The 71026-nt window shown below is 43.6% G+C and overlaps 6 protein-coding genes across 6 annotated transcripts in view; 1 reads left to right on the top strand and 5 right to left on the bottom strand.

Moving 5' to 3' along the window:
- LOC306736949 (serine/threonine-protein kinase 3/4-like) overlaps positions 1–5410 on the top strand; it is a 19599-nt gene extending 14189 nt beyond the window's left edge. Inside the window, exon 11 of the mRNA XM_079218640.1 lies at positions 5188–5410. Within this exon, the coding sequence (XP_079074766.1) occupies positions 5188–5346 (159 nt within the window). The 3' untranslated portion in view covers positions 5347–5410. The remainder of the gene's footprint in view (positions 1–5187) is intronic.
- Positions 5411–10766: 5356 nt separating this feature from the next.
- Positions 10767–21392, bottom strand: LOC306736517 (delayed-rectifier potassium channel regulatory subunit KCNS1; the record flags this gene model as incomplete). Its single annotated transcript, XM_079218162.1, has 9 exons — positions 10767–11252; positions 14353–14445; positions 15475–15558; positions 16144–16305; positions 18288–18371; positions 20210–20381; positions 20452–20613; positions 21021–21154; positions 21222–21392. The coding sequence occupies 9 exons, from the start codon at positions 21390–21392 to the stop codon at positions 10767–10769; spliced, it is 1548 nt and encodes a 515-aa protein (XP_079074288.1).
- Positions 21393–26672: 5280 nt separating this feature from the next.
- LOC306736515 (odorant receptor 131-2-like) lies at positions 26673–32947 on the bottom strand (the record flags this gene model as incomplete). Its single annotated transcript, XM_079218160.1, has 4 exons — positions 26673–26921; positions 28154–28579; positions 28958–29096; positions 32784–32947. 4 exons carry the CDS (start codon positions 32945–32947, stop codon positions 26673–26675), a joined length of 978 nt encoding a protein of 325 aa, XP_079074286.1.
- Positions 32948–37831: 4884 nt separating this feature from the next.
- LOC306736514 (uncharacterized protein) lies at positions 37832–48020 on the bottom strand (the record flags this gene model as incomplete). Its single annotated transcript, XM_079218159.1, has 8 exons — positions 37832–38635; positions 39238–39351; positions 43208–43300; positions 43456–43658; positions 43896–43989; positions 45688–46094; positions 46589–47369; positions 47868–48020. The coding sequence occupies 8 exons, from the start codon at positions 48018–48020 to the stop codon at positions 37832–37834; spliced, it is 2649 nt and encodes an 882-aa protein (XP_079074285.1).
- Positions 48021–53646: 5626 nt separating this feature from the next.
- Positions 53647–55122, bottom strand: LOC306736513 (odorant receptor 131-2-like; the record flags this gene model as incomplete). The annotated part of the gene is made up of 2 exons (XM_079218158.1): positions 53647–54471; positions 54970–55122. The coding sequence occupies 2 exons, from the start codon at positions 55120–55122 to the stop codon at positions 53647–53649; spliced, it is 978 nt and encodes a 325-aa protein (XP_079074284.1).
- A 6798-nt stretch (positions 55123–61920) lies between these two features.
- On the bottom strand, positions 61921–67614 carry LOC306736512 (uncharacterized protein; the record flags this gene model as incomplete). Its single annotated transcript, XM_079218157.1, has 4 exons — positions 61921–62745; positions 63126–63306; positions 66530–67266; positions 67465–67614. The coding sequence occupies 4 exons, from the start codon at positions 67612–67614 to the stop codon at positions 61921–61923; spliced, it is 1893 nt and encodes a 630-aa protein (XP_079074283.1).
- Positions 67615–71026: the final 3412 nt, after the last annotated feature.

The following is a 71026-nucleotide window of genomic DNA, read 5'->3' as shown; positions in this document are numbered from 1 at the left end:
ATATCATATATATGTTATAGTATCTAGTGTTATAGTATATCATATATATGTTATAGTATATCATATATATGTTATAGTATCTAGTGTTATAGTATATCATATATATGTTATAGTATATCATATATATGTTATTGTATCTAGTGTTATAGTATATCATATATATGTTATAGTATCTAGTGTTATAGTATATCATGTATATGTTATAGTATATCATATATATGTTATAGTATATCATATATATGTTATTGTATCTAGTGTTATAGTATATCATATATATGTTATAGTATCTAGTGTTATAGTATATCATATATATGTTATAGTATATCATATATATGTTATAGTATATCATATATATGTTATAGTATCTAGTGTTATAGTATATCATATATATGTTATAGTATCTAGTGTTATAGTATATCATATATATGTTATAGTATATCATATATATGTTATAGTATATCATATATATGTTATTGTATATCATATATATGTTATAGTATCTAGTGTTATAGTATATCATATATATGTTATAGTATATCATATATATGTTATAGTATCTAGTGTTATAGTATATCATATATATGTTATAGTATATCATATATATGTTATAGTATCTAGTGTTATAGTATATCATATATATGTTATAGTATATCATATATATGTTATTGTATATCATATATATGTTATTGTATCTAGTGTTATAGTATGTCATATATATGTTATAGTATCTAGTGTTATAGTATATCATATATATGTTATAGTATATCATATATATGTTATTGTATATCATATATATGTTATAGTATCTAGTGTTATAGTATATCATATATATGTTATAGTATATCATATATATGTTATAGTATATCATATATATGTTATAGTATCTAGTGTTATAGTATATCATATATATGTTATTGTATATCATATATATGTTATAGTATATCATATATATGTTATAGTATCTAGTGTTATAGTATATCATATATATGTTATTGTATATCATATATGTTATAGTATCTAGTGTTATAGTATATCATATATATGTTATTGTCTATCATATATATGTTATAGTATCTAGTGTTATAGTATATCATATATATGTTATTGTATCTAGTGTTATAGTATATCATATATATGTTATTGTATCTAGTGTTATAGTATATCATATATATGTTATAGTATATCATATATATGTTATAGTATATCATATATATGTTATAGTATATCATATATATGTTATAGTATCTAGTGTTATAGTATATCATATATATGTTATAGTATATCATATATATGTTATAGTATATCATATATATGTTGTAGTATCTAGTGTTATAGTATATCATATATATGTTATAGTATATCATATATATGTTATAGTATATCATATATATATGTTATAGTATATCATATATATGTTATAGTATCTAGTGTTATAGTATATCATATATATGTTATAGTATATCATATATATGTTATAGTATATCATATATATATGTTATAGTATATCATATATATGTTATAGTATCTAGTGTTATAGTATATCATATATATGTTATAGTATATCATATATATATGTTATAGTATCTAGTGTTATAGTATATCATATATATGTTGTAGTATATCATATATATGTTATAGTATATCATATATATATGTTATAGTATATCATATATATGTTATAGTATGTCATATATATATGTTATAGTATCTAGTGTTATAGTATATCATATATGTTATAGTATATCATATATATATGTTATAGTATATCATATATATGTTATAGTATCTAGTGTTATAGTATATCATATATGTTATAGTATATCATATATATATGTTATAGTATATCATATATATGTTATAGTATCTAGTGTTATAGTATATCATATATGTTATAGTATCTAGTATTATGGTTTATAGTATATCATATATATGTTATAGTACATAGTATTATGGTTTATAGTATATCATATATATGTTATAGTACATAGTATTATGGTTTATAGTATATCATATATATGTTATAGTATCTAGTGTAATAGTGTTGTAGTGCAGCCTAGAACATGTGGAGGAAAGCACTACCATCTATTATTCAGGAGAAGAAGAAGATCTCCTTCAATTGTTCCGCTCTATTTGTATTCCTCCCTCATTGGTTTCCTGTCACTCCTTCGCTCCTTCCTTTATTTAACAGATCCTGACGTGAAGGTTAGATTATTATTGTGTGCCATTACCGTTGTTTATCGGTGGTGTAAATAGTCGCTGGTTCACTAATCCTCTGTGTTCAGTGTTGAGACGCTGAAACCTAAATGTTGGTTCAGAGGGAACGTGTTCTCTAAGGAGAACTGCAGGGTCTGTTCTACGTTCCAGAACCGTGGTGGCCGGACCTTCCCTCTCTCTCCACGGTTATTTTAGCTCTAGTGCTTCTGGGTAATAAATAGCCAGAGTGCTGCTGGTAAGAGCTGAGAGGGGAACCCCTGAGGGAACGTCAGTGATACCTCAAACACCGTGGTCATGGCTGGCATGCTGGAGGTATTTTAGTTTGGGCGAAAGATTTTCCTAAGTGTCCATTAACGGGTCTTTGAAGGCATCATGGAGGACGGATATATTTGTTTATGCTCGTCTGAGTCCGTTACATACCTCCTGTGGTCCAGACCCCATTGCATACCTCCTGTGGTCCAGACCCCATTGCATACCTCCTGTGGTCCAGACCCCGTTACATACCTCCTGTGGTCCAGACCCCATTGCATACCTCCTGTGGTCCAGACCCCATTGCATACCTCCTGTGGTCCAGACCCCATTGCATACCTCCTGTGGTCCAGACCCCATTGCATACCTCCTGTGGTCCAGACCCCATTGCATACCTCCTGTGGTCCAGACCCCATTTCATACCTCCTGTGGTCCCGACCCTGTTACATACCTCCTGTGGTCCAGACCCCGTTACATACGTCCTGTGGTCCCGACCCCATTGCATACCTCCTGTGGTCCAGACCCCGTTACATACCTCCTGTGGTCCAGACCCCGCTACATACCTCCTGTGGTCCAGACCCCGTTACATACCTCCTGTGGTCCAGACACTGTTACATACCTCCTGTGGTCCAGACACTGTTACATACCTCCTGGGGTCCAGACCCCGTTACATACCTCCTGGGGTCCAGGCCCCGTTACATACCTCCTGTGGTCCAGACCCCGTTACATACCTCCTGTGGTCCAGACCCCGTTACATACCTCCTGTGGTCCAGACCCCGTTACATACCTCCTGGGGTCCAGACCCTGTTACATACCTCCTGTGGTCCAGACCCCGTTACATACCTCCTGTGGTCCAGACCCCGTTACATACCTCCTGTGGTCCAGACACTGTTACATACCTCCTGTGGTCCAGACACTGTTACATACCTCCTGTGGTCCAGACCCCGTTACATACCTCCTGTGATCCAGACCCCGTTACATACCTCCTGTGGTCCAGACACTGTTACATACCTCCTGTGGTCCAGACACTGTTACATACCTCCTGTGGTCCAGACACTGTTACATACCTCCTGTGGTCCAGACCCGTTACATACCTCCTGTGGTCCAGACACTGTTACATACCTCCTGGGGTCCAGACCCCGTTACATACCTCCTGGGGTCCAGACCCCGTTACATACCTCCTGTGGTCCAGACCCTGTTACATACCTCCTGTGGTCCAGACCCCGTTACATACCTCCTGTGGTCCAGACCCTGTTACATACCTCCTGTGGTCCAGACCCCGTTACATACCTCCTGTGGTCCAGACCCCGTTACATACCTCCTGTGGTCCAGACCCTGTTACATACCTCCTGTGGTCCAGACACTGTTACATACCTCCTGGGGTCCAGACCCCATTACATACCTCCTGGGGTCCAGACCCCGTTACATACCTCCTGTGGTCCAGACCCCGTTACATACCTCCTGGGGTCCAGACACTGTTACATACCTCCTGTGGTCCAGACACTGTTACATACCTCCTGGGGTCCAGACACTGTTACATACCTCCTGGGGTCCAGACCCCGTTACATACCTCCTGGGGTCCAGACCCTGTTACATACCTCCTTTCAGAAGCAGGAATTTGGAAACTTTCTCCATTTGTAAATTAGTAAATTATGTGAAACCACGAAAGTAAAATGAGAGGAAGGGACTCAACAGAAATGTGGACCAGAATCCAAGAATCAGGGTTACTGCCAGGATGTGCCTTGGGTTCAGTACTGGGAAACCAAAACCAGTGGGTTAGGGTTAGATGGTTATGGTTGTGGGGTTAGGGGTCAGAAGGTTATGGTAATGGGGTTAGGAGGTTAGGGTTAGGAGGTTATGGGGTTAGGGATTAGAAGGTTAGGATTATGGGTTGGGAGGTTATGGTTATGGGGGTTAGGAGGTTAGGGTAATGGGGTTAGGAGGTTAGGGTTAGGGGTTAGAAGGTTATGGGGTTAGGGATTAGAAGGTTATGGTTAGGGGTTAGAAGGTTATGGTTAGGGGGTTAGGTATTATGTATTTACTCAGGAATCTTCCCTCGTTCGCCCGATGGCTTGGCAGTTGAATGGAGACTCATGGCAGTGCACTGGCCGACGAATGTTATTTAGTAATACCTCCTCCGTAGATCTTTCCACCCAGTGGGAAGTGTTCTGTGGTATAGGTTAAAGTATAAATAGGAATTGCTGTACTTAGAAACATCACACCACTGTGTCAGACCTCTGTAGACAGTATTGGTGGTGATGCATCAATACGGAATCCAGGGTCGAGTATCAATAAACTGGTTGGGTTTAGGTCAAGGAAACCCGGTTAGGGTTTTAGTTAAATCATTGGTTTAGGTTTTATTTGATATTGAGGTTAGGTGTTGGTAGGTGAGTGGTTGAGGTAAGAGGAGAGGAGGATAAGTTTTGTTGTAAGTATAGTAAGGGGATGTTGAGGTAAGGTAAGAGGAACCGGGTTAGGGTTAGTATTAGTTAAAGTATTAGTTTAGGTAAGATTTTGGTTGAGTTTAGGTGCTGGTAGGAAATTAGTTGAGGTTAGGTGAGAGGAACCAGGTTAAGGTTAGGTCGAATATGGTATTAGCAGAGGATGACTACTCTAGTTTAATTTTTTTATTTAGGGTTAGGGTTAGCCCAGGTGAGACTGACCCAGGTGAGACTGACCCAGGTGAGTCTGACCCAGGTGAGACTGACCCTCTGCTGTGTGCAGGTGAGCTCGTGGTCGGTGGAGGACCTGCGGCTGCGTCTGGCCTCTCTGGACCCGCAGATGGAGCAGGAGATCGAGGAGATCCGGCAGCGCTACCAGACCAAGAGGCAGCCCATCCTGGACGCCATCGAGGCCAAGAGGCGCCGGCAGCAGAACTTCTGAGCATGACTGGAGCTCCTCACCAGCAGAACCTTCTCACTGTGGAGAACCACAGAAGAAGAAGAAGAAGAGGAAGAAGAACTTCACGATGTTTGATCTGGAGTCCGTCAGCAGCTGATCTGGACTCCAGATCGTCTTTCTCTTTATTTCAGCTTTGTTACTTTCTCTTTAAACACGGAGATGTTTTTTCTTCTTAAAGGAACAGTGTGACTTGTTCTCAAAGGAACAGTGTGACTTGTTCTTAAAGGTACAGTGTGACTTGTTCTTAAAGGAACAGTGTGACTTGTTCTCAAAGGAACAGTGTGACTTGTTCTTAAAGGTACAGTGTGACTTGTTCTTGAAGGTACAGTGTGACTTGTTCTTAAAGGTACAGTGTGACTTGTTCTTAAAGGAACAGTGTGACTTGTTCTTAAAGGAACAGTGTGACTTGTTCTCAAAGGAACAGTGTGACTTGTTCTTAAAGGTACAGTGTGACTTGTTCTTGAAGGTACAGTGTGACTTGTTCTTAAAGGAACAGTGTGACTTGTTCTTGAAGGTACAGTGTGACTTGACCTTAAAGGTACAGTGTGACTTGACCTTAAAGGTACGGTGTGTATATATGACCTTAAAGGTACAGGTGTCTCCTGGAAACCATCTGGAGACGTTCCTCTTTTGACCGTAATCCTAAACGACGAGGAACCAAACGGTTTCTCTCCAGATGGAGAGCTGACCGAACGTTTGTGTATCATTTCATCATTTTATTTTTATATTTAGAGGCCGGCGGCTGTGTCTTAGCTTACTGAAGAAAACAAAACGACAGATTTATGGAATCGATTCAACAAAATTGATTTATTAGTTTGAAACGGCTCTGAATGAGATTACTCCCCAAAAAGAGTGTCAGCACGCTGCAGCATGAAGCTGTAGCATGAAGCTGCAGTCTGAAGCTGTAGCATGAAGCTGTAGTCTGAAGCTGCAGTCTGAAGCTGCAGTCTGAAGTTGTAGCATGAAGCTGCAGTCTGAAGCTGCAGCATGAAGCTGTAGTCTGAATCTGTAGCATGAAGCTGTAGCATAAAGCTGTAGTCTGAAGCTGTAGCATGAAGCTGCAGTCTGAAGCTGTAGCATGAAGCTGCAGTCTGAAGCTGCAGCATGAAGCTGTAGCATGAAGCTGCAGTCTGAAGCTGCAGTCTGAAGCTGTAGCATGAAGCTGCAGTCTGAAGCTGCAGCATGAAGCTGTAGCATGAAGCTGCAGTCTGAAGCTGTAGCATGAAGCTGCAGTCTGAAGCTGTAGCATGAAGCTGCCTCTCCTCCCTCACGTTCCTCTCCACAGAACAGAAGCAGATTTATTTTTCTACGTAGCTTCAGAACCGAAGCAGCTCCTCAGGTCGTAGAACTCAGGGTGTAGAGATAGAAATAGAGATAGAGATAGAAATAGAGAGATTGTTAGAGATAGAAATAGTCGCAGCAGATCATTTGATACAGAATGTAAATAAATGAGCACATCTGGCTATATTTGTATATTCTGATTCCAGTTGAAGAGTTTAATCCCAAACCTTTCTAAGTTATATTAAGATATTAAGCAGTTATCAACGAGTCAATAAATCCAGATGCTGTTAAAACTCTTTTTCATATTCTGTGTTACAAACAAAAGCTTTATTGTTTCCATGTTCTGCTGTCGTGTCTGAGCGGCGGTCTCCAGGTGATTGTAGTGAAAAGGGAAATCATAAAACAGTAATAGTGCAGCGTGTTATGAGTTCTGAACGTGCTGTAAAACGAGGTCGTGATCACTGGATATTGAACAGAACTCTTTCTGTGATGTTCAACAATTATGAAACCATGAAACTTCTGCTCCGTGAAAACAGTTCATGTAATCGTGTTTGTTAAAATGTCAAAATCCTGCTGAAACATATGGATTCATATTTTCTCACGTTTCGTTTATTTGACTTCAGAAGCTCTAGCGTCTCTTTCCACGCGCTTCATAGTAAATGAAACATCATCGACTTCCATATGAAGCAAAAGGGAACGGGAACGAAACCGTTTCTGCATCTTCGTTCTTCTGTTGACTTCCTGTTTCTGGAGTTCATATTTTGCCTTAAAGATCATGTTTATGTTTGAGGTGTTCGAGTCTGATATTTGCTTTGTGTATTTGTTCTGGTTTGCTTGTCGAATATAAAAATAAAAAAAACGGAGGAAATTTAAATCGCGTGTTTGTTTTTACAGAAAGAAAATGTTTTATTGATTGTAATTGATGAAAATCTGCATTAAGAATATTTATATTTAGCTTCTTATGCTGCCAATATGAGACAAAACGAAGTATTCACATAAGTATTTCTATATATTGCAAGGAAAGGTCCTATATTAAAAAGGCAGAAAACAGGCCTGAGATGATCACACTAATATATATATATATATATATATAGTAGTATTATCTAGTGATGGCGAGATGAAGCTTCCTGAAGCATTGAAGCTTTCCATCCAATTGGTTCGCTCATGTACCGGAGCTTCATGGAGCTTCATTTGCTCTACTGCGCCACCAAGTGGACAATACATGTAAAACAGGCAGAGTGATCATAACGACACCATGGCTTTGGTGTGTGAAGCTTTAAATGGAATACATTATGTTTGTGATGCCAATACATCAATTATTAACTTATTAATATTGTGTCTATCTTTATGATATATTGGCGGGGTCAAAATCAAAACCACTCTATGAAAAGCCACTCTATGACCTTCATGTGCTTCTTCTAGAGCCACTCCATGACCTTCATGTGCTTCTTCTAGAGCCACTCTATGACCTTCATGTGCTTCTACTCCATGACCTTCATGTGCTTCTTCTAGAGCCACTCCATGACCTTCATGTGCTTCTTCTAGAGCCACTCTATGACCTTCATGTGCTTCTTCTAGAGCCACTCCATGACCTTCATGTGCTTCTTCTAGAGCCACTCCATGACCTTCATGTGCTTCTTCTAGAGCCACTCCATGACCTTCATGTGCTTCTTCTAGAGCCACTCTATGACCTTCATGTGCTTCTACTCCATGACCTTCATGTGCTTCTTCTAGGGCCACTCCATGACCTTCATGTGCTTCTTCTAGAGCCACTCCATGACCTTCATGTGCTTCTTCTGGAGCCACTCCATGACCTCCATGTGCTTCTTCTAGAGCCACTCCATGACCTTCATGTGCTTCTTCTAGAGCCACTCCATGACCTTCATGTGCTTCTTCTAGAGCCACTCCATGACCTTCATGTGCTTCTTCTAGAGCCACTCCATGACCTTCATGTGCTTCTTCTAGAGCCACTCCATGACCTTCATGTGCTTCTTCTAGAGCCACTCTATGACCTTCATGTGCTTCTACTCCATGACCTTCATGTGCTTCTTCTAGGGCCACTCCATGACCTTCATGTGCTTCTTCTAGGGCCACTCCATGACCTTCATGTGCTTCTTCTGGAGCCACTCCATGACCTCCATGTGCTTCTTCTAGAGCCACTCCATGACCTTCATGTGCTTCTTCTAGAGCCACTCCATGACCTTCATGTGCTTCTTCTAGAGCCACTCCATGACCTTCATGTGCTTCTTCTAGAGCCACTCCATGACCTTCATGTGCTTCATCTAGAGCCACTCTATGACCTTCATGTGCTTCTACTCCATGACCTTCATGTGCTTCTTCTAGGGTCACTCCATGACCTTCATGTGCTTCTTCTAGAGCCACTCCATGACCTTCATGTGCTTCTTCTGGAGCCACTCCATGACCTCCATGTGCTTCTTCTAGAGCCACTCCATGACCTTCATGTGCTTCTTCTAGAGCCACTCCATGACCTTCATGTGCTTCTTTTAGAGCCACTCCATGACCTTCATGTGCTTCTTCTAGAGCCACTCCATGACCTTCATGTGCTTCTTCTAGAGCCACTCTATGACCTTCATGTGCTTCTACTCCATGACCTTCATGTGCTTCATCTAGGGCCACTCCATGACCTTCATGTGCTTCTTCTAGAGCCACTCCATGACCTTCATGTGCTTCTTCTGGAGCCACTCCATGACCTCCATGTGCTTCTTCTAGAGCCACTCCATGACCTTCATGTGCTTCTTCTAGAGCCACTCCATGACCTTCATGTGCTTCTTCTAGAGCCACTCCATGACCTTCATGTGCTTCTTCTAGAGCCACTCCATGACCTTCATGTGCTTCTTCTAGAGCCACTCTATGACCTTCATGTGCTTCTACTCCATGACCTTCATGTGCTTCTTCTAGAGCCACTCCATGACCTTCATGTGCTTCTTCTGGAGCCACTCTATGACCTTCATGTGCTTCTTCTAGAGCCACTCCATGACCTTCATGTGCTTCTTCTGGAGCCACTCCATGACCTTCATGTGCTTCTTCTAGAGCCACTCCATGACCTTCATGTGCTTCTTCTGGAGCCACTCCATGACCTTCATGTGCTTCTTCTAGAGCCACTCTATGACCTTCATGTGCTTCCACTCCAGGACCTCCTTGTGGTCCATTCCAGCCTATTGCAGGTCTGTGGGAGACTTCTTGCTGGTATTGAGGGATCAAATACCTGTTTCACACAATCAAATGCAAATCAATTCATAACTTGTATATGATGTGATTTTCTGGATTCTTTTTTTAATATTCTGTCTCTCACTGTTCAAATAAACCTTCCATTAAAGTTAGAGATGTTCATTTAACTGTCAGCGGGCAAACACAAGATCGGCAAAGAATTATTTCCTCCTCAATGTATATATATATATATATATCTATCTCTTCATCTTCTCTTCTATAATGGTTTAGATCCAGTGATCTTTTAGGATCCAGTCTGACTGACTGTTATACTACAGCATTGCTAGCGTTAGCCGCGCTAGCTTCCTGGCTCTGTTTCAATACATTCATGATCCCCAGAGGAAACCTGCATACTTTATTGAACCTCTGACTATTATCATAGCGCCATCATCAGGTCAACATGTTAACACGTTCAATACTTTTCAGATGTTTATTGATCATCACCTACCATCACATGCTAACATGCTAAGCTCACATGCTAAGCTAACATGGTGATAAACATCAAACCTGCTCAACATCAGAGGAAGAAATACTTTGATCCTCTACAGATGTAAAGTAGTAATACTACAACGTAAAAACAGAATAATTATAAATAACACAGAACTATACAGAATACACATTATTATAATCAATCAAAGGTGGAGCTCTTTTTAATTATTTAATATACTGCCGTGCAGTTTGTGAATTTCACCAAGTGATCAATACATTTGATCTATAATATAAAATCATAATTGATTTTTTGATTATATAATATTTGCATAACAGCACTGAACTATTGAGTAAATGTACTGTATTATTAGCGTTGTCACGGTGTTAAATATCTTCATGGTACGTTTTATTTGCGTGCATACGATGTCACTTCCTGTCTCCATCGTGAGCTTCTGATCAGTTCCTCAGTTATCAATAATCCTCACGTGACACTCCAGCCGCGTCTTCCTCCTCAGCACGGACGAGGAAGACGAGGAGGACGGGTGTTCCACGTAGCTGTAGTTGATCACACCTCCGTCGTCCTCGTCCTCCATGTCGCCCTCCATGTCGTCGGTGTCGTCGTCCTCCCCCAGACACCGGCTGTCCTCGTCCTCCTCGTCCTCTTCGTCCTCCTCGTCTTCCTCGGGCTGGTTCTCGCAGCTCATCTTCATCTTCCTGCGGTGGTTGTTCCTCACCGACGCCTCCAGAGCTTTCTGTCTCCGGTAGAAGTGGGAGAACTTGTTGAAGATGATGGTGATGGGCAGCGCCACCACCAGGGTGCCGCCCAGAATGCAGCCGCTGGCCGCCAGCTTCCCAGCCACGGTGACCGGCACCACGTCCCCGTAGCCCACCGTGGTCATGCTGACCGTGCCCCACCACCAGCAGGCCGGGATGGTGTCCAGACCCACGCCCTGGAGGACAGCAACACAGGGTTCAGAGGACGCACCACAAGGACAACAAGGACAACAACAACAAGGACAACAACAAGGACAGCAACAAAGGGTTCAGAGGACGCACCACAAGGACAACAAGGACAACAACAACAAGGACAACAACAAGGACAGCAACACAGGGTTTAGAGGACGCACCACAAGGACAACAAGGACAACAACAACAAGGACAACAACAAGGACAGCAACACAGGGTTTAGAGGACGCACCACAAGGACAAGGACAACAAGGACAGCAACAACAAGGACAACAACAACAAGAACAACAACAACAAGGACAACAAGGACAACAACACAGGGTTCAGAGGACGCACCACAAGGACAACAACAACAACAACAAGGACCACAACAACAAGGACCACAACAACAAGGACAACAACAACAAGGACAACAACAACAAGGACCACAACAACAAGGACAGCAACAACAAGGACACACAACAACAAGGACAACAATAACAAGGACAACAACAACAAGGACAACAAGGACAACAACACAGGGTTCAGAGGACGCACCACAAGGACAACAACAACAACAACAAGGACCACAACAACAAGGACACACAACAACAAGGACAACAATAACAAGGACAACAACAACCAGGACAACAAGGACAACAACAACGACAACAACAACAAGGACAACAACACAGGGTTCAGAGGACGCACCACAAGGACAACAACAACAAGGACAACAAGGACCACAACAACAAGGACCACAACAACAAGGACAGCAACAACAAGGACACACAACAACAAGGACAACAACAACAAGGACCACAACATCAAGGACAACAAGGACCACAACAAGGACAACAACAAGGACGACAACAACAACAAGGACCACAACAACAAGGACAACGACAACAAGGACAACAACAACAAGGACCACAACAACAAGGACAACAAGGACAACAATAACAAGGACAACAAGGACAACAACAACAAGGACCACAACAACAAGGACAACAAGGACAACAACAAGGACCACAACAACAAGGACAGCAACAACAAGGACACACAACAACAAGGACAACAACAACAAGGACAACAAGGACAACAACAACAAGGACCACAACAACAAGGACAACAACAACAAGGACAACAACAAGGACAACAACAACAAGGACCACAACAACAAGGACAACAAGGACAACAATAACATGGACAACAAGGACAACAAGGACAACAAGGACCACAACAACAAGGACAACAAGGACAACAAGGACCACAACAACAAGGACAAAGACAACAAGGACAACAACAACAAGGACCACAACAACAAGGACAACAACAACAAGGACCACAACAACAAGGACAACAAGGACAACAATAACAAGGACAACAAGGACAACAACAACAAGGACCACAACAACAAGGACAACAAGGACAACAACAAAGACCACAACAACAAGGACAGCAACAACAAGGACACACAACAACAAGGACAACAAGGACAACAACAACAAGGACCACAACAACAAGGACAACAACAACAAGGACAACAACAACAAGGACCACAACAACAAGGACAACAAGGACAACAATAACATGGACAACAAGGACAACAAGGACCACAACAACAAGGACAACAAGGACAACAATAACAAGGACAACAAGGACAACAAGGACCACAACAACAAGGACAAGGACAACAAGGACAACAACAACAAGGACCACAACAACAAGGACAACAAGGACAACGACAACAAGGACAACAACAACAAGGACCACAACAACAAGGACAACAATAACAAGGACAACAAGGACAACAACAACAAGGACCACAACAACAAGGACAACAAGGACAACAACAAGGACCACAACAACAAGGACAGCAACAACAAGGACACACAACAACAAGGACAACAACAACAAGGACAACAAGGACAACAACAACAAGGACCACAACAACAAGGACAACAACAACAAGGACAACAACAACAAGGACAACAACAACAAGGACAACAACAACATGGACAACAAGGACAACAAGGACAACAAGGACCACAACAACAAGGACAACAAGGACAACAAGGACCACAACAACAAGGACAAGGACAACAAGGACAACAACAACAAGGACAGCAACAACAAGGACCACAACAACAAGGACCACAACAACAAGGACAACAACAACAAGGACCACAACAACAAGGACAACAACAACAAGGACCACAACAACAAGGACAACAACAACAAGGACAACAACAACAAGGACCACAACAACAAGGACAACAACAACAAGGACCACAACAACAAGGACAACAACAACAAGGACCACAACAACAAGGACAACAAGGACAACAATAACATGGACCACAACAACAAGGACAGCAACAACAAGGACCACAACAACAAGGACCACAACAACAAGGACCACAACAACAAGGACAACAACAACAAGGACCACAACAACAAGGACAACAACAACAAGGACCACAACAACAAGGACCACAGCAACAAGGACAACAACAACAAGGACAACAACAAGAACAGCAACACAGGGTTTAGAGGCACACCACCACAAGGACAACAACAACAACAAGGAAACAACAACAAGGACAACAAGGACAGCAACACAGGGTTTAGAGGCCACACCACCACAACAAGGACATGTTTACAATATTTAATACACTATAAGTACTTGTACTTTTTACTTCATCTCACAGGGAAATATTGTGTACTTTTCTATATGTTTCTGATTTAGCTTCATTTACTTAACAGATTCAGATTATTAACATATGTAATAATTATTACAGATTAAACTAAACTAACTATGAAGTTATTAAAATGAGCTTCATGAAAGTTTCACACATAAAAACAAAGCAGAAAGCCGATGACAATAAAGTTATGAACACATTAATACATCAATAATCATAAAACAATAACGTGTATTATTCTGCATAATGACGACTTCTGGTGCTGAGAGTTTACTTTTAGTCACTAAAGGTTTAGAATGCAGGACTTCTCCATCTAACTGAGTACTTCTACACTGTAGTACTAGTACTCTGACTAGTACTTTGACTAGTACTCGGCTGACAGGTGGGTTGTGGGCGTTACCTCCTCGTACTCTGCGGTGTAGGCGATCCCAGAGAAGACGGACACGCCCACAGCCAGGTAGAGCAGCAGGATGCCGACCTCACGGTAACTGTGCTGCAGACAGGGGGCGGAGCCTTAGCATCACAGGTATGAAACACATGGACCAGACAGGGGGCGGAGCCTCAGCATCACAGGTATGAAACACATGGACCAGACAGGGGGCGGAGCCTCAGCATCACAGGTATGAAACACATGGACCAGACGGGGCGGAGCCTCAGCATCACAGGTATGAAACACATGGACCAGACAGGGGGCGGAGCCTCAGCATCACAGGTATGAAACACATGGACCAGACGGGGCGGAGCCTCAGCATCACAGGTATGAAACACATGGATCATATCTGTGCCTTAATTAGAGTGATACTTCAACGAAGAGCATTTAGAGAACACATGTATACTTTAGTACTCCTCCTCTTCCTCCTCCCTCTCCTCCTCTTCCTCCTCTCCCTCCTCCTCCTCCTTCAACAGACAGACAACAGACAGACAGACAGACAACAGACAACAGACAGACAGACAACAGACAGACAGACAACAGACAGACAACAGACAGACAGACAACAGACAGACAGACAACAGACAGACAACAGACAGGCAACAGACAGACAGACAACAGACAGACAGACAGACAACAGACAGACAACAGACAGACAACAGACAGACAGACATACAACAGACAGACAGACAACAGACAGACAACAGACAGACAACAGACAGACAGACATACAACAGACAGACAGACAACAGACAGACAGACAACAGACAGACAACAGACAGACAACAGACAACAGACAGACAACAGACAGACAGACAACAGACAGACAGATAACAGACAGACAACAGACAGACAACAGACAACAGACAGACAGACAACAGACAGACAGACAACAGACAGACAGACAACAGACAGACAGACAACAGACAGACAACAGACAAACAGACAACAGACAGGCAACAGACAGACAACAGACAGACAGACAACAGACAGACAACAGACAGACAGACATACAACAGACAGACAGACAGACAACAGACAACAGACAGACAACAGACAGACAACAGACAGACAGACAGACAACAGACTCACCCGGAGAGTCGCTCCCAGAGACCGGAGACCTGTCGAGTGTCGGGCCAACTTCAGAACCCTGAAGACCTTCATCAACCTGAACACCTGAGACGAACAGACGCTTTATACATATTTATATAATTATAAATATCTATATTTATAAAACTAAAGATTCAGAACTGTGTTTATCATCATTGAGAGCGTTTTATTAACAGATAAACGAAGTGCTGCAGATCAATCAGGTGATCCGGATCAATATGTTGAGGTATAGAAGCACAGACTCCTGCATGGAAATACAATGTATTATTATTATTATTAATAATATTATTATATAAAAGAACATGATATTACTTTGAATGATCTCTCTCTGATTACTGTCAGTATGAGTAGTATTAGTAGTACTAGTAGTACTTTTACTTCACTAAAGGCTGTGAATACTTCCTCCACTGGATGTTTCTGATAGTCAACATGAATACATATATATATATATATATATATATATATATATATATATATATATATATATATATCAACAGCCGCCTCATTCAGAAGAACATCAATGATGTTATTGAACGTCTTCATATTGCAGTGCATTGTGGGATACTTGATGCGTGTACCACATGCCTGTTGTATCTGTGGCATTAAATAACAGACTGAAAGCACATGACGAGCAATGAGGAGCCCCAGAACCTGAATGACCCGTCCCAGCTCTCCCAGTTCAGACTCTGGTCCCAGAGCGGCGTCAGACAGCAGAGTGACGTAGACCGGAGCCACCGACACCAAGTCCATGATGTTCAGAGGCTGCAGGAAGAACCTCCTCTTGTTCGGAGCCAGCAGCAGCCGACTCACCACCTGGGAACCACAGCCAAGACTCAGTGCACCGGCTCACCAGTTCACAGTGCACCAGTTCACCAGTTCACCAGTTCACAGTTCACCAGTTCACCAGTTCTCGTTCACCAGTTCACAGTGCACCAGTTCACCAGTTCACAGTTCACCAGTTCACAGTGCACCAGTTCACAGTTCACCGGTTCACCGGTTCACCAGTTCATACCAGGGGACTGCTCTGGTTTAATAAATAACGTATTAATGTCCTGTGACCAGGTGACTGCTCTGGTTCAGAGCTCCTCAACCTCAGCTCTGCGTTGACCCGTAGACCATGACATCCTGAGTGAGAGGCGTGACTGGGTACATACCTGGCACAGCGCAGAGTGGTTCTCATCTCACCTCGCTAACAGAAGCTTTACCGTCTCGGTGAGAGAATTTAATATAGCTATAATAACATATCTATATTATATTATAGCTATAATAACATATCTATATTATATTATAGCTATAATAACATATCTATATTATATTATAGCTATAATAACATATCTATATTATATTATAGCTATAATAACATATCTATATTATATTATAGCTATAATAACATATCTATATTATATTATAGCTATAATAACATAGCTATATGATATTATAGCTATAATAACATAGCTATATTATAGCTATAATAACATATCTATATTATATTATAGCTATAATAACATAGCTATATTATATTATAGCTATAATAACATCGCTAAATTATATTATAGGTATAACATAGCTATATTATATTATAGCTATAATAACATATCTATATAATATCATATAGCTATAATAACATAGCTACATGATACTATAGCTATAATAACATATCTATATTATAGCTATAATAACATATCTATATTATATTATAGCTATAATAACATATCTATATTATATTATAGCTATAATAACATAGCTATATTATAGCTATAATAACATATCTATATTATATTATAGCTATAATAACATAGCTATATTATATTATAGCTATAATAACATCGCTAAATTATATTATAGGTATAACATAGCTATATTATATTATAGCTATAATAACATAGCTATATTATAGCTATAATAACATATCTATATGATATTATAGCTATAATAACATAGCTATATGATATTATAGCTATAATAACATATCTATATGATATTATAGCTATAATAACATATCTATATGTGTATGGAGTGGTTCTCCTCTCACCTCTCTAACAGAAGCTTTACTGTCTCGTGGAGAATGTGAGTGGGACTCTCCACTGCCTTGTGAGGCACCGCAGGGCTCGATCCTGGGGCCTCTGTTGTTTTCTTTATATTTATTACCACTGGGACAGATCATTAAAACCTATTATGTTGCTTATCATCTATATACAGATGATATCCAACTCCATGTCTCTTAAACCCAGTGAGGCCTTCAGGTTACCAGCCTGATAGACTGTGTAGATTCTATTGAAGACTGGACAGTAAACTGCTTACAACATGAAACTAAGACGGAGGTCTAGCTGTTGCCCCTGGTGAAGCTGTCCTATGATCACGCAGAGCATTGGTCCACTCTCCTCTGCTGTCCACCAGAGCTGCGTAATCTCAGGGTAATATTTGAGAAATCCTTTTGACCCCCATGTGAAGCAGCTTCCAGATCCTGTTTCTTCTTCTACGAAACATTCCACTGAGATCTGTTGTATCTACGGCTGAATTAGAGATGATCATTCATCTCTTCACGTATTGATTACAGCAACGCACTTTCCTCCTCATCAGTGAATCTGAGATACAACGGTTGCAGGTAATTCAAAATGCTGCTGCCAGATTGCTCTTTATCTGTTTTTATTCATTTATTTTCACTATTTGTTTTATTGTGTTTTTTACTCCTCCATCTTTTATTGTGTTTCTTAACTGTACAGCACTTTGTGATCTCTTTGTCTGTGAAACGTGCTTCATAAATAACATATTATTATTAAAACTCTTCCCCTCACCTCAAAGGTGAACCAGCAGGTGCAGAAGACCTCCAGAGCCTGCATGGTGGGGTCCTCCATCACCCTCCCTTCACCGTCAAACGCCTGAGAGGACAGAGGACAGACGACGGAAGACAGAGGACGGAAGACGGAAGACGGAAGACAGAGGACAGAGGACAGAATACAGAGGACAGAGGACAGAATACAGAGGACAGAGGACAGAGGTCAGAAGATAGACGATAGAGGTCAGAGGACAGAAGACAGAGGACAGAAGACAGAGGACGGAAGACAGAGGACAGAAGACAGAAGACAGAGGACGGAAGACAGAGGACGGAAGACGGAATACAGAGGACAGAGGACAGAAGACAGAAGACAGAGGACAGAAGACAGAAGACGGAAGACAGAGGACGGAAGACAGAGGACAGAAGACGGAAGACAGAGGACGGAAGACAGAGGACATAGGACGGAAGACAGAGGACGGAAGACAGAGGACGGAAGACAGAGGACGGAAGACAGAGGACAGAGGACGGAAGACAGAGGACGGAAGACAGAGGACGGAAGACAGAGGACGGAAGACAGAGGACAGAGGACGGAAGACAGAGGACAGAAGACAGAGGACGGAAGACGGAAGACGGAAAACAGAGGACAGAAGACAGAGGACAGAATACAGAGGACAGAAGACAGAGGACAGAGGACAGAAGACAGAAGACAGAGGACAGAGGACAGAAGATAGACGATAGAGGTCAGAGGACAGAAGACAGAGGACGGAAGACAGAGGACGGAAGACGGAATACAGAGGACAGAGGACAGAGGTCAGAAGATAGACGATAGAGGTCAGAGGACAGAATACAGAGGACAGAGGACAGAAGACAGAGGACAGAAGACAGAAGACAGAGGACAGAGGACAGAATACAGAGGACAGAAGACAGAGGACAGAAGACAGAATACAGAGGACAGAAGACAGAAGACAGAAGACAGAGGACAGAAGACAAAGGACAGAGGACAGAGGACGGAAGACGGAAGACAGAGGACAGAAGACAGAAGACAGAGGACAGAGGACAGAAGACAGAAGACAGAAGACAGAGGACAGAAGACAGAGGACAGAGGACAGAATACAGAGGACAGAGGACAGAGGACAGAAGACAGAAGACAGAGGACAGAAGACAGAGGACAGAGGTCAGAGGTCAGAGGACAGAGGTCAGAATACAGAGGTCAGAAGACAGAATACAGAGGACAGAAGACAGAGGACAGAAGACAGAAGACAGAGGTCAGAGGTCAGAGGACAGAAGACAGAGGACAGAGGTCAGAGGTCAGAGGACAGAGGTCAGAAGACAGAGGTCAGAGGTCAGAGAAGAGAGGACAGAAGACAGAGGACAGAGGACAGAGGTCAGAGGTCAGAGGACAGAAGACAGAGGACAGAAGACAGAGGACAGAGGTCAGAGGTCAGAGGACAGAGGTCAGAAGACAGAGGTCAGAGGTCAGAGGACAGAGGTCAGAAGACAGAGGACAGAGGACAGAAGACAGAAGACAGAAGACAAAGGACAGAGGACAGAGGACAGAAGACAGAGGTCAGAGGACAGAAGACAGAGGACAGAGGACAGAGGTCAGAAGACAGAAGACAGAGGTCAGAGGTCAGAGGTCAGAGGACAGAAGACAGAGGACAGAGGTCAGAGGACAGAGGACAGACGACGGAAGACAGATGACGGAAGACAGAGGACAGAGGACAGAGGACAGAAGACAGAGGACAGAGGTCAGAAGATAGACGATAGAGGTCAGAGGACAGAAGACAGAGGACAGAAGACAGAGGACAGAAGATAGACGATAGAGGTCAGAGGTCAGAGGTCAGACGTCAGAGGAGAGAGATCAGTCACTAAAGTGGATTCGTGGCTGCCGGACACGATGTCTCTCAGGACCTGAAGACCTGAAGACCTGAAGACCCGTACCTGGTACTCCGGCAGGCTGCTGGTGCACATGGCGGCGATGGAGGCGAGCAGCACCCCGACGGAAAGCAGGCTGAAGAGCTTGCTGGGGACGGAGTAGCTCGGGTTCTCCAGCGTCAGCCACAGGCACTTCCTGGCGCTCCCGTAGCGGACCTGCTGGAAGTGCAGCATGTCCCTGTGAGGACGGAGAGGCCGGCGGTGAGCGGAGGCCCGGACCGAGACCTCCCGACCCCCGACGGCCTCACCTGTTCAGGTCCGAGATCTCGTCCCCCGACGCGTCCACGCTGCTGACCTCGCTGTCCTCGTCCCAGCTGCGGCGCCGGCGCTCCAGCTTGCGGTCGTGGAAGCGGAAGCTGCAGCAGCCGTCCAGGAAGAACTCGTTGATGCCCCAGTACTCGATCTCTTGGCTGGGGGACAACAAGCGGCACGTCAACCGGTGGAGCCCGACACTCTTAATCAGTTACTGTTTCACTGTTATATTCACTTCAGATTGAACTATTCCTTGTTAACTTACATATGAACTTTGCAAACTAGTCTCCAGAGGCATAAGACGGTTGGGACCTGTGTCTCCGTCTGAGGAGCAGACCCTTGTCTTATGACCATGGAGGCAAGCCAACCTGTGGAGGTATGGCCGAGACGCCATGCGGCCTCTGTGATGGATTTCAGAGGTCACTCTCTGCTCGTCTAAGATGTGCGACTAGCTACGCCTTATGTCATATTTCTGACTCCTTCCTTGCAACGGATAAATGTCCTGATCGATGATTTTACCGACCGGTGTCGAGGGGATTTTCCTAACGAGAGCCGGAGGACGGACCTGAAGGAGAAGACGCACAGCTCGTCCATGATGTGCAGCTTCCCCGTCCGGTAGAAGTGGAGCACGTAGGGGAACAGACCCGGATTCCTGTCGAAGTAGAACTCCTCGCGCTGCACGTCGTAGTCGTCGCACACCTGCAGGGAGGGAGCAGCAGGTTTCAGAGGGGGCGGAGCCAGAGGGAGCCCCACCTCCTCCACCCACCTGCAGAATGGCCTCCTCCGAGTCACATGACAGCAGCTTTCCCAGCCGCGTGTCTGGGAATTTCCTCAGCGTGCTGGAGCAGAGGCTCCTCTTCAGGCCGCCGACGTTCACGTGGACCAGGGCCCGGTCCGGGTCCCGCCGGGCCCAGCCGGGCAGGCGCTCCGTCACCATGGCTGCCTGTCAGCGGGCACCACGAGCTCGTCCTCAGACTCCAGGAGACGAGCCGCTTCAGGACTCTGTGGCAGGAGGAGCGTTCCCTCTCCTCCGGGATGAAGCCTCTCTGACTGCATCCAATCTGCTAAGCGCTGCGCGGGCCAACGGCAGCCTCTGATTGGTGGACGAGACGCAGAGCGCTGGCCGAGAGCCAGCAGGCGGTTACTGTTCAGATCAATACACCTGCACGGATCTACTTCTCTCAACAGGAGAGAGAAACTTGAGATGGAGTTGAAAACACAAATAGATCCTGGAATATTAGTTTTACTGCACGTGTTCCTCTTAGTGCCAGAAACGCACTTCAGTTGATTTGATTTAGTTAAAATGTGATGGTTACATGTCCGGTTCAGGGGGAGACGATGTCTGCCTCGTGGAGCAGGAAGTGCCCCGCTGCAGTAAAGCGTAGCTGTAATGTCATAATGACGTTAGAGAGGAGCAAGAGCCGGTAACCTAATGCGGCCGACTGCATCTGAGTCTTTGAGTCTTTGAGTCTCTGAGTCTCTGAGTCTTTGAGTCTTTGAGTCTCTGAGTCTGAGTCTCTGAGTCTGAGTCTCTGAGTCTGAGTCTCTGAGTTGAGTCTCTGAGTCTCTAAGTCTCTGAGTTTTTGGGTCTTTGAGTCTCTGATCCTTTGAGTCTTTTAGTCTCTGAGTCGTTGAGTGTTTGAGTCTCTGAGTCTTTGAGTCTTTGAGTCTCTGAGTCTCTGAAACTCTGAGTCTCTGAGTCTCTGAGTCTCTGAGTCTCTGAGTCTCCGAGTCTTTGAGTCTCCGAGTTTTAGGGTCGTTGAGTCTTTGAGTCTTTTAGTCTTTTAGTCTCTGAGTCTTTGAGTCTCTGAGTCGTTGAGTATTTGAGTCTCTGAGTCTCTGAGTCTTTGAGTCTCTGAGTCTCTGACACTCTGAGACTTTGAGTCTGAGTCTCTGAATCTCTGAGTCTCTGAGTCTCTGAGTCTCTGAGTCTCCGAGTCTTTGAGTCTTTCAGTCTCCGAGTTTTTGGGTCGTTGAGTCTTTGAGTCTTTGAGTCTCTGAGTCTCTGGGTTTTTGGGTCTTTGAGTCTCTGAGTCTCTGGGTTTTTGGGTCTTTGAGTCTCTGAGTCTCTGGGTTTTTGGGTCGTTGAGTCTCTGAGTCTCTGAGTCTTTTAGTCTTTGAGTCTCTGAGTCTCTCAGTCTTTGAGTCTCTGAGTCTCCGAGTCTTTGAGTTATTGAGTCTCCGAGTTTTAGGGTCGTTGAGTCTTTGAGTCTCTGAGTCGTTGAGTGTTTGAGTCTCTGAGTCTTTGAGTCTCTGAGTCTCTGAGTCTCTGAGTCTCTGAGACTCTGAGACTTTGAGTCTGAGTCTCTGAATCTCTGAGTCTCTGAGTCTCTGAGTCTCCGAGTCTTTGAGTCTTTCAGTCTCCGAGTTGTTGCCTTTGAGTCTCTGAGGTTTTGGGTCTTTGAGTCTCTGAGTCTTTGAGTCTCTGAGTCGTTGAGTGTTTGAGTGTTTGAGTCTCTGAGTCTTTGAGTCTCTGAGTCATTGAGTGTTTGAGTCTCTGAGTCATTGAGTCTCTGAGTCTTTGAGTCTCTGAGTCTTTGAGTCTTTGAGTCTCTGAGTCTCTGAGTCTCACATGACGTGACCTAGATCGTGTTTGGCCGGTGAGACTGAAACACAACAGTGGATTGTTTCATATTCACCATATTGATCGTGATCTGCGTTTACGATATAATCTGCGTACCGAGATAAAGTGATCTATAATTCAGGAATCCCAGCGGGGGACAAATGCAGCTCATCAACCTCAGTCCATTATTGTTAAAAACACCAGTCATAAGTCCATTATTATTAAAAACACTTCACCTGGTAGTTTGATCACGACGCTCATTCATCACCGGATCAGCGTCTTCCTCACGACTCATTCACCCATGACGCACTTTCAAAAGTTAGTTCCTCCTGAACCCGAGGAGAGTCGAGACCCGGAGAGACCCGGAGAGACCCGAGGAGACCCGGAGAGACCTGAGGAGACCCGAGGAGACCCGGAGAGACCTGAGGAGACCCGAGAAGATCCGGAGAGACCTGAGGAGACCCGGAGAGACCTGAGGAGACCCGAGGAGATCCGGAGAGACCCGAGGAGACCCGGAGAGACCTGAGGAGACCCGAGGAGATCCGGAGAGACCCGAGGAGACCCGGAGAGACCTGAGGAGACCCGGAGAGACCTGAGGAGACCCGAGGAGATCCGGAGAGACCTGAGGAGACCCGAGGAGACCCGGAGAGACCTGAGGAGACCCGAGGAGACCTGAGGAGACCCGAGGAGACCCGAGGAGACCCGGAGAGACCTGAGGAGACCTGAGGAGACCCGAGGAGACCCGGAGAGACCTGAGGAGACCCGGAGAGACCCGAGGAGACCCGGAGAGACCCGAGGAGACCTGAGGAGACCCGGAGAGACCTGAGGAGACCCGAGGAGACCCGGAGAGACCTGAGGAGACCTGAGGAGACCCGAGGAGACCCGAAGAGACCTGAGGAGACCCGAGGAGACCCGGAGAGACCTGAGGAGACCGGGAGAGACCCGAGGAGACCCGGAGAGACCCAAGGAGACCTGAGGAGACCCGGAGAGACCTGAGGAGACCCGAGGAGACCCGGAGAGACCCGAGGAGACCCGACCCGGAGAGACCTGAGGAGACCCGGGGAGACCCGAGGAGACCCGGAGAGACCTGAGGAGACCCGGGGAGACCCGAGGAGACCCGGAGAGACCTGAGGAGACCCGGAGAGACCTGAGGAGACCCGAGGAGACCCGGAGAGACCTGAGGAGACCGGGAGAGACCCGAGGAGACCCGAGGAGACCCGGAGAGACCTGAGGAGACCCGGAGAGACCTGAGGAGACACAAGGAGACCCGAAGAGACCCGGAGAGACCCGAGAAAACCTGAGGAGACCCGGAGAGACCCGAGGAGACCCGAGGAGACCCGGAGAGACCCGGAGAGACCCGGAGAGACCCGGAGATACCTGAGGAGACCCGAGGAGACTCGGAGAGACCCAAGGAGACCCGGAGAGAGCCGAGACCCGAGAGCAGACCCATCCTCCTGAACCCGAGAGCAGACTAGAAATAGCTTTAAACACTGAACAGCTGTTTTTAGGACCAGGTATTAAGGTTTTAGTCTTTGTTTTTTATTTTTTAGATCAATATATAAATAAATAGGGACATACATGATTCTGCCTCGTGTTGTTTGTATATCATCACAGACATATTCATAATATCTCGGCTGCAGTCTTTATGTAATATTCCTCCAATATCCAGAGAGACTCTTCTCATGTTCTCTAAAGAGAATAAAACAATAACGAGGTGTTTGTGTTTCACAGACTTCTCCATGAATGTGATGGGGGCGCCATCTAGTGGCCAGAATCTGGTTTAGCATCTGCAGGTCTTTCCCCTCTTATAATAATATCAAAGTAAATATAAATAATGAAATCAATAAATTGATAGTACAGTAATTCTTTCGGCCTTAGTGTAGCTTTAGTGTAGCTAGATAAGCTGTATCACAGCTTATAAAGTTTTATATATAGTCATATTATATATACAAAAACTATAGTTTGTTGTATTTATGAAATTATAGAACAAGAATAAAGACAATGTTTGACATTGTTTTGCTATTTTACCTGTTTATAACTATCAAACAAAAAATAGTCATGTGTCGGCTACATGGAGGTTAATTAAAAACACAACTATGCTGATCTTAAGTACTGTCTATATATGTGGCTCATGTGGTAGAGTTCACTCTGTAACCACAAGGTAGCAGGTTCAGTACCTGTCCTCTCCCTGTGAGGTTTACATTTTAAACTCATATCTTTTGCTGCGTTCTCACTGATGGTCCTCACTACAGACTTTAGATCATTACAGACGTTAGATCACTACAGACTTTAGATCACTACAGACGTTGATCACTACAGACTATGGATCACTGCAGGAGGAGGAGGAGGAGGAGGAGGAGGATCCGTCTTCATAGCGGACGCCTCAGTGTTTCATGAGCTGCCACACGACCAGCAGCAGGAGTTTAAAGACGTGATCCACTTCCTGAAAGTAGATCTACTTTATGGGGTCAGTTCAGTCTCATAAATGACAAATGCACACAGAAAGATTCACAAATATATTTGATTTACAAATGTACACAGAAGGGTTTACAAATACATTCCAATGATTTATATAAATGTACAAAAAAAAATCACAAATATATTTCTGCATTTGTTTGTGAAAAGCTTCACATTTCCGAGAGGCTTTATGAGACTCCTGCCGTGCTTTGGGTTCACAAATGCATTTTTTTCAATATGGACCTATCCGTAGCCAATCAGATGTCGCCCTCATTTTCAACCAATCACATGAGTGCAGCTCCCCCATCCCCGACCCACGGGGGCGGTGCCAGCATTACAGTTACGGGATTAGCACAGGTGATCAGTGAAACAATGGCGTCTGGGACACACAACTGAAAGTTGACGTTCTCTGAACTCTACTGTTGTTGAATTCTCTCAGGATCTCTTTTCAGAATGCGACAGTCTGCTGGACCTCCCTGATGAGGTTATGTCACATAGACTGGACGTAAGAAGTGGACGTTAAAAAGCCTTGAGTTCTGTGTTTTGGTCGTCTCCATCTTGTTTCTTTGCAACCAGTGAACCACAAGTGACCATTTCTGGAGGAGTGACATAGAGACGCAGTATACGTCACTCTGTAGCCCCGCCCCTAAAGCGTCCCCTGCTTTATGGTCTGTTTGACTCTAAATGACCATAATGTACTAAATGAACATCATGCTGTATTGAAGAAGACTTGAAACTAGAGATTGAGACATAAACTCATGTTTACAATGTTTACTGACGGAGTACATCAAGAGAAGTAGAGTCATTTATATAGACTTCTATACAACCAGAGGAGTCACCCCCTGGTGGTCAGGAGAGAGAATGCAGCTTTAACACATGAAGCATAGACTTCTATACAACCAAAGGAGTCGCCCCCTGGTGGTCAGGAGAGAGAATGCAGCTTTAAAACACGAAGCATAGACTTCTATACAACCAGAGGAGTCGCCCCCTGGTGGTCAGGAGAGAGAATGCAGCTTTAACACATGAAGCATAGACTTCTATACAACCAGAGGAGTCGCCCCCTGGTTGTCAGGAGAGAGAATGCAGCTTTAACACATGAAGCATAGACTTCTATACAACCAGAGGAGTCGCCCCCTGGTGGTCAGGAGAGAGAATGCAGCTTTAACATGAAGCATAGCATTCACTCTGTTATTTCCCCTACTGGTTCACTTTCAGTAACACTGGTCTGACCCTGACGGTACGTTGGCTCCGACAAGCCAGGTACCGGATCCAGTACTTCCTGAACAGCTCGTCACGAAATCCATAGATGATGGGGCTCATGAAACGGGGGATGATGTAAACGAGCAGGAAGAAGACGTAACGAATCTCCAGACTGAAGCGAGGGAACAGGGAGATGAGCGCCGCCTGAAGGGAAGGAACCACGAAGGTGAGCATGCACAGCAGCAGCTGAAACGGCAGGACGGGGAAATATGAATCGTTAGAAATGAGCAACATTTAAATTCAACAGTCTAAAGCCTTTCAACTTGAACAAATACAGTCTTTTTAACAGTCTTTGTCTCTTTGTCTCTTTGTCTCTCTGTCTCTCTGTATTTGTCTCTTTGTCTCTTTGTATATTTGTCTCTCTGTTTATTTGTCTCTTTATCTCTCTGTCTTTGTCTCTCTGTCTCTTTGTCTCTTTGTCTCTTTGTATCCTTGTCTCTCTGTCTCTTTGTCTCTTTGTTCCTCTTTCTCTTTATCTCTTTGTATCCTTGTTTCTTGTATTTTGTCTCGTTGTCTCTCTATCTCTTTGTCTCTTTGTCTCTCTGTTTTGATCTCTTTGTATCTTTGTCTCTGTGTTTCTTTGTCTCTTTGTATCTCTGTCGCTCTGTCTCTCTGTTTTTATCTATTTGTTTCTTTACCTCTTTGTCTCTCTGTTTTGATCTCTTTGTTTCTTTATCTCTCAGTTTCTTTGTCTCTTTGTCTTTTTGTTTCTTTGTCTCTCTGTCTTTATCTCTATGTATGTTTATCTCTTTGTATCCTGGTCTCTCTGTCTCTTTGTCTCTCTGTTTCTTTGTCTCTTTATCTCTTTATCTCTTTGTCTTTCTGTTTCTTTGTCTCTTTGTCTTTCTGTTGTTATCTCTTTGTTGCTTTGTCTCTCTGTCTCTTTTTCTCTTCGTCTCTCTGTTTCTTTGTCTCTTTGTTTCTTTGTCGCTTTGTATCTCTGTTTCTTTGTCTCTTTGTATCTCTGTCTCTTTGTCTCTTTGTCTCTCTGTTTTATTGTCTCTCTGTCTCTCTGTTTTTATCTCTTTGTCTCTCTGTTTCTTTGTCTCTTTATCTCTTTGTCTCTTTGTTTCTTTGTCTCTCTGTTTCTTTGTCTCTTTATCACTTTGTCTCTTTGTTTCTTTGTCTCTCTGTTTCTTTGTCTCTCTGTTTCTTTGTTTATTTATCTCTTTATCTCTCTGTCTCTCTGTTTCTTTGTCTCTTTGTATCTCTGTCTCTTTGTCTCTTTGTTTCATTGTCTCTCTGTCTCTCTGTTTTTCATCTCTTTGTCTCTGTTTCTTTGTCTCTTTATCTCTTTATATCTTTGTCTCTCTGTTTCTTTGTCTCCGACTCATTACAACAACAGAAAAGACAATTGGTTGATAAGAGTATGGGTAGAACCCTAACGATGCCATCACTGCTCATGAGAGGAGCCTGACCTGCACCCCGTGGATCAGCACGGTGTTCCTGGCTCTCTTCACCGAGGCCAGGCCCGTGGAGGCGGCCCGTGCCGCCACCATGATCTTGCAGTAGGTGTAGAGCAGCGTCAGGGTCACGAAGGACAGGTACACACCGTCGAACACGCAGTTCTTGTAGTAGATGGACCGGTGGCGGAAGAGAAGCGGGTGGTCGCAGAAGATGTTGGTGTGGAAGAAGCTCGGCGGCTGGTGCACGGCGGTAATGAGGAGGTCGGTGACGGGCGGGGCGGCGGTGAGGACGAGGATGAAGCCGATGAGGAGGAGGGTGCGCGGGACGGTGCACATGTGGCTGTAGTGCAAAGGGAAGCAGATGGAGACGTAGCGCTCCAACGCCATGCCGGCCAGGATGAGCGGCGTGGAGCGGGTGGTGAGGACCGCCGTCATTATCTGAGGGAAGCAACAGTATAAGTAAAGGAGTAGTACTAGTGTAGAAGTACTCAGTTACAAGTAAAGGTCCTGCACAAAGGTACCAGCACCAAAGTGCTCATTATGTAGAATAATATACATCATTATATTGCATTATAATTATTGATGCAATCATGTGTTGCAGCTTTTGATGATTATTTATCTGTTGATTTCATATATTTTTTATTAATAATGTGAGATAAGATTTGTATCAATCAATTTGTATCAACAATTATTAAGTGTCAAAGAAATAATTCTGGCACAAGTGAAAATGAGGACAGGTGAAGGTGAGGTGAGGACAGGTGAGAACAGTTGAGGTGAGGTGAGAACAGATGAGGACCGGTGAAGGTGAGGACTCACCAGGGCGCAGCAGACGGAGGCGTGGATTTTCCTGAAGATGTAGCTCACCACGTAGAGGGCCGTGACCAGGCTGAGCTGCAGGGCGTCATTGATCACCATGGAGACGAACATGATGTACCGCGGGTTCTCGTAGAACAGACTGGGGTCAAAGGTCAACGTCAGATGGACAGTATTCTAATCATTGATTTATGTATTGATGTAACGTCTCAATCTGGGACAATCTTAATATCATTTTAATATGAATAAATATCTGAGACGTTTCTGGCTCCCAAAACACTTAGAGGGCGCACTAGTCTCACCCGAGAGGAGCATGCCGGGGAGGTCTTTGCCTGTACTGTGGCCTGGCTGGTCACTTTATATCCCGATGCCCAGTAAAGAGACGGGGCTAGGAGTAGGGGATGTACTGAACCACAAGACTCTCTGCCAACCAAAGACCCCTTTACCACATTCTACGTTCATTGACTCTGATGCTGACGACAGCTTCATTGACGAGGACCTAGTCCGTCAACTGGGTATCGAGCGGGTACCGCTGCCATGCCCTGTTCCTGCCAATGCCCTGGATGGCCACCTACTGGGGACAGTGACTCACCAGACCACGCCAGTTTGTATGCTCTTTTAACCACCATAAGACCATCCGGTTTCTTATCCTGCGTTCACCCCAGCATCCATTAATCCTGGGGTACCCCTGGCTCTGCCCCATAACCCCCACATTGACTGGGCCACAGAAGCCAACCTGGGGTGGAGTTCATCCTGTGACCTGATTTGCCTGAAACAGGTTGCTGCACCTCAGCAGTCAGCCTGCCCCAGCTCTGCTTCGGCCCCGTCAGGGGTGCTTACTGAATACCATGAATTTCGGGAGGTATTCAGTTAGGTCAAGGCCTCATCTCTGCCTCCACATCGTCCCTACGACTGCGTCATTAACCTGCAACCAGGCACCACTCCACCCAGGGGGCCTATATTCCTTATCTGCACCTGAGAGAGAGGCCATGGAGGCATGCATAAGTTTCTCTCTAGCTGCTGGGATCATCCGTCACCTCTTCCTCACCTGCAGGTGCGGGGTTCTTTTTTGTAGGGAATAAGGACAAGTCACTGAGGCCTTGCATTGACTACAGGGGCCTCAACGACATTACCATTAAGAACCGCTACCTACTCATCTCTTCTGCCTTTGAGTTGTTGCGGGGGGCTACCATCTTCACCAAGCTAGACCTGGGTAACGCCTATCATTTGGTCCGGATCCGAGAGGGTGATGAGTGGAAGACAGCTTTCAACACCTCCACTGGACATTATGAATACCTGGTTATGCCCTTCGGTCTGACTAATGCCCCAGCCGTCTTCCAAGCCCTGGTGAATGATGTGCTGAGAGACATGTTAAACAAGCAGGTGTTCGTCTACCTAGACGATATTCAGATTTTCTCAAAGTTGTGAGAGGAGCACATTCACCATGTCCAAGGAGTCCTTCAATGCCTCCTGAGGAATTCTCTGTTCGTTAAGGCAGAGGAGTGTGTATTTCACGCCTCTTCTGTCTCCTTCCTGGGTTACATCGTGGGACATGAGATCGTGCAGATGGATCCTGCCAAGGTGTCAGCTGTTACGTCCTGGCCCATTCCTGACTCACGTAAGCAGCTGCAATGATGCGCCTTCTTCTCTAGGCAGCTTTCACCTGCTGAAAGGAACTACGACGTTGGTAACCGAGAGCTGCTTGCTGTTAAGTTGGCCCTTGAAGAGTGGTGCCACTGGCTTGAGGGGACCAGTCTGCCATTGTTGTGTTGGACTGGTCACAAGAACCTTGAATATATTCAGTTCGCCAAGAGACTGATCTCACGGCAAGCCAGATGGTCTCTGTTTGTTACCCGATTCAACTTTTCCCTCTGTTACCGGCTCGGTACCCGTAACGTCAAGCCTGGCGCCCCGTCCCGCCAGTTTGTGGACAAGGGGGATTCCACCCCTTGCAATGACAATATCCTTTCTGGCCCCGTCTTTGTTGGTTGCCTCGATCACCTGAGAGGTAGAGGAGAGAGTCAAGGCTTCCCTGGAGGCCCAGCCGGGTCCGAGCGCTTGTCCTTCTGATCGCCTGTTTGTCCCTCAGACCCTGAGGTCCGAGGTCCTCCAGTAGGCCCATAGCTTCAAACTCACTTGCCACCCTGGGAGCCAGCGTACGAAGGATGCCTTGCAGCAGAGGTTCTGGTGGGCTACTCTGGAGAAGGACACCCGGGAATTCGTCAATGCCTGTCCTGTCTGCAACCAGCAAAACCATCCCACCAGGCTGGTTTCCTGCAACCTCTTTCTATGCCCCATCGGCCCTGGTCTCACATCTCCTTGGACTTTGTAACCGGTCTGTCAACTGTCCAACAAACATACCACCATCCTGACAGTGGTAGATCGGTTCAGCAAGATGGCCCACTTTGTGCCCTTGCCCAAGCTCCCCTCGGCCAAGGAGACCGCTGAGCTGGTTCTGCTGCATGTCTTCTGGCTTCACGGTCTCCACACGGACATAGTCTCTGACTGGGGTCCTGTGTTTACGTCAGTATTCTGGAGGGAGTTCTGCGCACTCATCGGGGCCACAGCCAGCCTGTCATCTGGATTTTACCCACAGTCTAACGGCCAGACTGAGCGCAAGAACCAGGAGATGGAAACGGCTCTATGGTGTCCTGGTCCCAGCAGCTCTTGTGGGTGGAATATGCCCACAACACCATGACCAGCAGAACGGGGTTCCAGTGTGCCTACGGGTTTCAACTTCCAGTGTTTTTCGGCCCTGGAGAAGGAGGTTTCCTGCCCCTCGGCCCAGGCTTTCGCCACTGCCGCCATGCCTGGGCTAAGGCCAGAGTTGCGCTCCTCCGCTCGGCCAACCGTTACTCCGCAGCGGCCAACCGGCGCCGCTCCAAAGCCCTCATCTACCAGGTTGGCCAGAAAGTGTGGCTGTCGACCAGGGACCTAGCCTTGCGAGTAGAGACAAAGAAGTTACGCCCAGGTTCATCGGACCATTCAAGATCCTGAAGGTCATCAATCCTGCAGCGGTGAGGCTCAAGCTGCCATTCCATGGCTCCAGGGTGAAGACACGCCACCGCGGTTTATCGAGGGAGGTCTTACCTACATGGTTTGCCGCCTGCTTCGTTCCCGCCGTCGTGCGAGAGGGCTACAATACCTGGTTGCCTGGGAGGGCTACGACCCAGAGGAGAGATGCTGGGTTCTGGCTCGACACATTCTGGATGCCCCTCTCATGAGGGAGCTTCACCGCGACCACCCTGACCAGCCCTCCAAGGGCTCTGTGCCCACAGGGGCTACCCAGCCAGACTCGGTTCCCTCTCTTCCAACGGTAGCTTCAGACGTCGGGGAGAATGAGGAGGAGCCGTCTTCCGATCAGGACAACTCACCCACCGATGAGGAGAGGGGGGAGATGTCTGAGAAATATTAGCCCTCCTCCAGATCCCCTCAGCCCACCCGGCTTGGTGGTGATTGTTTTGGGATCGTTTTCCTGTTGCCGACCCTGCCTGTCCCTGTTTGTGTGTGTGTGTGTGTGTGTGTGTGTGTGTGTGTGTGTGTGTGTGTGTGTGTGTGTGTGTGTGTGTGTACCTGTGCTTCAGGAAGGTGTGTGTGTGTGTGTGTGTGTGTGTGTGTGCGTGTATGTGTGTGTGTGTGTGCTTCAGGAAGGTGTGTGTGTGTGTGTGCTTCAGGAAGGTGTGTGTGTGTGTGTGTGTGTGTGTGTGTGTGCTTCAGGAAGGTATGTGTGTGTGTGTGTGTGTGTACCTGTGCTTCAGGAAGGTGTGTGTGTGTGTACGTGTGTACCTGTGCTTCAGGAAGGTGTGTGTGTGTGTGTGTGTGTGTGTACCTGTGCTTCAGGAAGGTGAGCACCATGCTGCCGTTGCAGCCGCTCAGCAGCAGCCACACCAGCACAGCGACGGTGTTCTTGGTGAGCGCGTTGGAGAAGCTGTCCTTGGAGCCGGCCGTCAGGGCGGAGCTACCGTTCAGCACGGAGGAAGACGAGTTCTGCATCTTCCTCTCAACACGCGGTCAGGTGAGCTTCTGTTCAGGAGCCGCTTGACTTCCTGCAGTTATAGAGGAACATGAAGCACTCATCTTCACAGGTATTATCCACATCAGTGGAGAGGTGATAACTAGTACTTATACACTATAATACATCATTTATATTTATACATCATAATTATGAAATAAACATTATGAAATGAATATTATGATATTAACATCATAATGTTAAAGTTCTGATGTTAATATCATAATATTCATTTCATAATGTTCTTTATGAAGATCCTTTATGAAGTTCCTCTTGTACTAAATACAATGTGCTGGACATTTGATTTGAGATTTATTCATTTGGACAAAAGTACATAAAAAAAGAAGTACACAATTATAATACAAACATGTGTATTAATACATTTCATACAAACTGTCTTCCTTCAGCAGCTCTTTGATATTCACTCTTTAAAGAAAACAAGAAGTGCATTAGACAAGAATATCATACGACATCAAATATGAATAATAACCATACTAATGATAGCAAAGGCAATAACACATAATAATAACAACCATACAAATAATAACAATAGCATTAATAAATAATATTAATGACCACACTAGTAATTACAATAGTAATAATAACCACGCTAATAATAAAAATAGCAATAATAAGTAATGATAATACATAATAATAATAGCCATAATAATAATAACAATAGCAAAATAAAATCACAATCAATAATAATAATAATAACCACACTAATATTAACAATAGCAATAATAAAGCAGAATAAATCATAATAATAACCACACTAATATTAACAATAATAAATAATAATAATAACGATAATAATATTAACAATAGCAATAATAAATCATTATAACCATATTAATATTAACAATAGCAATAATGAATCATAATAACCATATTAATATTAACAATAGCAATAATAAATCATATTAATACTGTATTTTTAATTAATGTATTTTTAAAGGTACTCAAAGGTAAAAACATAAACAGTTCAATCAAAAACAACAGAAACAAACAGAAATAACAGGAAAGAATTAAATCACAAATAACCACGATATCAACAGTCAATACTATTTCTAAAAGCAACATAAAACATAAAACATTGTTTAAAGAACAAAGAAACACAAGTTCTTATCATGTGTAGAAGCAGCAGTATTGTATGATAATAATGATATTAGTGATGATAATAACTGATTGTTCCTCTCACCTGTTCATCTCCGGCTCCTCCGGCCGGCTGGATCATATATAGTCTGTATTGATCCGGTTGCCATGGAGACGGGTTGTGATGTCACAGGTTAACTAACATTAATATTATCTGAGTTGAGCAGAACGACATTCATCTTAAGGAACATTCAGGATTTTATTACATTTGTATTTCCTGTGTTTACATTTAGAAAAATCTGAAAATTGATTAGAAATGAAATTGAACATGTTGAAGAGTTTTTATATCTTCTGCATTCAGATGAGCTCATAATGATCTGTAGATGAAGAGTTATTGAAGATATGATGAGGAATGAGCCTAAGGTGGAGCTGCTATGTTCAGGTTGAGCCACCAGGTGGTGCTCTGCTCTGCTTTATTACTTTTGTCATATTACACATTTTACCCACAGACATGACTTTTGGTCTCTTAACTCATCTAGTTGTGATTATTCTGATATGATTCTGGATATTAGAGCCAATGATGATTTTCATTATTCTCACTTTTCATCAATAAACTCATAACATTGATTTATTGAGTCTATCTGATGTTAAATATCAACAAACATTGTTGTTTTCTTTCATCAGTATTTGTCCAGATTATTATTATTATTAGTCAGTTCAATTCAGTTTATTTTGTATAGCCCAACATCACAAATACAAGTTATCCTCAGAGCTTTACAGTCTGTAACATAACATCCTGTCCCGGGACCTCACATCGGATCAGGAACAACTCCCCAATAAAGAGAGTAAAAACCCTTTCACAGGGAAAACAGGAAGAACCTTCAGGAGAGCAACAGAGGAGGATCCCTCTCCTGGATGGACAGAAGAATAGATGTCATGTGACCAGAATGAATAACGTAACAGAGTTACAGCACATTACATGAATATGACAGAAATGATTCATATAATGAGTAGTAGGCATGGTCCATGATCCAGATAACCATGACCCATTAGGCAGAAGGAGGTAGAGAGGAGGGGCATCAGCAGGGCCATGGCAGCAGGTATAGGAGGTAGGAGGTAGGAGGCAGGAGGTAGGAGGTAGGAGACAGGAGGTAGGAGGTAGGAGGCAGGAGGTAGGAGGTAGGAGGCAGGAGGTAGGAGGTAGGAGGTAGGAGGCAGGAGGTAGGAGGTAGGAGGTAGGAGACAGGAGGTAGGAGGTAGGAGGCAGGAGACAGGAGGTAGGAGGTAGGAGGCAGGAGGCAGGAGGTAGGAGGTAGGAGGCAGGAGGTAGGAGGTAGGAGGCAGGAGGTAGGAGGTAAGAGGCAGGAGACAGGAGGTAGGAGGCAGGAGGCAGGAGGTAGGAGGCAGGAGGTAGGAGGCATGAGGTAGGAGATAGGAGGCAGGAGACAGGAGGTAGGAGGCAGGAGACAGGAGGTAGGAGGCAGGAGGTAGGAGGTAGGAGGTAAGAGGCAGGAGGTAGGAGGTAGGAGGCAGGAGGTAGGAGGCAGGAGACAGGAGGCTGGAGGCAGGAGGTAGGCGGTAAGAGGCAGGAGACAAGAGACAGGAGGTAGGTAATTTGCATTGAAGAGACATGAATTCATCTAGGAGAGAAAGAAGAGGAGAAGAGGTGAAGAGGTGCTCAGTGTATCCTAAGATGTCCCCCAGCAGTCTAGGCCTATAGCAGCATATCTAGGGGCTGGACCAGGTAAACCTGAGCCAGTCCTAACTATAAACCTGAGCCAGTCCTAACTATAGACCTGAACCAGTCCTAACTATAAACCTGAACCAGCCCTAACTATAGACCTGAACCAGTCCTAACTATAGACCTGAACCAGTCCTAACTATAGACCTGAACCAGTCCTAACTATAGACCTGAACCAGTCCTAACTATAGACCTGAGCCAGTCCTAACTATAGACCTGAACCAGCCCTAACTATAGACCTGAACCAGTCCTAACTATAGACCTGAACCAGCCCTAACTATAGACCTGAACCAGTCCTAACTATAGACCTGAACCAGTCCTAACTATAGACCTGAACCAGTCCTAACCATAGACCTGAACCAGTCCTAACTATAGACCTGAACCAGTCCTAACTATAGACCTGAACCAGTAGCTATAGACCTGAACCAGTCCTAACCATAGACCTGAACCAGTCCTAACTATAGACCTGAACCAGTCCTAACCATAGACCTGAACCAGTCCTAACTATAGACCTGAACCAGTCTAACTATAGACCTGAACCAGTCTAACTATAGACCTGAACCAGTCCTAATTATAGACCTGAACCAGTCCTAACTATAGACCTGAACCAGTCCTAACTATAGACCTGAACCAGTCTAACTATAGACCTGAACCAGTCCTAATTATAGACCTGAACCAGTCCTAACTATAGACCTGAACCAGTCCTAACCATAGACCTGAACCAGTCCTAACTATAGACCTGAACCAGTCCTAACTATAGACCTGAACCAGTAGCTATAGACCTGAACCAGTCCTAACTATAGACCTGAACCAGTCCTAACCATAGACCTGAGCCAGTCCTAACTATAGACCTGAACCAGTCCTAACTATAGACCTGAACCAGTAGCTATAGACCTGAACCAGTCCTAACTATAGACCTGAACCAGTCCTAACCATAGACCTGAGCCAGTCCTAACTATAGACCTGAACCAGTCCTAACCATAGACCTGAACCAGTCCTAACCATAGACCTGAGCCAGTCCTAACTATAGACCTGAACCAGTCCTAACCATAGACCTGAACCAGTCCTAACTATAGACCTGAACCAGTAGCTATAGACCTGAACCAGTCCTAACTATAGACCTGAACCAGTCCTAACCATAGACCTGAGCCAGTCCTAACTATAGACCTGAACCAGTCCTAACCATAGACCTGAACCAGTCCTAACCATAGACCTGAACCAGTCCTAACTATAGACCTGAACCAGTCCTAACCATAGACCTGAACCAGTCCTAACCATAGACCTGAACCAGTCCTAACCATAGACCTGAACCAGTCCTAACTATAGACCTGAACCAGTCCTAACCATAGACCTGAACCAGTCCTAATTATAGACCTGAACCAGTCCTAACCATAGACCTGAACCAGTCCTAATTATAGACCTGAACCAGTCTAACTATAGACCTGAACCAGTCCTAGCTATTTCAGATAATTGATTTCTGAGGTGTCCTGGAAAATACATTGTCTGAGTTTAACATCAGGTTTATTTTCTAATTCATAACATTAGACATCAAAGAGATGATATCTTTATTTATACCATTCATACACATTACAACACATTGACCCTGCACTTATGAAAGTGGTTAAATCAAAATGAAGTTAAAGTTCTCACTGACGTCCAGATGATGTTTAATCATAAATAATGGAAATAAATATGTGATCCGTGTTCAGCCAGAGCTCATGGATCCCTGATATTAGTATAATATTAGAGTTTAAACAAACAACCAATAACCACGTGGTCATATTAAGGCCTATATGTCTTTATTGTGAGTGTTGATGGAGCAGCTACAGCGTTAGCTTAGCATAGCAGCGATCAAATCAGACTTTTTACAAACCATTGCGTCATTATTTTTACATCCTTTTTATTGCATTTAAATCACAGTAAAAATGTTTATTTTGGTTCATGCAGCTGTACGCGAGTCTCTTGCGATGATGTCATGAACCTTGAGACGGCGCCTAGTTTCTCAGGATCTCTGGTTCCCCCTCTCAGCCTAGGACTTCGGGGCCACCGTCCGCGGTTCGGCCCCGCACCGGTTGCTCAGCAGGTGCGTCTTCAGGTGCTTCCTGAGCTGCTCGTCTCTGACGCCGTAGACGATCGGACTCAGGAAGCGCGGCAGGATGTAGACGATCAGGTAGTTGGCGAACCGGATTTCGAGGACGCGGCCGGGGAAGATGAGGCGCAGGACGAGCTCCACGCTGGGCGACACGTAGGACAGCAGGCACATGGCCAGCTGGGCCCCGTGCAGCAGGATGGTGTTGCGGGCCCTCTGGGCCGACGCCGACCCCGTGGACAGGGCCCGGGCCGCCAGCAGGACCCTCAGGTAGGTGAAGACCAGCGTCAGGAACACGCAGGAGAAGTAGATGACGTCGAAGGCCAGCCGCTTGCGGGCCAGCAGCGGGTCCTTGAACACGTTCCGCCTTATGCAGAACACCGACTGGCGGAAGAAGCTCAGGGACTCGGTCGCCAGCGTCGCGAACAGGTCGGCGACGGCCGGCGCGGCGCCCGCCAGCCAGATGAAGCCCACGGCCGCGTAGGTGCGCCGCGCGGTGCAGAGCTGGCGGTGGCGGAGCGGGTGGCACACGGCCACGTAGCGCTCCACGGCCATGCTGGCCAGGCTGAGCGGCGTGTTCCTGGTGGTGAAGACCGCCAGCAGGATGAAGACGCAGCAGAAGGACACGTGGATCCGGTAGAAGACGTAGCTGAGGACGAACAGCGCCGCCGTGACGCTCAGCTGCACGGCGTCGTTCAGCACCATGTGGATGAACAGGATGTAGCGAGGGTCTTCAGAGAACGCCTGCAGGGAGAGGAAGGAGGGGAACCTCCTCATGATGAGGTCATCAGACACATTATAATGACAAACGATGTCATTTCAATCATCATTCATATTCAAGCTTTATAGGTAAATCCTCCATTAACCTTCTGGACCAGCTCTACTTTGTTTGATTATAACTTAATCATTTGTACGATGATTAATACTTTGTTAAAGGTATAAACACAATTCTCTAAACCTTCGATAAACATTAAGTGATGATTATAATTCGCTGTTAAATAAACACTGTTTAGATTGATGATTCAGCATTTTATTAATAACACTTTTCTTGTCCATCTAATCTACGTAATGTTTATAGATGTGTTCATTGTTGACAAATCAGAATCCAGTATTCACTATAGTGAACAATAGTGTCATTATCATCTCATTGTTTATTAAAAGTAAGAAAACAAGCACCATTTATTAATGATGGCTTTTAGTGTGTGTGTGTGTGTGTGTGTGTGTGTGTGTGTGTGTGTGTGTGTGTGTGTGTGTGCGTGTGTGTGTGCGTGTGCGCGCGTGTGCGAGTGTGTGTGCGTGTGTGTGTGCGTGCGTGTGCGTGTGTGTGCGTGTGCGTGTGTGTGTACCTGGTGTCTAAAGAAGGTGACCACTAAGATCCCGTTGATGTAACTGAGGACGATCCAGACCAGAACCACGATCAGGTTCTTGATCAGCCCCGAGTGGAAAGAGTCTCTGAGGAACTAAAGTAGTGACATCACACACTGATCATATATATTTATATATATATTTATATAAGTATATATATTTCCTCTGCTGAATTTCAAAACGAGCAGACCTGCTGAGTCGTGTTGCCTTCAGGGACCCCTGATGAGCTCATGCTTCAGTCAGAAAGAGACAAAGACAGAAAGTCAATGCACTGAATCAAAATATGCAGTTTTATGAAAGACAATCAGTCCAAATGTTGATCAATTCAAAGTATTAAAACGTCACTTTTATGATGTTTAAACTCCACTTTGAGCTCTTTTTTTTGTTTGTAAATCACACTAATAATATAAACAGGATAATAATGATCAAATAAACAACTCTCCAATGACTCTTTATCTCTTTGTTAAAAGTACAGGAAATTATTTTTTTACTTTTAAAATATCTTTTTGATTCATGAACAAACAGAAAATACTTTTGACAACATTATTGATTATTTGCTTTAGTTGTATTTCTCCACCGCTCTACTTTTAGTCACCTGATATTTTGAGTAATTGAGATGATGAAGATGATGAAGATGATGAGCGTTCCTCCGTCTGCAAAACACAGAAACACAGAAGGACTTTTCCTTTCATTCAAAATGCATTTATTCCATCAATAATCCGTCAGAACCAAAACAGTTTTCTGCTGAAATTAAATATAATTTAACATGCAGCGTTTGGCTTTCATGTTCATCAACCCAAACACAATCTGAGTTATTTCATATCCACACAGCTGCTGCATGAAGGCTTCCACATGCGTGCCACATATTAATATCTTTAGCGGTATTTATTATAAAACAAGATATTTATTATAAAACAAGAGCGCATTCTAAAACATTATGGTTTCTTTTTTAAGTAAATTACTCACAAACCGGCAGCTGGGCAGTAAACTCTATAAACTTTATAAACTATATAAACTTCATAAACTTTGTAAACTATATAAACTTTATAAACTCTATAAACTTTATAAACTATATAAACTCTATAAACTTTATAAACTATATAAACTCTATAAACTTTATAAACTTTATAAACTCTATAAACTTTATAAACTATATAAACTTTATAAACTCTATAAACTCTATAAACTTTATGAACTATATCAACTTTATAAACTATATGAACTTTATAAACTATATCAACTTTATAAACTATATAAACTTTATAAACTATATACACTTTATAAACTATATCAACTTTATAAACTATATAAACTCTATAAACTATATAAACATTATAAACTACTGTATATCAACTTTACAAACTCTATGAACTATATACACTTTATAAACTATATCAACTATTTAAACTATATAAACTTTATAAACTCTATAAACTTTATAAACTCTATAAACTTCATAAACTATATAAACTCTATAAACTATATAAACATTATAAACTCTATAAACTATTTAAACTATTTAAACTATATAAACTTTATAAACTCTATAAACTTTATAAACTCTATAAACTTCATAAACTATATAAACATTATAAACTCTATAAACTATTTAAACTCTATAAACATTATAAACTCTATAAACTCTATAAACTTTATAAACTCTATAAACTTCATAAACTATATAAACTCTATAAACTCTATAAACATTATAAACTCTATAAACTCTATAAACTTTATAAACTCTATAAACTCTATAAACTTTATAAACTCTATAAACTTCATAAACTATATAAACTCTATAAACTCTATAAACATTATAAACTCTATAAACTCTATAAACTTCATAAACTATATAAACTCTATAAACTCTATAAACTATATAAACTCTATAAACTCTATAAACTTTATAAACTCTATAAACTATATAAACATTATAAACTATATAAACTCTATAAACTCTATAAACATTATAAACTCTATAAACTTCATAAACTATATAAACTCTATAAACTATATAAACATTATAAACTATATAAACTCTACAAACTCTATAAACATTATAAACTCTATAAACTCTATAAACTATATAAACTCTATAAACTATATAAACATTATAAACTATATAAACTCTACAAACTCTATAAACATTATAAACTCTATAAACTCTATAAACTTTATAAACTCTATAAACTCTATAAACATTATAAACTCTATAAACTCTATAAACTTTATAAACTCTCACGTCAGTCAGAACAAACTTTATCTCACTTTATTCAACATTATTTTAGTACCTTTCTCCAAATGTAAAATCCTTTATGTTTCCGTTACTTTTTTAAAATGTTGGTCGTTTAAGTTGTGATTATATAAATAAATTAATATCTGCAACACGGACCTACCTGAGTCCAGGTGAGACGGAGGACGCGCACCTGACGGAGGAGCTCTATAAGCACGCTCACACTCCTCCTCCTCCTCCTCCTGCTCCTCCTCCTGCTCCCCCTCCTCCTGCTCCCCCTCCTCCTCCTCCTCCTCCTCCTCCTCCTCTTCCTCCTGCTCCTCCTCCTGCTCCCCCTCCTCCTCCTGCTCCCCCTCCTCCTCCTCCTCTTCCTCCTGCTCCTCCTCCTGCTCCCCCTCCTCCTCCTCCTCCTGCTCCCCCTCCTCCTCCTCCCCCTCCTCCTCCTCCTCCTCCTCCAGAATCAGAACCATTTTATTGCCATGTATGTTTTCACATACAACAATTTGTCCTGGCGGGAGGTGCATAACATTGAACAATAAACATTTAACAATGAACATAAAACAGAGTACAATAAATGGGAGCTTGAATATTTACAATTGGATCTACAGTAGAATATAAAATTAAAGTTAAAATAAAGTGCACGAAATGTAAGTGTTATGTGAAAGTGAAAAGTGTGCGACAAAGTGGCAAGTGTATTTAAATATAAGGTGTGGAGGCGTGTGCAGGGGAGTGACCAGTAGGAAATAGTCCTGGGGGTGACAGGATCAGTCAGTGAGGGACCTGGGCTCTGTTGATGAGCCCGACTGCCGACGGGAAGAAACTGTTAGTGTGGCGTGAGGTCTTGGTCCTGATGGAGTGTGAGGTCTTGGTCCTGATGGAGCGTGAGGTCTTGGTGCTGAGGTCTTGGTCCAGTAATGTCTTGGTTCTGATGGACTGTGAGGTCTTGGTCCTGAGGTCTTGGTCCAGTAAGGTCTTGGTCCTGATGGACTGTGAGGTCTTGGTCCTGATGGAGTGTGAGGTCTTGGTCCTGATGGAGCGTGAGGTCTTGGTCCTGAGGTCTTGGTCCAGTAATGTCTTGGTTCTGATGGACTGTGAGGTCTTGGTCCTGAGGTCTTGGTCCAGTAAGGTCTTGGTCCTGATGGACTGTGAGGTCTTGGTCCTGATGGAGCGTGAGGTCTTGGTCCTGATGGAGCGTGAGGTCTTGGTCCTGAGGTCTTGGTCCAGTAAGGTCTTGGTTCTGATGGACTGTGAGGTTTTGGTCCTGAGGTCTTGGTCCAGTAAGGTCTTGGTCCTGATGGACTGTGAGGTCTTGGTCCTGATGGAGCGTGAGGTCTTGGTCCTGATGGACTGTGAGGTCTTGGTCCTGATGGACAGAACTTTGTGAAGACCATCTCTCCGGGACCCAGAGAACATACATTGCCCAGTTGCAAGATCAGTTTGCTGACATGTTCTCTCTCCTGCCTGGACGCACAAACCTCATCACGCACCAGATTGAGACTCCTCCGGGCGTGCAGGTGCGGTTACGACCCTACAGGTTACCTGAACACAAACGAAAAGTGGTTCAGAGGGAATTGGCTGCAATGTTGGAGATGGGGGTAATAGAAGAGTCCAACAGTGCCTGGTCTAGCCCCATTGTTCTTGTTGTCAAGAGGGATGGGTCTATACAGTTCTGCGTGCACTATCGCAGGGTGAATGATGTGTCACGTTTTGATGCTTACCCAATACCCCGGGTCGACGAGCTCCTGGACCGACTGGGCACTGCGCGTTTCTTTACGACACTGGATTTGACCAAGGGCTACTGGCAGATTCCTCTGTCGCCGGAGTCCAAGGAAAAAATGGCCTTCTCCACTCCGTTTGGTTTATACCAATTCACCACGCTTCCCTTCGGGTTGTTCGGTGCCTCAGCCACCTTTCAACGCCTCATGGACCGGTGCTGCGTCCGCACGCTGCATATGCGGCCGCCTACTTGGATGATGTAATCATCCACAGCACCACCTGGGCGGAGCATGTGCGGCGGGTGGGCGCGGTGCTGGAGTCCCTGAGGCAGGCTGGGCTCACCACCAACCCGGGGAAGTGTGCAGTTGGACGGAGGGAGGTACGGTATCTGGGGTACCACTTGGGCGGCGGGCATGTGCGCCCTCAGGTGGACAAGACCGCCGCTATCGCAGCCTGCCCACGGCCCAAGACGAAAAAAGAGGTGAGGCAGTTTCTGGGGCTGGCGGGTTATTACAGGCGCTTCATCCCGAACTTCGCAGATCTGACCAGCCCCTTGACTGACCTGACCCGGAAAGGTGCCTCAGATCCGGTCCAGTGGACGGAGCGGTGCCAGTTGGCGTTTGAGGAGGTAAAACAGGCTCTCTGTGGGGAGCCGCTCCTTTACACCCCTAACTTCTCTCTTCCCTTTACTCTGCAGACTGATGCGTCGAACAGAGGGCTGGGGGCCGTTTTGTCCCAGCAGGTAGAGGGGATTGACCGCCCAGTCCTCTACATCAGCCGGAAGCTATCCGAGAGGGAGGCCAGGTACAGCACGGTAGAGAAGGAGTGCCCGGCCATCCGGTGGGCAGTCGACTCCCTGCGCTACTACCTCCTGTGACGCTCTTTCACCCTCTGGTCGGACCACGCCCCACTCCAGTGGCTACACCGCATGAAAGATACCAAAGCCCGGATTACTCGGTGGTATCTGGCTTTACAGCCTTTTAATTTCAAGGTGATCCATAGGCCGGGGACGCAGATGGTTGTGGCCGACTTCCTCTCCCGCTCTCACGGGGGGGGGAGGGGGAGTAGGTTAGGCCGGATGGGGCCCCGGTCTAAGACGGGCGGTATGTGGTGGCAGGGGCGTGGTTAGCTCCGCTGGAGAGGGGGGAGGGGAGAAGCGGGAGACCTAATTGGCCTCAGCTGGAGCAGGTTGTGTGTCTTTCCTACATAAAGCATGAGATGGACGGAGGCGAGGAAGAGGGGAGCGCAGAGGCACAGTTTGCACCAGCGTGCATCAAAATAAAAACAGTTACCAACCACGATCCCAAGTGTGCTTGTGTCATTGGTGCTGGGGGGGACCCGAGGAAGTAGCAGGATCCTGTTACACAAATGAAGTAGATCCTGTGCCTTGCAGCTGACCTTTGTGGTTTTTTAAAATCTGTATTCTTGTAGCTGTGGCCACGTGCAGTGTTGAACGTGTGATCAGGTTCAGGGGATGTTGAACCACAGACACCGATTAATCACAATGTCTCAAGTACACGTAATCTGTCTGACACCTGTTCAGCTAAACACGACCCCATGACCCCCAGGCAGCATCGGCAGGTCCCACCTGTCAAATCTGCGTACAAAGGCGCCAGTTAGTCCCACTAAAATGTTTCAAGGGTACATAAATCTGTCTGACACTCTCGATAGGGATATTCCCACACACTTGCCTATATATACTGTGATAAACTGGGCACTCTTTAGTCCCTCTTGGGCTTTGTCCCGGAGAAGGAACCACTCTGATTTTCCCATATTGTAATTACTGGTAACTGCTTCTAAGCGCTGAGGGATTTTTCTCCAAGACAAAAAAGAAACGGTTGATGAATTACAATGTGACTTTTACTATTGTAACTTTTTAAACATATGATACTGGTGAACTGACTCTTAGCTGCTGCAGGGAATTCCTTAAAGTAAAGAAAAAGACTCAGTTATCGTACTGTGTATAATAACTCTTGTTGAAATCAAATTTATACCAGGAGACAGGTAGAAGATTTAGAAGTAGAAACCATTGAAGACAGTTGGTCGAGGTTGATGGTAAAAAATCTATCCAGACACACAGCAGGGTCCACAGCCTCCTCCATGGCCATCCCACCTAAGGATGGGCCAGTAGTAGTCGAGGGCAGGAGATCACCGATCCTGTCTCTAATAGCCAGAATCTTACCATTGAAGAAGTTCATGAAGTCATTACTACTGAGGTATATAGGAATACACGGATCCACCGAGCTATGACTCTCAGCCAGCCTGGCCACAGTGCTGAAGAGACTCTTAGGGTTATTTTTGTGTTTCTCTGTTAGTGATGAGTAGTAGGCTCCTCTGGCATTATGGAGAGCCTTCTTATATGTTCTCAGACTATCCCGCCAAACCAACCGGGACTCCTCCAGACCGTTGGAACGCCATATGCCCTCAAGCTTCCGTGATGCTTGCGTCAATATATGGGTCTGTGAGTTATACCATCAGTCACCGTGTTTGGGAGCGGGCCAGAGAAAACTACGGAGTCCGCTATTGTTTTGGCGTAAGCACACACCGACTCCACGTTGATTTTAATGACCTCCGAGTGGCGAAGTTGGGAGTCATTTCCGCCGACGTGTATTACAATCTTACTGTATTTACGTTTGTCTTTAGCCAACAGTTTTAAATAGGACTCAACGTCGCCCGCTCTGGCCCCAGAAATACATTTGACTGTGGTCCCCAGATTCGCGATCTTCACGTTTCTAACAATTGAGCTCCCGACAACCAAAGTTGGTTTCTCAGTGCTGCTGAGTGGCGAGAGGTTAGAAACGGGAAGAGGCTGGCGGTGTCCAGAGGACTGCTCAGCTCCCGGTTTCTGCCTCCCTCGTACAGTCACCCAGTCCCTCGGCTGCTCAGGGGCTGCCGGGGAACAGCTAACGTTATCAGAAGCTCACAGATGATATAGAATTAATGTCATATGTAAATGTACCTTCGGCAACAATACAACCACGGTCATTTCAATGTCTGCACACACACAAATGAGGAAAACTATTAACACATGTTGCAGTTTTATTATATTTAGTATATAGTTTTTGACTTAAACGGTACAATTTATTGTCATTTTGAATCACTATTATTATTATAGATTGTAATCTATAGATATATATATATGTATATATATATGTGTGTGTATAACGAACAGTTAACTGATAACGAACAGTTCACGAATTATTGTACAAAAATGAGCTTGCTTATGGTCATTATTACAATAGCCTATAGCCTAGACCTAGGGTTATATACACACACACACACACACACACACACACACACACACACACACACACACACACACACACACATATACATGGTCTAATACAGCAACATGGATGTCGGTGCAGTCCTTGGTTTCATGCTTGATCTCAGTGTGCACAGCAGGTACATTTTCAGATGCTGTCTAAATATATTGTCTCGTAGCCCGTACACAATAGGACTGAGCAACCTGGGGAGGATCTGGACGATGATATACGAGGCAAAGAATATATTTATATAATGTTCAGGGAAGCGATAGACCAGAGCATTTCTAATCAGAAAGGCGACATAGGTGAGCATACACAGCATGAGCTGAAAACCATGCAGCAGGATGGTGTTCCTGGCCTTCTTTGCGTCTCCATCACCTGATTTAGACGCTTTAGCTGATTTAGCAGCTAAGAAGATCTTGATGTAAGTAAAGAGGAGCGTGAGCCAAACACCAATCAGGTAAACCATGGAGGAAACGTCCCTCTTTTTCAAGTGGATAGGGTGACGGAACAGTTTATCCTTTGAACAAAAAATGGTGGAATAAAATAACTCTACAGGCTCTGTAGCCAGAAGAATAAAAACATCTGGCAGTATTGAAACTGCACTCATGGCCCAAATCAAAGCAATCAGAACGTATGTTCTCTTGATGGTACAGAGCTCAGCGTGTCGCAGTGGGAGACAAATAGCAATGTAACACTCTACGGCCATGAAAGCTAAATTTAATGGAGTGTTGAGGGTGGTGAAGACAGAAAGGGTAATAAAGACGCAACACAAGGAAACATTAATTGTGTAGAAGATGTAACTTAAGACAAACAGGCTGATTGTTGTCGTCAGCTGGATCATGTCGTTCACCACCAGGTGGATGAAGAGGATGTAACGCGGATTCACATAAAATATCTGAACCAGAGAGAGAAAAAGAAAGAATCAGTTTAAACAACTCAATATTTGTACCTATAAAATAAGCCTTTCTTGATCCCCAGTAGAGATTATGAATAAGAATAAACAATAAGGGGCATATACAAATTAAATAAGAATTGAAGTAAAGATTAAAAATCCTTCAGGAGGAATATTTCAAGGCAAAACATTATTGTGTGGTATAATGTTGCTTTCACCAGATTAATGTATACGATGAAGTAATGATACCTGTCTAACTGTGTACTAGAAATATGATATAGTGTAATTTAACATTAATATATTAACAAAGGGCCTTACAAAATGAATGACATTGGTGTTACGTGTTATAATACTCCATACCCCAGATGTATACATTATATTATACAGTAATGATACTCACCATGTGTCTGTATAAGTATACAGATGTATACAGAAATAGTACATAAGGTAATAACACAGTTGAACATATTAACGTATTAATCAGGGCTAAAGGATTCTGACCTGGTGTTTTCTGAAGGTGTGAATCAAAGAACCGTTGATATAGTTGATGATGAGACCAAGAGCCAGAACGATCACATTTTTGGCCACGACTGTGCTGTAGGAGTCTCGATACCTCGGAGTCGAGACGTTGTAGCCAGAAGACGATGAATTCATCGAGCTGATCTGAGGATCCTGCAAGCCTCTGATGAACATTTCAAACACTTTAGTGTTAGTTACTTCAAATGTTAACTGTTGATATGTTCATCTTATAAAACACATTTCCCACCATAGCAGGAATACCTTGGTTACCTATTTAAGAGAGAATACAATAAATGTTCAAGCAATTCACTCATTGTTTTCATAGGAAAGTTATTCATTTTAAAATGTTTTGTTGTTACTTCAACATTTCTATATACAATTGTATATAGAAATGTTGAAGTTGAGTGTAATGCTTACATGTAGTTATAAAAGATTCAAATATTATAAACAACACCGTGATAAAATACGGTGTTGTAAAATACAGTCCTACCTCAGATAGTGTGCTCCGGTTTCCACCTTCACCACTTATGAAATGAGTGTGCATAGGCTTCACCTCTTTTTATGAAGCAGCATCAGTGACGTGGCTGCTGGAACCTGAACGACTTCATCCAGCTACAATTATGAAGAAAAGCTGTTTCAATGTTGTTTTGATTAACAAGCTCTATTGTCATGCTTTTTTTATACACCCTGGTAACTTATTTACATTTTAAATCCAGAGATGGGCAAAAATACATCAAAATGTATTTTGATACAAAATAAAAAATAATCCTCAAATAAATGTATTAAAATAAAATACAAAATACTGGTGCCAGCAAATGTAGCAAAATATAATACAAAATACAATACAATACATAGGAAATACTTTTTTTCTGGATTTTCCGTTTTCTCACAATTTGGTTTAGCAGAGCATTCAGGTTTGGGCTGTATATATATATATGTGTGTGTGTGTATATAATGTACACACAGCTCTAGTGAACCCCACAAAAAGGAAGAAAAGTGCAAGATTAATTCAATTAAATTCAGTTTATTTTATATAGCACCTTTGTGTTTTTTTGTATCTGTATTCTTGTAGCTGTGGCCACGTGCACTGTTGAACGTGTGATCAGGTTCAGGGGATGTTGAACCACAGACACCGATTAATCACAATATCTCAAGTACACGTAATCTGTCGGACACCGGTTCAGCTAAACATGACCCCATGATCCCCAGACAGCATCGGCAGGTCCCACCTGTCAAATCTGCGTACAAAGGCGTAAGTTAGTCCCACTAAATGTTTCATGGATACATAAATATGGGGTTTTTAACATCCGTCATTGTCTGTATAAATTGTAATCGAAAGCAAACTGAGAGGGAAACCTCAAGGTTCTAAAACGGGCCCTCCTTACACGGCTGGCGTAAGGAGTAGGCGCTCCTCCTAAGTTCTGACCAGGTCAGGGCTGAGCCCGTTACATGGCGCCCAACGTGGGGCTTTAGGTGTAGTGTAAGTTGATGTACTGAGGGGTCAGAACAAACAGGCGAACCTCAGGGGCGGTTTTGGACACGGGCGAACCGGGCAGTCGCCCGGGGCGGCACTTTTTCATGTCACGTGGGGGGCGGCACGACCACTTAAAAAAAAACATATATATCATCTGGGCCGCGGAGCGGTTTTCCATTATCTATCATATCACTGTGTGGGGAATTGGCAAATTGGCGCCCCCTGCAGCTGCAGGCGACCCTGCTTGCTAAGAAGGTGCCGTCTACAGATCATGTGTGAAGGGGAGGGGCGCATTTTTGCGGACCGGCCTTCACAGTGTGGGCGAAAAAATATGACGTAATAAATATGACGTAATGCGACCAGCATAAAGACAATTATAAAGTGCATAAAGATACAACTCACCATTACTGCATTAGTGGAGCCCTGAGCTTGTTTCTTTGCTACGAGCCGGTCCGTCTCGGGGAGACGGGAGAAAAAGACAGAGCCTCGACGTCTGTTGTTTATGTCCGGTCTACTGACTCTACTCCGTACCTTAAACCTTTATGTGCACCTTATGTGCTTCACAAAGACATGATGTTGGAATGGAGGCAGGGTTTCAGAGCTTTTTTGGCGATCTCAGTATTCTCTGCCTTGATTTTAATCCAGAACACTGAGTTGTAACGGACTTTTAAGTTTCACTTTTGGGGTAACGTATCACGTAACCTCTTGACATGTGTCAAGATGCGAGGGGTGTCTCGCCCGGGGCGTAATTACATGTAGAACCGCCACTGGCGAACCTAGCTAAAGCTCAGAGACACAAACCTATGTGAGAATCTAGAAAAAGATTAGTAGAAGACAGAGTGGTTTAAATACCGAACCCTCATACCAAGGTTAACCAAAAACTCTTATCTCTATTACCGGTTTGTTATGTATAGGATTTAAAGTCCAGCATTATAAAAGAGAAAGAATGGCCCTGGGGTAGGGAGAAGCTATTCACAAAATAGGTATGATACTGTGTGTATACATACTGTACGTAAAACTACTCGAAGATTCAGAACCAAAAGCAATAGCCATACTGGAGCGACAAAATAACCAATCCTAATAGGTGAGCGACAACAGTCACAGAAAACTGTCTGCAGCGGTAGGACTCCAGGTGAATTCTGTTCAGGGTGCGTCACAGCCCGGGGATAACGCCTGAAAATGGTACAATTATAGTTAGATCCAGACAAATGTAAGTAATCGTTTGGGTTGCACTGTGTATAAAACGATTCATCGTCCTTTCTTGTTAGAAGAAACAGTTCGGTGGATCACGTGGCTCAATAGTACAGGTAGGCCACGGGGAAATACCGAACGAATGGGGTTTTTAACATCCGTCATTGTCTCTATGAATTGTAATCAAAAGCAAACTGAGAGGGAAACCTCAGGGTCCTAAAATGGGCCCTCCTTACACGGCTGGCGTAAGGAGTAGGCGCTCCCCCTAAGTTCTGACCAGGTCAGGACCGGTCCCGTTACAACCCATTGATAATATCTAGTAGAGAGGAAAGGTAAAACTTCCTTAAACAGCTTCGTCGGAATGGGGTCCAGGAGACAGGTAGAAGATTTAGAAGTAGAAACCATTGAAGATAATTGGTCGATGTTGATGGTAAAAAATCTATCCAGACACACAGCAGGGCCCACAGCCTCCTCTATGGCCACCCCACCTGAGGATGGACCGGCAGTAGTCGAGGGCAGGAGATTACCGATCCTGTCTCTAATAGCCAGAATCTTACCATTGAAGAAGTTCATGAAGTCATTACTACTGAGGTCTATAGGAATACACGGATCCACCGAGCTATGACTCTCAGCCAGCCTGGCCACAGTGCTAAAGAGAAACCTAGGGTTGCTCTTGTGTTTCTCTAATAGTGATGAGCAGTAGGCTCCTCTGGCATTACGAAGGGCCTTCTTATATGTTCTCAGACTATCCGCCAAACCAACCGGGACTCCTCCAGACCGTTGGAACGCCATATGCCCTCAAGCTTCCCTGATGCTTGCTTCAACATGCGGGTCTGAGGGTTGTACCATGGAGCGAGCCTCCTTTGCTTAATGATCCTCTTTTTTAGAGGGGCTATCGAGTCCAGTGTCACTCTCAATGAGCCAGTAGCACCATCGACGAGCTGATCAATCTGGGAGGGAGTGAAGTTAGCACAGGAGTCCTCTTTATATTGAGACATGGTAATGAATCAAATACAGAAGGAATCGCTTCCTTAAATCTAGCAACAGCACCGTCAGTTAGACATCTGGTGTAAAAACTCTTGCCTAACGCTGTACAATCCGGTAGTATAAACTCAAAAGTTATAAGGCAATGGTCTGATAAAAGAGGGTTCTGTGGAAACACTACTGAATGCTCCACGTCAATGCCATATGTAAGAACAAGGTGAGGGTGTGGTTAAAACAGTGAGTCGTTCCTGTACTCTGACAGAAGCCAATCGAATCCAACAATGAGCTAAATGCAACACTAAGGCTATCATTGCTGACATCCACATGAATATTAAAATCCCCTACAATAATAACCTTATCAGTCTTAAGGACCAAACTTGACACAAACTCAGAAAATTCAGATATACATTCTGAGTACGTACCTGGTGCCCGATATACCACAACAAACAGAATCGGCTGAACTGTTTTCCAGGTTGGATGTGAAAGACTAAGAACAAGGCTTTCAAATGAGTTGCAGTTCAATCCAGGTTTAGGACCCATTAACAGACCCGAGTCAAAAATGGCAGCTACTCCACCTCCTCGGCCGGTGCCTCGAGGAATGTGCATATTAACATGAGTTGGAGGAGTAGATTCATTTAGGCTGACATATTCCTCATGTCTCAGCCAGGTTTCAGTAAGACACAACACATCAATATCATTATCTGATATTAATTCATTTACTAATACAGCTTTAAAAGACAAAGATCTAATATTTAGATCTAATATCCACATTTAATTCTCCTATCGTGTTGCACTTTTGCATTAGTGGTGTTAACCTTTATGAGGTTATTTTCTGTAACTCCTCTTTTGGTTACTTTTGATTTAATTAATTGAAGTGGCCGTGGGACAGACACAGTCTCTATAGAGTAAAGGTGGGCAGCTGCGCTAAAGAAAATGCAGGGAATGCAGAGAAGGGTGTAAGACTACAACTCTGCCGTCTCCCTTAAAACAGACATGGGTTTCCCCGGAAAGACCGCCAATCATCTACGAAGCCCACATTGTTTGCTGGACACCACGTGACAACCAGCGGTGGAAAGCTGACATGCGGCTACATCTCATCCGTCACCGTGTTTGGGAGCGGGCCAGAGAAAACTACGGAGTCCGCCATTGTTTTGGCGTAAGCACACACCGACTCCACGTTGATTTTAGTGACCTCCAAGTGGCGAAGTCGGGAGTCATTACCGCCGACGTGTATTACAATCTTACTGTATTCACGTTTGTCTTTAGCCAACAGTTTTAAATAGGACTCAACGTCGCCCGCTCTGGCCCCAGAAATACATTTGACTGTGGTCCCCGATTTCGCGATCTTCACGTTTCTAACAATTGAGCTCCCGACAACCAAAGTGTGTTTCTCAGTGCCGCTGAGTGGCGAGAGGTTAGGAACAGGAAGAGGCTGGCGGTGTCCAGAGGATTGCTCAGATCCCGGCTTCTGCCTCCCTCGTACAGTCACCCAGCGACCCGACTGCTCGGGGGCTGCCGGGGAACAGCTAACGCTATCAGAAGCTCACAGATGATATAGAATTAATGTCATATGTAAATGTACCTTCGGCAACAATACAACGACAGTCATTTCAATGTCTGCACACACACAAATGAGGAAAACTATTAACACATGTCGCAGTTTTATTATATTTAGTATATAGTTTTTGACTTAAAACGGTACAATCTTTTGTCATTTTGAATCAATATTTCTATAGATCACACCCAAAAAAGCATATTATTTACAGATCTAAAAGCATTCTCCGTCAAATGTAATGAATCTGGAAATGGTGTCCGTGTAAAATCCTATTCTGGAATCAAATCAGTATATTCAGAAAACCTTTAAATAAGGTTTCAATTCATTATATATATATATATATATATATATATATATATATATATATATATATATATATATATATATATATATATAGTAATAACGAACAGTTCACGAATTATTGTACAAAAATGAGCTTGCTTATGGTCATTATTACAATAGCCTATAGCCTAGACCTAGGGTTATATACACACACACACACACACACACACACACACACACACACACACACACACACACACACACACATACATGGTCTAATACAGCAACATGGATGTCGGTGCAGTCCTTGGTTTCATGCTTGATCTCAGTGTGCACAGCAGGTACATTTTCAGATGCTGTCTAAATATATTGTCTCGTAGCCCGTACACAATAGGACTGAGCAACCTGGGGAGGATCTGGACGATGATATACGAGGCAAAGAATATATTTATGTAATGTTCAGGGAAGCGATAGACCAGAGCATTTCTAATCAGAAAGGCGACATAGGTGAGCATACACAGCATGAGCTGAAAACCATGCAGCAGGATGGTGTTCCTGGCCTTCTTTGCGTCTCCATCACCTGATTTAGACGCTTTAGCTGATTTAGCAGCTAAGAAGATCTTGATGTAAGTAAAGAGGAGCGTGAGCCAAACACCAATCAGGTAAACCATGTAGGAAACGTCCCTCTTTTTCAAGTGGATAGGGTGACGGAACAGTTTATCCTTTGAACAAAAAATGGTGGAATAAAATAACTCTACAGGCTCTGTAGCCAGAAGAATAAAAACATCTGTCAGTGTTGAAACTGCACTCATGGCCCAAATCAAAGCAATCAGAACGTATGTTCTCTTGATGGTACAGAGCTCAGCGTGTCGCAGTGGGAGACAAATAGCAATGTAACACTCTACGGCCATGAAAGCTAAATTTAATGGAGTGTTGAGGGTGGTGAAGACAGAAAGGGTAATAAAGACGCAACACAAGGAAACATTAATTGTGTAGAAGATGTAACTTAAGACAAACAGGCTGATTGTTGTCGTCAGCTGGATCATGTCGTTCACCACCAGGTGGATGAAGAGGATGTAACGCGGATTCACATAAAATATCTGAACCAGAGAGAGAAAAAGAAAGAATCAGTTTAAACAACTCAATATTTGTACCTATAAAATAAGCCTTTCTTGATCCCCAGTAGAGATTATGAATAAGAATAAACAATAAGGGGCATATACAAATTAAATAAGAATTGAAGTAAAGATTAAAAATCCTTCAGGAGGAATATTTCAAGGCAAAACATTATTGTGTGGTATAATGTTGCTTTCACCAGATTAATGTATACGATGAAGTAATGATACCTGTCTAACTGTGTACTAGAAATATGATATAGTGTAATTTAACATTAATATATTAACAAAGGGCCTTACAAAATGAATGACATTGGTGTTACGTGTTATAATACTCCATACACCAGATGTATACATTATATTGTACAGTAATGATACTCACCATGTGTCTGTATAAGTATACAGATGTATACAGAAATAGTACATGAGGTAATAACACAGTTGAACATATTAACGTATTAATCAGGGCTAAAGGATTCTGACCTGGTGTTTTCTGAAGGTGTGAATCAAAGAACCGTTGATATAGTTGATGATGAGACCAAGAGCCAGAACGATCACATTTTTGGCCACGACTGTGCTGTAGGAGTCTCGATACCTCGGAGTCGAGACGTTGTAGCCAGAAGACGATGAATTCATCGAGCTGATCTGAGGATCCTGCAAGCCTCTGATGAACATTTCAAACACTTAAGTGTTAGTTACTTCAAATGTTAACTGTTGATATGTTCATCTTATAAAACACATTTCCCACCATAGCAGGAATACCTTGGTTATCTTCAAGCAGTTCACTCATCGTTAATCGAAAATTATTCATTTTAAAATGTATCTATTCCAAAACATCACTGTCATACTTGAATGGGCCTTAATGTTTCACCACCTCAGCAGCATACTTTACATTAACACCAGGAGTCACATATTAAATATAGGTATAATAATGATCATTAAAAAATTTTTTCTCAAAACATATTTCACCATCTTGTTGTTAAATTGTATATAGAAAAGTTGAAGTTGAGCTTAATGCTTCCATATAGTTAAAAAGGAATGAAATATTATGATCAACACCGTGATAAAATACTGCACTAACACAGTATGAGCATCAAAGACAGTCCTACCTCAGATAGTGTGCTCCGGTTTCCACCTTCACCACTTATGAAATGAGTGTGCATAGGCTTCAACTCTTTTTATGAAGCAGCATCAGTGACGTGGCTGCTGTAACCTGAACGACTTCATCCAGCTACAATCGGCGGTTCATCCGATCCCGGTTGTTCGACTCCAGTCGGCGGTCCAGCCGATCCCGGGTCCACGTGTCTTGTCGGCCGTCCGGTCGGCTCAGCCATTTGGCCGTTAACACCCCTGGCAGACCCCAGTCCCGGCTTCTGCCTCTGTGCCGCTGCCAGTTGACAATATAAATCGTTATATTCTGTAGGTATTCTTCATTTCACTATTCTTATGTCTATTAGAGTTCAGGTTGGGCAAGGTCAGTTTAACAGATACTGTCTAGGAGAAGTTTCTGTGAGAAACGTTCCTCAAGGTTCCACGCTCTGCACCACAACACTCACACCTGTTTATCAGTATATTGACATTAGGGAAGCAGACTGGTCGTTGCATTCCAGCCTTGTGAGAAAAGATGGGGGACACGATTCTCCTCCTCTTCGCCAAGTTAGAGCCAATAGAAATGTTAGATGTTCATGACAGAAAACCGTGTATTAAAGAGCCGAACTTCCGGCTGTTCGAGGTGTTTTGGACGGTCAACCTGTGTTGACTCCCTGCTATCAAGATTGCAGCACTTGTTACTTCACTTGTGATCAAGGAAAAATAAATTCCGAGAACGAGAGAAGTTGTTTGACTAAGTTCTTCCAGACGCTACACCAGGCATCCAATAATTAGTACACGCTTTCAATGGTGACCCCGACGTGATTAATCTCAAACTAAGCTTTCCTCGTCCTCGCTCTCCATATTTAATTTTTTATCAGGCAAAAAGCGTGCATGCATGCAACCGTAAACATTTCCCCACAATACAGCCCCGCTTGACCTCTGGTCAGATTCACACACAAATTCACCCTGTCAACAATCACAAGATGAGTTTCGCTCAGCTTTTAATGTAATCACTTCTTCCTTCCGTTCATTATTTTAAAACTATTTACTATTTATTATATGTATTAGATAACGCACACACCAGTGCTTCTCAGCCAAATGATTCACAAAATACTTTTTGATATATATTTACATATCTATATTTAGTGCTATTTAACACGTTTCCAGTAGAATTCTTATTCTCTTTTTTCCAACCTCCTCAGCTCAAGATTTATATATAATCTTATTTCTGTTTCTTATTTTGGGTGCAGTACCCCTCCGACCACTAATGTCTCCCTTCTATTTATATTCCTTCTCTTTTTTTAAATTCTATTTCCGGTCTCGCTTTTTTGTTATGCTAGGAGGGCTAGCTGATATATGCTAGTCCTTGTGGCTTACTGCTATCTTTTTCTCTGTATCTCTCCCAAGTTTCCAATTTGCAGTTCTCTGGATTTCATTAATTGATATTGGATCAATCAAATGAAGATTGATTTGATTCAGAAAATCTGTCTTTTAAACCCATCCCTCATTAACAACCGATGGTGCTCAGAGGTGGAGATAATTTCTTCGGACTGTTCTAACATTGAGCACCTTATGACCCGATGCCACGTGCATCAGCCTTTCTTACAGCGGTGTATATTCCAAAAAACGCATTAAACAAATAATTAATGTTTGTATATCAGTGGATTTGCTGATGTGTGGTTGAAACTATATTGCCCTTCCACCCCCGTGAAAGTCTGTTCACCTGGGATAAATCAACGGGCCAACAGATGACGTCACTTATATAACATCAGATCATCATAATTATCACAATAATAACCACAATGAACAAAACAACATACACTCAACGCAGGACAACACATGAAAACAGAAAAAGTATGAATCACATGGAGAAAATCTGGAAAATGGCTTCAATACTTCAAGAAAAACTTTCCTTTTTCTTTTATTGGAATATCCATCTCAGGAAAGTTTAACAGTATGCTGACTCAACACCACAAATGCCTTTTCAAGTACTTCCTGAAAGTCTTGTCTCTGACGCCATAGAGGATTGGACTAATAGACCGTGGCAGAACCTGTACAATAATATAGAAAGCAAAGAGATGGTCTACATAATTCTTAGGGAACCATGTCTTCAGGACCTTTAATACCGGCGGCCCTGCGTATGTTGTCATACAAAGCAGCAGCTGGAACCCATGGAGGAGGATTGTGTTTCTGGCTTTTTTAGCATCTTTGCTGGCTGTTTGTGCAGCTAACAGAATTCTGAAGTAAGTGTAACATATGATGATCCAAACTATAACTAGAAACACTGTGTTTGTGATATCTCTCTTCTCGGTGATGAGGGGATTTGGGAAGACATTTTCTTTCAAGGGTATTGGCAGGCTACCTTGTCTGCAGAATCAAAGGAGAAGACTGCTTTTGCCACCCCGGGTGGTCTTTGGCAGCTACTGATGGATCAGGTACTGAAACCCCATCGAGAGTATGCAGCGGCCTATTTGGACGATGTGGTGATTCAGAGCCCAGACTGGGAAAGCCACTTGCCGCGTGTGCAGAAGGTCCTGGACTCCCTCCGACAGGCAGGCTTGATCGCAAACCCCAAAAAGTGTAAGCTGGCCTTCGGAGAGACCAACTTCTTGGGGTATACCATCGGGCGGGGCCTTGTCAAACCCCGGGAGGCAAAACTCGGTGCCATCCAAGACTGGCCAAAACCCTTGACAAAGAAGCAGGTGAGATCATCTTTGGACCTTGCCAATTATTACAGACGCTTCATCCCTGACTTCTCTGTGATAGCGGCCCCTATCACAGAACTGACTTCCAAGAAACATCACGTATGGTGACACGGTGCCCGGAGGCAGAAGAAGCATTTGGCGACCTGAAGAAGGCCTTGTGTTCGAAACCAGTCCTTACTGCCCCCGACTTCAACAAGGAGTTTGTCGTCCAGGCAGATGCCTCTGAGGTGTGTCTGGGCGGTGTCCTAGCCCAGATAAAGGAAGGTGAGGAACACCCTGTTCTGTATTTGAGTTGGAAGTTGCTGCCGAGATAGAAGAACTATGCCACAGTGGAGAAAGAGTGCCTAGCCTTAAAATGGGCCCTGGAAACCCTCAAATATGACCTGCTGGGAAGGAAGTTCACTCTGGTGACAGATCATTCACCTTTGCAATGGATGGCAAAAAACTAAGAAACCAACAGCAGGGTGACTAAGTGTTTTTTAAGCCTCCCGCCTTTTAATTTCTGTGTCATTCACAGGCCGGGAAGGCGCTATGGGAACACTGATGCCCTGTCCCGCCGTGATGCCTTCTGGGCCTCGTTCACCCTGCCGAGGACATCAGGCCCGGGGAGAGGGATATGTGGCATCACAAGGGGACAGGTGGTGGAGGGACGCTACATCCCCACTCAAGATCAGTGCCCACACCACAAAATGGCCGCCGGGCTGGAGACTACATCTCCCAGACTGCCTCATCACGCACCCAGTTCAAGCATTCAGGTTTGGGCTGTATATATATATGAGTGTGTTCACGGCCCGCCAGGTTTTTCTGTCATTGCTCACGTGAGCATTGAAGTCTCCCAGGAGAACTATGGAGTTGGCAGGCGGCGCCCTTTCCAGGACCCCTCCCACCGAGAACCAGTCCGGGGGGCGTGCCGGAGGACGAAAATCAGAGCCGTGCTCCGGCGGGGAATGGGACCGGGACTCAGATGGGGAAGGGGAACGGGACTGGGACTCTGAAGGGGAAGGGGAACGGGACTGGGACTCGGAAGGGGACCGGGACTCTGAAGCGGACTCTGGGACAGGTCAGGGCGCCGGTTGGGAACCCGGTGTCGGCAGCGGCTTGAAGGCGGCAGCCAGGACAGGGAACGGCTTAAAGGCGGCAGCCGGGACAGGGAACGGCTGCGAGGCAGCAGCGGGGATTTGGGGCGGCTGCGAGGCGGCAGCGGGGACTTGGGTACAGCTTATGGAAACTAGACTCAGGGAAACTAGACTCAGGGAAACTAGAATCGGGGGTGCCGGGCTCGGAGGGAAAATATATATATATATGTATATGTTTCTGCTGGACTCCAGGGTTCTCTTTGTGTAGCAGTGGTAGTTAACCCCTCGTCACTGCTTGGTTCTGGAGGGCAATGCCAGGAAAAACGCTGCACTCCGCTGGTGGCTCCCCTCATTATAACGTCTTAAGCGCTGTAGCGATGGTGTCCGCGGTCGCGTTCTGGATAGTGATGTACTCGGAAAAAACGCTCTTGTAGGTTACCGTTAGCGCCGATGTAGCGTAGCATGGGCACCACCTGGCAGTGGGAAGGACATGTCTGTCGTCTCGTCCACTTGAATGGCGATAAAATCAGCGTTCTTTACTTCCTCCAGAATGTAATCCATTATAACCGACAGCATGCAGTCCAACATGTCCGCATGTGCTGTGCCGGTCTGTTGTCTTATGCTTAGTTCAGGAGGTTGATCTGAGTTTCACCAGGAGTTTCTCAGCCAAAGTGAGAGACGGGCAGACGAGAACACAAGAGACGAGAACACAAGAACACACAAGATGAGAACGAGAGACTCGCCGTGAGCGCGCACCGTGGGCTAACTGAGAATTGGATTGGATAAATTATATGTCACCCATTTATATCTTTAATCAGTGATTGGCTAAACTGCATATTAGACCCTTCTTCCTTGGGCCAAATCGATCTGGCCCCACAGTTGAGAGGAGAGGACATGCAGGAAAAGCATATATTTTGCACAGATATCCTATTTTACAAATTTTACTGGGTATATTCCATAGCTCAAAAACACAAATATTGACAATTTGTATAATTTAGTAATATATTTATAATTTTTGTAATTAATAAAATTATTAATAATAAGATATAATCTTCACCGAGTGTCCAAGACATACGGCTGCAGATCAGATGATATGACTACAAAGTCGATCATTGATCTCCGGCCTCAGGTGTTCTGGTACCAAGTACACTTATGAGCCACCTTATGCTCCAACATGGTGTTCGTTATGGACAAACTGTGGCTAGCACAGAAGTCCAACAGCAAAACACCACTCGGGTTCAGATCGGGCAAGCCGTTCCTCCCAATCACGCCCCGCCAGGTTTCTCTGTCATTGCCCACGTGAGCGTTGATGTCTTTCCAAGACCCTCCCACCGACTCCATTATTGATATAATATATATTCCTGATATTCCGAACTGCTGTTCGGTGCATAATCACAAACAATACTCCCCGCAACCCGCAGGCGCAGGGAGGCGACCCTCTGGTTCTCTGGGGAAAACTCCAACCCGGCGGCACTCAGTCGGGAACTCGATCCCCACTCCCACCCAGCGCCTCTCACTCTGGGCAACTCCAGAAAAGACCAAAGTCCAACCCTTCTCCTGCAGCATGAATTTAATTTAGTATTTTCATTTTCCGCAACTTTCTACTTCTCCACTGCCACTCAGATGTTAGTATTCTACTTTTTACTCCACTACATGCATTTATCAACTTTAGTTACTTTACAGAATCACAATAGTAATACAAAATATATTCAACTAATACATGATTATCTATTATTACAGATAAAACTACCAGTTTACTTTTGGGACTTTCATCATATTTTGACACCTGAGTTCTTCAGTGCCAGATGACATTTATAGCACAATTAATATTTCACCGTTTTAATTTGTTTTGATGGCTTAAAGTGGGTCTACTGTTATGCAACGTTAGGTTTGTAGAAAAAACAACTCAACACCATACAGTTGGTTTAGAGACCTGTTGTACTCTTCGGTCAGAATGGACACAGGTCGGCTTTATACAATTTATTTCCTTTTGTATATTTTACGTAAAAATACAATCAGCCGACATTACTGAAAATGTATGGAATTCTATACAAAGTGACTGACTGTAAGATTTTAAAAATAACCATAGATTTACAACGGTCCTTTGTCAACAATACAACCACAATTATTTCAATAAGTCGGCACAGACAAACAAATGAAGAACAATATAAAAATGATAATAGCAGCAGGTTTATCTCACAATGCTTAAAATAACATGAATGCATTTTTATTATCCTTCAACTATGTTTCAAGGACATTTGAAGGGTTTGATTCTTAAAACGTCATGTCATTTAGTCATTATTTTCTATAGATCACTGAAAAAAAGTTGAAAAACAAAACCTCTGAAATAGTTATTTTATTATTTACATATACCTTAGCCTTCGTCTGAACATTAAATTATTCTGCAAAATATGTATTCACAGTTACTAACTATTTTACAAAAACAAGCCTGCTAATGTTAAACATTACAATAGCCTAAAGCCTAGACCTAGGGGTCCCAGTTCCAGTGTGTGTGTGTGTGTGTATGTATGTGTACGCGCACACACACACATATACATGGTCTAATACAGCAACATGGATGTCGGTGCAGTCCTTGGTTTCATGCTTGATCTCAGTGTGCACAGCAGGTACTTTTTCAGATGCTGTCTAAATATATTGTCTCGCAGCCCGTACACAATAGGACTGAGCAACCTGGGGAGGACCTGGACGATGATATACGAGGCAAAGATTATATTTATATAATGTTCAGGGAAGCGATAGACCAGAGCATTTCTAATCAGAAAGGCGACATAGGTGAGCATACACAGCATGAGCTGAAAACCATGCAGCAGGATGGTGTTCCTGGCCTTCTTTGCGTCTCCATCACCTGATTTAGACGCTTTAGCTGATTTAGCAGCTAAGAAGATCTTGATGTAAGTAAAGAGGAGCGTGAGCCAAACACCAATCAGGTAAACCATGTAGGAAACGTCCCTCTTTTTCAAGTGGATAGGGTGACGGAACAGTTTATCCTTTGAACAAAAAATGGTGGAATAAAATAACTCTACAGGCTCTGTAGCCAGAAGAATAAAAACATCTGGCAGTATTGAAACTGCACTCATGGCCCAAATCAAAGCAATCAGAACGTATGTTCTCTTGATGGTACAGAGCTCAGCGTGTCGCAGTGGGAGACAAATAGCAATGTAACACTCTACGGCCATGAAAGCTAAATTTAATGGAGTGTTGAGGTTGGTGAAGACAGTAAGGGTAATAAAGACGCAACACAAGGAAACATTAATTGTGTAGAAGATGTAACTTAAGACAAACAGGCTGATTGTTGTCGTCAGCTGGATCATGTCGTTCACCACCAGGTGGATGAAGAGGATGTAACGCGGATTCACATAAAATATCTGAACCAGAGAGAGAAAAAGAAAGAATCAGTTTAAACAACTCAATATTTGATATTTCAAGGCAAAACATTATTGTGTGGTATAATGTTGCTTTCACCAGATTAATGTATACGATGAAGTAATGATACCTGTCTAACTGTGTACTAGAAATATGATATAGTGTAATTTAACATTAATATATTAACAAAGGGCCTTACAAAATGAATGACATTGGTGTTACGTGTTATAATACTCCATACACCAGATGTATACATTATATTGTACAGTAATGATACTCACCATGTGTCTGTATAAGTATACAGATGTATACAGAAATAGTACATGAGGTAATAACACAGTTGAACATATTAACGTATTAATCAGGGCTAAAGGATTCTGACCTGGTGTTTTCTGAAGGTGTGAATCAAAGAACCGTTGATATAGTTGATGATGAGACCAAGAGCCAGAACGATCACATTTTTGGCCACGACTGTGCTGTAGGAGTCTCGATACCTCGGAGTCGAGACGTTGTAGCCAGAAGACGATGAATTCATCGAGCTGATCTGAGGATCCTGCAAGCCTCTGATGAACATTTCAAACACTTAAGTGTTAGTTACTTCAAATGTTAACTGTTGATATGTTCATCTTATAAAACACATTTCCCACCATAGCAGGAATACCTTGGTTATCTTCAAGCAGTTCACTCATCGTTAATCGAAAATTATTCATTTTAAAATGTATCTATTCCAAAACATCACTGTCATACTTGAATGGGCCTTAATGTTTCACCACCTCAGCAGCATACTTTACATTAACACCAGGAGTCACATATTAAATATAGGTATAATAATGATCATTAAAAAATTTTTTCTCAAAACATATTTCACCATCTTGTTGTTAAATTGTATATAGAAAAGTTGAAGTTGAGCTTAATGCTTCCATATAGTTAAAAAGGAATGAAATATTATGATCAACACCGTGATAAAATACTGCACTAACACAGTATGAGCATCAAAGACAGTCCTACCTCAGATAGTGTGCTCCGGTTTCCACCTTCACCACTTATGAAATGAGTGTGCATAGGCTTCACCTCTTTTTATGAAGCAGCATCAGTGACGTGGCTGCTGTAACCTGAACGACTTCATCCAGCTACAATCGGCGGTTCATCCGATCCCGGTTGTTCGACTCCAGTCGGCGGTCCAGCCGATCCCGGGTCCACGTGTCTTGTCGGCCGTCCGGTCGGCTCAGCCATTTGGCCGTTAACACCCCCGGCAGACCCCAGTCCCGGCTTCTGCCTCTGTGCCGCTGCCAGTTGACAATATAAATCGTTATATTCTGTAGGTATTCTTCATTTCACTATTCTTATGTCTATTAGAGTTCAGGTTGGGCAAGGTCAGTTTAACAGATACTGTCTAGGAGAAGTTTCTGTGAGAAACGTTCCTCAAGGTTCCTCAAGGTTCCACGCTCTGCACCACAACACTCACACCTGTTTATCAGTATATTGACATTAGGGAAGCAGACTGGTCGTTGCATTCCAGCCTTGTGAGAAAAGATGGGGGACACGATTCTCCTCCTCTTCGCCAAGTTAGAGCCAATAGAAATGTTAGATGTTCATGACAGAAAACCGTGTATTAAAGAGCCGAACTTCCGGCTGTTCGAGGTGTTTTGGACGGTCAACCTGTGTTGACTCCCTGCTATCAAGATTGCAGCACTTGTTACTTCACTTGTGATCAAGGAAAATAAATTCCGAGAACGAGAGAAGTTGTTTGACTAAGTTCTTCCAGACGCTACACCAGGCATCCAATAATTAGTACACGCTTTCAATGGTGACCCCGACGTGATTAATCTCAAACTAAGCTTTCCTCGTCCTCGCTCTCCATATTTAATTTTTTATCAGGCAAAAAGCGTGCATGCATGCAACCGTAAACATTTCCCCACAATACAGCCCCGCTTGACCTCTGGTCAGATTCACACACAAATTCACCCTGTCAACAATCACAAGATGAGTTTCGCTCAGCTTTTAATGTAATCACTTCTTCCTTCCGTTCATTATTTTAAAACTATTTACTATTTATTATATGTATTAGATAACGCACACACCAGTGCTTCTCAGCCAAATGATTCACAAAATACTTGTTGATATATATTTACATATCTATATTTAGTGCTATTTAACAAGTTTCCAGTAGAACTCTTATTCTCTTTTTTTTCCAACCTCCTCAGCTCAAGATTTATATATAATCTTATTTCTGTTTCTTATTTTGGGTGCAGTACCCCTGCGACCACTAATGTCTCCCTTCTATTTATATTCCCTCTCTTTTTTTAAATTATATTTCCGGTCTCGCTTTTCTTGTTATGCTAGGAGGGTTAGCTGATATGCTAATCCTTGTGGCTTACTGCTATCTTTTTCCCTGTATCTCTCCCAAGTTTCCACTCTGCAGTTTCTGGAAGCGTTTTTGCAAAAACCGCGTTACGCTCAGCTCTGTCCTCCCTATCTTATTAATCCTGAGCTCGTCCAACCGGCCCCTCCAGAGGACACAACTCAGACCGCCAACTCCCACAGCACCAGAAAAACTCTTTTCTCTCCCTTTCAGCACGCACAGCGACTCCCCGGTCGTGCTCTCTGTACGTTAGACCCTCTACGTTAGTTATTTCAACAGGACACGCCTCCGCGTCACCAGCCGGACTCTGTGAGACCGTCCACAACGGTCACTTTCCACAAAGTTTATTTGATTTATTTACACGTATCCTTCGAAGCCAGGGGAAAGGGATGCATTACCCAATATTGTGAACCCGATCAAGAAGCTTCTACTGTATCAGAGAGATACACGCTCGACCACTGGCTCGAACGTGTATCTCACCAATATTGTTTTATTTTTCCTTGCTCCGTAGTACCCTAGACTATGATTTCCCCTTTTATTCCCCTTCAATGCCCCACAGATATGTAGTCTGGTCGAACACCTCTATCCGAGGAATTCTCAGTTTCCCGATGCACCCGGATTTCAGGTCTCGTTAAAAACACCAAGAATCTACAACACCCTCCCACACATTTGCCCACACAGCATATGAAAAACAACAAATCTTTCCCTGTGTCCTTTCCTCGCCTTTTATGTTTGGACCCACCTGACGTGGTAAGAGCTCGAGGTGTGAAGAACTAAAGGCTGGCCATGTTAAACTAAACAGGTAAAAGCTCCACACGTCCACTGGACATTGCTGATATCAAAATATTGTTCTCTGGATTTTATTAATTGATATTGGATAAATCAAATGAAGATTGATTTGATTCAGAAAATCTGTCTTTTAAACCCATCCCTCATTAACAACCGATGGTGCTCAGAGGTGGAGATAATTTCTTCGAACTGTTCTAACATTGAGCACCTTATGACCCGATGCCACGTGCATCGGCCTTTCTTACAGCGGTGTATATTCCAAAAAACGCATTAAACAAATAATTCATGTTTGTATATCAGTGGATTTGCTGATGTGTGGTTGAAACTATATTGCCCTTCCACCCCCGTGAAAGTCTGTTCACCTGGGATAAATCAACGGGCCAACAGATGACGTCACTTATATAACATCAGATCATCATAATTATCACAATAATAACCACAATGAACAAAACAACATACACTCAACGCAGGACAACACATGAAAACAGAAAAAGTATGACGTATCATAAGTATGAATCACATGGAGAAAATCTGGAAAATGGCTTCAATACTTCAAGAAAAACTTTCCTTTTTCTTTTATTGGAATATCCATCTCAGGAAAGTTTAACAGTATGCTGACTCAACACCACAAATGCCTTTTCAAGTACTTCCTGAAAGTCTTGTCTCTGACGCCATAGAGGATTGGACTAATGGACCGTGGCAGAACCTGTACAATAATATAGAAAGCAAAGAGATGGTCTACATAATTCTTAGGGAACCATGTCTTCAGGACCTTTAATACCGGCGGCCCTGCGTATGTTGTCATACAAAGCAGCAGCTGGAACCCATGGAGGAGGATTGTGTTTCTGGCTTTTTTAGCATCTTTGCTGGCTGTTTGTGCAGCTAACAGAATTCTGAAGTAAGTGTGACATATGATGATCCAAACTATAACTAGAAACACTGTGTTTATGATATCTCTCTTCTCGGTGATGAGGGGATTTGGGAAGACATTTTCTCTGAGGCAGAAGACTCTGGAATGAAAGAAGTCCAGCGGCTCTGTGGCCAAAGTGATGAACAGATCGGGAAGAACGGACAACATGCTTATTTTCCAGATTAAACCAATCAGCATCAACGTTCTCCTGACGGAACAGATCTGCACGTGGCGAAGGGGGATGCAGACGGCGATGTAGCGCTCCACCGCCATGCAGGCCAGGTTCAGAGGGGTGTTTTCAGTGGTGACAAGAGCAAGCAGCATGAAGATGCAACAAACGGAGACATGGATTTTGTAGACGGTGTAGCTGACGACAAACAGGATGACAGTCAGCGTCAATTGGATCATGTCGTTGACCACCAGGTGAATAAAAAGGATGTAGCGAGGATTCGTGTAGAAGATCTGGATGGTAGGAAGATAAGCACAAGGGAGGAAATGTTTGGATTTGAAACATCATATGCTCAAAAGGTAAATAACCAACCACACAGTATTTGTTAGTTGTCCATCATTTACATTTGACAGCTATCTAACTTAGCCAGCTGCTCAACACCTTGAACTCATTCCCTTTGTGAACACGTATTTGTCAAAGAAACATCAGACCTGGTGTTTGCAGAAGGTGTGAATGAGGCAGACATTGATGTAATCGATGGCGATCCCGAAAACCACGACGATCACATTCTTGGTGACGGCTTTAGAGAAGGAGTCTCGATACTGGAGAACCAGCGTCACGTTGGCAGAGGACGCGTTCATCTCTTGAGACGGAACAACACAGGAGAATGTTTCAGTTTCAAGTAAATATTTAAGGATACGTGATACACCAACACATGTTAAAACTCCAACACATATCTTTAAATGCCCATAGCATATATTTAATTAAATGCTTTTTAATTAAAAACACTTTAAAACTCTGCTTTTCCTTTCGTGCATGCATTTGATGCTTTGAAAGTAGAGCAAATATGAAAGTAGAGCAAATATGTGATACTTTCAGTTAAAGTAGTGACTTAAAATAAGATAATCCTTTATTAGTCCCACAGTGGGGACATTACAGGATTACAGCAGCATTGCTCACAAGTGAATAAAAGATTACAAAAATCAAGTAATAGAAATAAACAGTAATAGAAAACAATACAAAAAACAGTAAAGAAGAATATTAATAATGAATAAAAAAGTATATAAAGTACTTAAACGTATTGCACGTGATGGATATTGCACCAGGTGAATGATTAAAGTGTCCAAGTTCAAAAGTGTTCAAAGTCTTCAAGTGTAAGATTCCTTAAGAGGAAATAATCAAAATGCATTGTAATTATTTATCATTATCAATCTTCATATAGAGTTGCAAACATAGACATAATTGTTTGATAATTATATTTGCGATACATTATATATGCATATACATATATATATATATATATATATATATATATATATATATATATATATATATATATACATTATATTTGCGGGGATATATTGTGATTAATAACTAAATATGCATTTATGTAAGCCTCATACAGTGAACATGATGACCTGTACACTCATATTTCTCAATTTAACAATCTTAAAGAGTATCAGCGTTAAGTGATGTTGTTTTAAACACCTGACTTCTTCCAATCAAGAATCACGATGCTTTCATCTGCAGCAATGAAAGATCATACATCCATAATGACATTTATGTTTAGTTCACAAATCCCCTATAAACGTGGTTTTCTACTCATTATTCATGTGTGCTTCATAATCTAGCATCAGAAGCTTAGACAGTAGAATTCCATCTGGTGTCAGCACTAAAGGATCAGCTTTATTTATTCCAACCAAAGATACTCAGACAGTTTTTAGATCGTATTCCTCTCAGATAGTTTTTGAAGGATCTAGAGATTATTGAACATTCATAAACAGTTCAACCTGCAGAAAGCCACTCACTGACGACAACACAAGAGAGAAGACCTCAATGAATCATTAACTTCATCAACTACCAAACAAAGAAATATCATTGTTGTATTTGAATGCATTTAACATCTTAAATCTAAAGTGGAACAATAAAAAGAGTATAATATCAATATCACAGCCTGAATACATTTCAAACTCAGAGCACACATTCCAGATGAAGAAGTTCTTTAATAAAAAGCCTTCTCTACAGAAAAACTTCTTTTGTCATCTATGATATTGTTTGTAAGATTAGCTAAAGAGTTAGCTTTATTAGCTAAAGATCTAAAATACAGCAGGTGAAAAAGATGAACATTGAAGAATCATGAAAAGGCTCAAAACACAAGCAGACAGCCCACATGCGTTCCTTCTGTAAAGCACAGTGATCACACAGTCGAAGGTTGAAGCGTCATGTCGCCACAGGAAGTGGAACTTACCTGAGTTCCTGCCTGGAGATCAGGACACCGACATTAAAGCTCCAGAAAACCTCACGCTTTATATGGATGTCCCTGAATGCACCTGAACACACCTGTGTCTGTGTGCGTACAGACTTATTGTATTGTGTGTGTGTGTCTATGTGCGTACTGTGGCATCACAAGGGGACAGGTGGCGGAGGGGCCCGGGTTGACTCCTTCTTACCCTAATTTTTCAGTGAAAAATGGCCTCTTGTATCAGGTAACAAGAAGTAAAGACCTAGTTGTTGAGAAACTACTTGTACCCCAACCTCAGCGCCCCACCGTTCTGCAGTTAGCCCACACACACTTGCTGGGAGCTGACTTGGGGGTAGAGAAAAGTAAAGAGGGTGTTACAGAGGTTTTTTTGGACAGGAATCCACAAAGGAGTAGAGAACTACTGCCGCAGTTGCCCAGATTGCCAGATCACCGCACCAAAACCCACTTACCGGAACCCCCTTATCCCTTTGCCCATCATAGAAACCCCCTTTGAAAGGGTAGGCAAGGATATTGTGGGCCAACTGCCCAAGAGTGCCTGGGGACACCAGTACATGGTCATAGTAGACTATGCCACCCGTTATCCGGATTCCAAAAGAGATTCTTACCGACCAGGGGACCCGCCCCCAGACAGATGGGTTAGTGGAGAGGTTTAACAAAATATGGAATATAACAACAACAAAAAACAACAAAAATAACAACAAAAAATGGAATATAAGTTCTTGGCTACTTGGCAGGGACCAAAACGAAGTAATTGAAAAGGTTGGGGAAGTCAATTATAAAGTACGGCAACCGGGGAAGAGGAAAAATGAGCAAATCTAACACATTAACCTCCAAAAGAAATGGCATGATCGAGAGGCGTTGTTCAATTGTTTTCCCCCAGAGTTGAAAGAACCCGCCCGGGACGAAGTGCAGTTTGGCCCGGACCTCTCCCCTCACCAGCTGCAGCAGGCAACGGATCTTTTGGAAGGTATTCAGGATGTCTTTTCATCCCTCCCAGGCTGCACCCACCTGGTGGAACATGAAGTACGTACCCAGCCAGGAAAAACTGCGCAAGAAGCTGATTGACGAGGAGGTAAGGAAGATGTTGGCATTGAACGTGATTGAGGAGTCCAAGAGTGCCTGGTCAAGCCCTATCATCCTTGTAGACAAGCCGGACAAAACCATACGTTTTTGTAATGATTTCAGAAAAGTAAATGAAGTGTCTGAATTTGATGCATACCCCATGCCTCGTGTCGATGAGCTGATTGAAAACCTGGGCCAGGCCCGATTCCTAACAACCCTGGATCTCACCAAAGGGTATTGGCAGGTTCCCTTGTCTGCAGAATCAAAGGAGAAGACTGCTTTTGCCACACCGGGAGGTCTTTGGCAGTACCGGATGATGCCCTTTGGCCTGTTTGGAGCTCCAGCTACTGATGGATCAGGTACTGAAACCCCATTGAGAGTATGCAGCGGCCTATTTGGACGATGTGGTGATTCAGAGCCCAAACTGGGAAAGCCACTTAACGTGTGTGCAAAAGGTCCTGGACTCCCTCTGACAGGCAGGCTTGACCGCGAACCCCAAAAAGTGTAAGCTAGCCTTCGGAGAGACCAACTACTTGGGGTATACCATCGGGTGGGGCCTTGTCAAACACCAGGAGGCAAAACTCTGTGCCATCCAAGACTGGCCAAAACTCTTGACAAAGAAGCAGGTGAGATCATTTTTGGGCCTTGCCAATTATTACAGACGCTTCATCCCTGACTTCTCTGTGATAGCGGCCCGTCTCACAGGACTGACCACCAAGAAACATCCC

This window comes from Taurulus bubalis (genome assembly GCF_910589615.1).
Source record: "Taurulus bubalis genome assembly, chromosome: 5".
Classification (NCBI taxonomy): domain Eukaryota; kingdom Metazoa; phylum Chordata; class Actinopteri; order Perciformes; family Cottidae; genus Taurulus; species Taurulus bubalis.
The sequence above is the reverse complement of the archived record's forward strand: the minus strand, read 5'-3'. Positions and strand labels throughout refer to the sequence as shown.